Below are 70,888 nucleotides of genomic sequence, written 5' to 3' on the forward strand. Positions count from 1 at the left end.
TGAGGTATATGATTTTCTCAGAATTGACATTAGAGACGGCCAGAAATGCCACTTTTGGTTTGATAACTGGACGGAGAAGGGACGTTTGATCGATATCACATGAGCAACTGGAACCACTTATCTTGGCGTTTTACGACATACTCGAGTAAGTGATGCGGTGAACATGGAGGGTTGGACCATTAGAGGGCAGAGATGTCGACGTTTTCAGGAGTTATATCGCAGCATCTTGGCGATTACTCCTCCTAAACCTGAGAATGGTACTGATGTAGTACTATGGAAGAATGGGGATGATGATTACTTACCTACATTCTCAGCATCAAGAACTTGGGATCAAGTGCGGTTCAAAAGAGATAAAGTTTCTTGGAGTAAAGTGGTTTGGTTACCACAAGGCGTTCCAAGGTACGCCTTCATCCTTTCACTACAAGAAAACACAGTTTTAGCAAGGAAATTTAACGAGGAAAACTATTCCTCGTGAAATTACGATGACTTAACGATGAAATTGCGAGGAAATAAAGTTTCGTCGTAATGGCCTTGTAAAATACCGAGTAAAGATTTTCCTCGTAAAATCGTCGTAAGTTAACGTGGTTTTCCGAGAAAAATGTGTTTCGTCGCAAATTCGTCGTAATTTTAGCATGATTTTTACGAGGAAATAACTTACGAGGAAAGAACGAGAAATCCACCAACTTAACACGTTTTTTTTGCCACCAACCTAATTTTTCGTCGTAAATTCCTAGCAAAATTCAACTACCAGATTCGAAAATTTTCTATATATATGGAGGTTTGAACATAATTTTAAGCACACCAACAAGAAAAAAAAAAGTGAAAAAAATGTCGGGCTTGGGAAATATTTTCGAGTTGCGGAGGTGGATGTATATGCATAGAGATGCTAACGGGAGAGTGACGAAAGAATATCTTGCTGGGTTGGAGCGTTTTATGCATCAAGCAGATTCTACACCGCTCGCCCAAGAAAGCGGTAAAATATTCTGTCCTTGTAGGAAATGTAACAATTCAAAGTTGGCAAATCGTGAAAATGTTTGGAAGCATTTAGTAAATAGAGGTTTCACGCCAAATTATTATATCTGGTTTCAACATGGAGAAGGTTATAGTTATGATCAGAATGAAGCTAGTAGTAGTAATAACAACTTTCAAGAAGAACCGGTTGATCATCAATTGCATAATGCACATAGTTACCATCAGGAGGATCAGCCGATGGTAGATTATGATAGGGTTCATGATATGGTAACTGATGCATTCGTAGCTCATGATGATGAAGATGAAGAACCTAACATAGATTCAAAAAAGTTTTATGAAATGTTAGATGCGGCAAATCAACCACTTTACAGTGGTTGTAGAGAAGGTCTCTCTAAATTGTCATTGGCTGCTAGAATGATGAATATTAAAACTGATCACAATCTACCTGAAAGTTGCATGAACGAATGGGCAGATTTATTTAAAGAGTATTTGCCGGAAGACAATGAGTCTGCTGATTCTTATTATGAGATTCAGAAACTGGTTTATAGTCTTGGGTTGCCTTCGGAGATGATAGATGTTTGCATCGACAACTGCATGATCTACTGGGGAGATGATGAGAAGTTGGAAGAATGTCGATTCTGCAAGAAACCACGATTCAAGCCGCAAGGAAGGGGACGTAATAGGGTACCGTACCAAAGGATGTGGTACCTACCAATTACAGATAGATTGAAAAGATTGTACCAATCGGAGCAGACTGCTGGAAAGATGAGGTGGCATGCCGAGCATACTCAGACGGATGGTGAGATGACTCATCCATCAGATGCAAGAGCCTGGAAACATTTTAACAAAGTACATCCGAATTTCGCTAGCAATAGCCGGAATGTGTACCTCGGATTATGCACAGATGGATTTAGTCCATTTGGAATGTCAGGGAGACAATATTCATTGTGGCCTGTCTTTCTTACGCCATACAACCTGCCACCGGAGATGTGCATGCAACGGGAGTTTTTATTCTTGACCATATTAATACCCGGTCCGAAGCATCCAAAAAGGTCACTTGATGTTTTCCTACAACCACTGATAAAAGAGTTGAAGGATTTGTGGTCAACAGGGGTGAGGACGTATGACTGCTCAACGAAGAAGAATTTTACGATGCGAGCTATGCTTTTGTGGACCATAAGTGACTTTCCTGCCTATGGGATGTTGTCTGGATGGACTACACATGGGAGATTAGCTTGTCCATATTGTAATGGAACGACAGATGCATTTCAACTGAAGAATGGTAGAAAGACAAGTTGGTTCGATTGTCACCGTCGATTTCTTCCAGTTGGCCATCCGTACCGAAGAAACAAGAATTTGTTTAGGCACAAAAAGGTTGTGAGAGACACTCCTCCTCCATATCTAACTGGAGAACAAATTGAAGCGCAAATCGACTACTACGGAGCTAACGAAACAGTTCGCTGGGGTGGTAATTGGCATGTCCCTCGTAATATGCCTGATTCTTACGGTGTTCATCACAACTGGCACAAGAAGAGTATATTTTGGGAGTTACCATATTGGAAGGATCTCCTTCTGCGCCACAACCTTGATGTGATGCATATAGAGAAGAATTTCTTTGAGAACATCATGAATACAATATTGAATGTCCCAGGGAAGACAAAAGACAACATAAAATCGAGGTTGGACTTGCCGGATATTTGCTCAAGAAGTGAGTTACATATAAAAAGCAATGGCCAAGTTCCCGTTCCAATTTTTAGATTGTCTTCAGAAAAAAAGTCGGTTTTGTTCAATTGGGTGGCATCAGAAGTGAAGTTCCCTGATGGGTATGTTTCAAATCTTTCAAGATGTGTTGAAAAGGGTCAAAAGTTCTCCGGGATGAAGAGTCATGATTGTCATGTCTTTATGCAACGACTTCTGCCATTTGCATTTGCGGAGCTACTTCCAACAAACGTACATGAAGCACTTGCAGGTAGTTTACAATAGGACAATAATATTAAATTGGTTTAGTTTACAATAATAGTATTTGACTAACAATGTGTTTAATTGTTTTTGGAATAGGCATTGGAGCATTTTTCAGGGATTTGAGCACACGCACTCTTAAAGAAGAAGTCGTAGAACAGCTTCAGGAGAACATTCCTATCTTATTGTGCAACTTGGAGAAGATATTTCCTCCAGGCTTTTTTGACGTGATGGAGCATCTAGCTATCCACCTCCCATATGAGGCATTGCTTCGTGGACCGGTACATTACGGATGGATGTATCAGTACGAGCGAGCCATGAAATATTTGAAGGGAAAAGCAAAGAACCTCGCCAAAGTTGAAGGTTCTATAATTGCTGGAAGTTTGACAGAAGAAGTTTCTCACTTCACATCGTACTACTTTGCGTCAAAAGTACGTACACGAAGAAGAGCTCCAAGAAGATATGATGATGGTGGCGTTGCGCCCACATATGCAGTTGTTGGTGTTCCAGAAATCTTTAGCCAGATTGGACGACTTGGTGGGAAATCAAAACAGGTTTGGTGGTCGAGTGAAGAAGACGCTCATAGTGCACACACCTATATTCTACTCAATTGCGAGGATCCATTGATGCGTTATTTTGAAAGGTAACTTAAATTGAGTATACATTATATAATTGAGAGAGATTAATTCATGTAAAATGTGAATTTACAGCATGTTTGTTTCACAAGTCGAAGAAACATTTCCTGGTATATCCACAAGTGACGTAGACAAAAGAAAAGATCAACACTTTGTTAAGTGGTTGAAGAATCAGGTATTAATCAAATACTTTTAAAATTTTCATACATGAATGATTTGTATTTCAACGTTCTTTTTATTTTTAAATAGGTTGATTATGACGACGATGCAGATTATCCTAAGTGGTTACACGAAGTAATTCAATCTCCACTTGTAAAGGTCACCACATCACAGATGTATTTCACACGAGGCTATACTTTTCACACATATGAGTATGGTAAACAGCGGGCAACCAGTAACTATGGAATTTGTGTGAAAGGAGAAACAGATTTCTACGGAATCTTGACGGAGATTATTGAAGTCGAATTCCCAGGGATATTGAAGCTAAAATGCGTCCTCTTCAAGTGTGAATGGTTCGACCCCGTCGTCAATAGAGGTGTTCGGTTGAACAAATTCGGTGTAGTAGATGTCAACGGTGGCCGGAGGTACAACAAATTCGAGCCCTTCATCTTAGCTTCACAAGCAGACCAAGTTAGCTTCCTTCCATACCCACGGATGAGAGAGTCGGGTATAAATTGGTTAGCCGTGATCAAAGTTACACCTCGAGGACGAATCATCGTAGGAGAAGAACCACCATTGCAAGAAGAACAAATAAATGAAGTTCATGAACCTGAACAAGAAATTGATGACATCCTTCTCATTGATCCGCATAATCACGAGTATGAAGATCTTACCGAAGATCCCACGGAGGAAGCTGTTGAAGACGAGTTTCATGTAAATGATGATGTTTCAAGTGATGACGAGAATGTCGATGAATCCGATTAATGTATTTCATATTTGTATGAGTTTGATTTATTATATATAATTAAAGATAATGGGAGTTTATTTATAAATAAGATATCGACATTAATTATAAGTAAAGGAATTGTGTTTTTATAATTTTCGGTTTGGATTAGAATGAATTGCTTGAGGTTAAAGGATAGAAGTGTTTGATATATGAAGTAGAAGATAAAGAAGATGTGGTTTGGGATTTGGGGTTTCGTTTTAGGGGTTTAGAGACAGTCGTCGTACTTTCCACGTTATCTCACGGGAATTTTACGACGATTTATAATACATTACCTCGCATATTCCACGGTAACAGTAAACGTCGTAAGAGCCTCGTTAACTTACGTGGAATAAGAGACGATTTATAATTAAAAAAGCGGACCTCGCTTATTCCACGTAAGACTAAAACGTCGTAAGAGCCTCGTTAACTTACGTGGAATGAGCGAGGTTAGCTTTTTTATTTTACTTTTCGTCGTTAATTCGTCGGTAAATATACTAAAATGAAACCCAAATCCCTAAACCCCAAATGTGCAAACCCTAAAACTCCCCATCCTACTTCATATAAACTAAAAAAAAATTAATTTTCAATTTTTTTTTTATGTTTTTAAACCTTTCATATATGATTTGTAGAGTGTGTTTGATTTGTTGTGTGATATGTCAAATTCAAAATTTGTAAAATTGTTTTCCAACGTATTAAACCTTTCAAATTCAAAAAAATATATATATTGAAGTTAAAGGGTTAGAAATATATGAAGTATAAGATAAGAAATATAAGGAAGATAGGGTTTGAGGTTTGGAGATAAGAAAGATAGGGTTTGAGGTTTGGGGTTTAAAATTTTAGGGGTTAGCAAAAAAAGCCTCGCTATTTGCACGTAAAATCGATGATAAAAACAAAAATCGTCGCAAGAACGACGTTAAATAAAACACGGGCCTCTGTATATCCTCGTTAATTTGCTTGGGCCTTGCGACGAAACAAAAGACGGGCCCACGTAAAATCGATGATAAAACAAAAATCGTCGCAAGAACGACGTTAAATAAAAGACGGGCCTCTGTATATCCTCGTTAATTTGCTTGGGCCTTGCGACAAAACGAAAGACGGGCCTCTGTCTTTCCTCGTTATTTTGCGACGAATTGTCGACGAACACTAATCCTATATATAGGCGAAACCGCAGCCCTCTTCATTTCCTCTCTAATTCCTCTCTAGAGCCTTTCTATTTCCTCTCAACATGGTAACTCTCTTTCCTCTCTAAGTAGTTTAGGGAATTTAGATTAGGTGGTTAGTTTAGGGAATTTAGTTTACGAAATTAGTTTACAAAATTTAGGTTTCCTCATTTTATTAATTACGTAGTTAATACTGTTCATAATTTTTTATTTACTCTTGAATTTAATTTAGAAATTTAAATTTTGCAGACTATTCGTAGGCACCAGCGTAGTGCTCACTACTCGCAGATGTTCGGTCCACCGGGTAGTCGGTTAGACCCGTCTTCACTTCCCGGTTCTTCTTCAGCTCCTGGTTCTTCGGGTCAGCAGGAGACCGTCCCCGAGACTCAATCTTCTCAGAGAGTCTCGCCTTCTTCTACGGCATCGCCATCAGTTCCTCATGTGCCTCCTCCGGTAGCTCCTCCTCCGATGCCAGCTCCTCATGTGCCTCCTCAGATGCCCGCCCATCAGGTTCATGCTGATTTGATGGTGCCAGCGAGTTGTCCTTACTCTCAGTACACTGTTGAGGACATTCTCGGTTTGCCAGGCAGAGAAGGCTTACCGATCATAGACCCCGACCGACCTGAAGGAACTCTTTGGTATGTATGTTACATTTATTTTTTAAAATTCATTTGTGACTTTAATAAATATTTAAAACTTTGAATTTGTTTTTTTTTTCCAGGTTTGGGGTTGATAACTGCCTTGCAACAGAAGTAACCGAGACGATTAAAGGTTACTTCTCCATGGCACATCCCAACTGGAAATCCACTCCGATCTACATCAGAAGGACGTGGTTCAAGATTTACGCTGTAAGTTTTTACAATTTATTCCTGATTTATATTTTTTTAAATTTTATTTTTCTAAACTAATTATTAATGTTTTTTTTTTGCAGCAAAAATTTAATTGGTCCATGGGGGTCACTGAGAAGGTGCGGAAAGAGTTTATCGACAAGGCGAAGAAACGTTTGTTGGACACGGTCTCCAACTGGAAGGGTGACTGGATCGTGAAGGGCTATGAGCGGGGCAAACCCTCAACCATCACCACGGACGTGTGGGATGGCCTCATCCGTTACTGGAGGGATCCTGATGCCATGAGAGTCGCCCAGTCTTGCTCCGCCTCCCGTAACTCGGTAGATGAGCATGGCCACAGGGCGATGCAACATAGTACGGGCCAAAAACCACACGCCCGCGTCCGTTTGGAAATGGTACGTAATTTAAATATTTAACTTTTTGATTTTTAATATATATATATATATATATATATATAATAAAAACTTTCTTAACTATTTTTAGGCCAAGGAGTTGGGACGTTTACCGACTCTTATGGAACTTTTCGATCGGACCCACAAAAACAAGGCGGGCGCATTTGTAGATGAGAGGTCTGAGAAGATCTACAATGATGTGGCAGCTCGTATTGACGAGCGTGAGACCCAGCTGGCGCAGGAGTCCGCCGACGGATTACCCGTCGTCTTATCCACAATAGAAGTGGATAGAATTTACGAGGAGGTAAATTTTATATAAATTTTTTATTAATTCCATTTTACTTTAAAATTTAAATTTTAATATATATTTTATTGTTTTTTAAGGTCGCTCCTAAGAAAAAGGGACGTGTTTGGGGATTGGTTCCGTCAACGATGTTCCGAGAGCGACTTCCTCTTATGGCCAGAGACGGGATGATGAAGTCTCTCAGCTGCGCGACGTGTTGGAGACGACACAACATCAGCTGTCGTCGACACAAAACGAGTTGGCCTCGACAAAATCGTCGTTCACAGCTCGTATGACTGGTCTCGAGAACTTCTTGGACGTCATAGCGGCCACAAATCCGGAATGGGAGGCCATGTTCAGGACCATGAGACAACAAAACCCCATTCCAGGCGAGACATCCGTGCAAGTCAACGAGGAAGATCTCTCGAGAAGGAGCGAGGAATTCTACGACGCGGCAATGCAGCATTAGTTTTTTTTTTGTTATTGTATTTTAAAATTCAAAACTTATTTATATATTATATAATTTCATTTTAATTCGGCCAAAAAAATTTTTCCTATTCGATTTAATTTCAATTAAAATTTTATTAATAAATTAAATAAATATAATTTTTATTTATAAATTCAGTAAATAGAAAACAAAGTAATTTCGTCGCTAATTCCCGATGTATTAACGAGGAAAATTAACGACGAAATATCGAGGAACAATTATCGAGGATTTTACGTGGATTTACTTACGATTCTATTACGACGAATTATTTTCGTGTTTCTTACGTTTTTATTACGACGAATTTATTTAGAGGTTTTTGCGTGTCTTTTACGACGAATCATTTACGAGTTTCTTACGAGGAAGCACAACGACCGCGTTACGTGGAAACCCCACGTGGTCTTTACGACGAAAACTTAATTCTTCTTTACGAGGAAAATATAACCTCGCTAATTAACGAGGAAATGGCGACGAATCTTCTCTTACGACAATCATATAACGACGAAACGCCTTTCATCGCCATTTCCTCGTAAGCCTTCTTTTCCGAGGAAATAACGACGATTTTGGCCGTCGTTAAATTTGTGTTTTCTTGTAGTGTTTGGTTAGCTATAAAGAATAAATTGTCAACAGGGGATAGAATGAGACAGTGGGGGATGGTGCAGGGATGTGTGTTCTGTGGAGAAAGAGATGAGACTAGAGACCATCTTTATTTTGCTTGTCCATATTCATACACAGTTTGGGAAGTGCTTGCACGCGGACTTGTTGGAAAATCAATCCAGATTGGCAGTGGACCATTGCTCGACTGCAGCGTATGAACGATAAGAGATTGGATACCATACTTGCAAGAATGTTAATTCAGAGTACAGTCTATCATGTATGGAGGGAGAGGAATGCTAGGCGCCACCAGCAGCCTGGTATGAGTACTGATCAGATGAGAAGAAGGATTGACAAAGCCATGAGAAATAGGATTGTCTCCCTTCGATATAAACCGGACGACAAATACGGAGGACTATTAACGCGATGGTTCGAGGCCACTATCTAGATCAGATCATTCTTTATTTATCATACCATAGCATAGAGAAAACTTAGTTCAATTTTTGTACCTTGTACATAACATTCTTTTTTGATGGATCAATAAATTTTAAATTTCATCAAAAAAAAAAATCACTATTTTTCCGAGAGGAAGATTCCACATTTTTAGCCTTTTAATATGAAATAATTGTTAGTGTTCCCTCTAACATTTGCGGATATCTTCTAATTATCAGTAACAGTGGTCGTTGTGATCGAAGGGAAATAAAAAAAAAGATAACGAAGATTTACCTTGAATCAAGACTAGAACGAAGAAAAAAGTGTGAAAGAGCTCATCAATGGCAGAAGGAATGTTCTTCTACGGGTTGCTCTGTGGGGATTAGTGCTTCACTTACAAAATCTCAAATATAATAAATCTATTTCAGATCATTCTTTATGCTAGCACCAAACGAGAGCAAACTTTCGTGAGGGTTTCATATGTAATTTCCTAAGTTTTGACACTACAGCAAAACTCAATTTTTTTTTGTTACAAGTATTTTTCTAATTTCATACTTCTTTATGGTTTTTGACCGAATTCACTCTTACTAATATTATCTCCCTTGCGAGCATTGGTTCGACTGTGACTTTAAAAATTTAGCCGTAGATGATTAGCTGTAGATAAATCGGTTGTAGCTGTAAAGTTGTTACTGTAGACTTTTTCTGCAGAGACTTTTGTTGTAGTTAAATTTGTTGTAACTGTAAGTTGTAGGCTGTAGATATTTTAAAATAAAATATATGAAATGTATGTTGTATATATAAAATTATTATTTTATATCAATTAAAATAATTTATATTAATATATTTTAATAAATTATCAATTTTTTTTGTAATTTAAAATGTGATATGTAAATAATATTTATATTATTTAAATATCTTAATAATTTAAAAACACTCAAATTCAAAATTAAAATATTTATAAAAGTTTTTATTATGATTATATAATTTATTTGATATTATAGATATTGTTTTTTCATTTACAGATTCTATAGCTTAAAAAGAAGATGTAGGGTTTTTGCTTAAAATATATAAGAAAAAGTTTTGCTTTATTTTTTTTGTTGTAGCTTTAAAAATAAAGCTAAAACATGATTGATAAAACTAAATAAAAACTTGATGTAGACTTTAATTTTAAAAGTAAAGCTACAACATGATTGGTAAAATTTAGTGATTTAAAAATAAATAAAGCTAAAGTAGAGAGACAAATTCCAACCAATCACCCTCAAAATATATATATATAATTTGTAATGAAAAAATTTATTTTGAATCTTAAAATAAATAAAAGTATACTGTTTATATATTACAGCAGTCCAATATCAATGTAAATATTGATCTCTTTTCCAAAACTAAAAAAACATTACGGAAAACAAATTGAACGAAGGAATATCTTTTGCATTAGTACAATTATAATACCAACTTTAATTTTGTTGATACTTGACATCAATATCTTTTTGTAGTTTTTTCCTTCTCATCTTTTTGTTTTATTTTGTTGCATATTTTACATTTCTTCATTTTCATTGGTATACTTTCTCAAGCATCTTTGTTTCTAAGTGACTATAAAAATTTGGTAACACTAAATGATTAAATTTAAAACAAAATGTATAGATATTGATCGGAAAGTAAACAAAATAATATCACATTTCAATAAAAAAATTATAAAAACTTAAAACATATCAACCTCATCAGGTTACATCTTCATCTAGACAGTAGACATGAGTATTTTCAGTTGCCTTTATCATCCGAGTTTCTGAAGTCCTATTTATTGCCTTCGAGTTATCATCATTTTTTTTTCTTGTGCCGCGGTGCGTCTCAGGTTTTTTAAGAGTCTTCTTATATGTGTGTTCTTTCTTACTCCTGAAATATCACCTTCACACGAATAAGAATATTACAGCAAATTGAATATTGATTTAGTTCATTTTAAAAATGTTAGTGGCTGGTTTTATTTACGTTTTTTTTTCACGATGCTTGTAGCTTTTGACTATAAATCACAATACTAAAAGGGAGATTTCCTCAAAATCTAAGCTATCTACGTCAGCAGAAAAATTCGTCCAATCAGAGCTCATTATTTTGCCATGTCACCTCGCTGAATTAAACTAGACTTTCGTACTTGGACTCTGTTAAAATTAAATTCGGCCCAGCCAAGTCCATGTCGACAAAATATTCTTTTGTAAGCTTTCAGAGTCTTTTCTCCCGACTCTTCCACTTCTCTTCTCCAATCTACGTTTTGCATTACCTACTCAATCGATGACAATCTTTAAAAGCATCGTGGATGTTTTGTTCCACCTCCCCTTGATCCTCCTCCTATATAAAGGGCTATGTCTAAACCTAAATACATCCAAAATTAAAAACCTAATGAGAATCGTAAGAGGTATGGCTCCTCATGGAACTAGATCAAGTGACATTGACAAAGCAGAATCGAAGAGTCATCGAATGATCTACACAGCCATCTTGGTCATCCGCTTTCTACTTCTATCCATGTTATTTTTTGGTTCTGTATTTATGGATTATGGATATGCAGAATCTATCGATCCTTTTTTTTTCTTCTTCTAACTTTTGTTTTACAGCTCTATCTGATGTGAGGGTTCTTTGTTCTCTTCAAAGAAGCTACACATTACCAAGTGCATTCGGTTAATTAATATTTGCGGTTGTTTTAGATTTTCCGATAGTGTTTTCATTACATCACTTCCCACCTCAAACTTAGATTGTCATGTTTTTTTTTGTTGGATTTTGTTCAGGTTTTGAAGGCTATTAGTAAATTCTGTATATGCTCCGTTTGAATAGGGATGTTGCTCAAGATCTTCATCATGTACCCTACTCAACACCGCACATATAGAGTTGATATTAATAATCTATTTGGTTCTTTCGATTGGAGGAATCTCAATCTTCGTACCAACGTTTTATCAATAGAATCAAAAAGGTCCCATCCCCAAGAGGCTGGAATGAATGTTTTCGGCAGTGATAAGACTGGGACTCTAACTCTTAACAAGCTTTGCGTCTATAAGTCATTGATTGAAGTATTCCCAAGGAACATAGATTCCGGTGCAGTTGTATTGATAGCTGCAAGAGCCTCCAAATTCGAAAACCAAGATGCCATTGATGCATCCATTGTAGGGATGTTGGGTGATCCAAAAAAGGTAATTTGAATTGATTTAGTTAAATCTGTATCCTTTTGCTGCAGGCAATCTTGATCAATTCAGATAGGCAAGAGAAGGAATCAAAGAGGTGCATTTCTTTTCCTTTAATCCTGTAAACGTACAGCTATCACATACACTGATGAAAATGGAGACTCGCATGAAGCAGCAAAGGAGCTCCTGAGCAAGTAATCTAATATAAAGACCCATCACCTAAAGATTTTTGGTACCATATAAATTTGGGTTCTCACATTCTTTTGCATTCAAATGTAGATTGTACCTGAGAAGACCAAGGAAAGCGAGGGTAGTCCATATGGGATCTTATTGTTTCTTACGTTCTAAAGTATCTGGGAATGGACAATCCCTAAAAGTACCAGCTTTAGGTGATTCGAACATTACGTATTGTAACATTTATATCATTGAAATCCGAATATAATGTTACCTATTTAAGAACAGAACCAGATTCAGGTGTCCTTTGATTATGATAGCCTCTAGAATGTGAAAATGAGATTCATATTGTTCCTGCCTTTTCTTTGCAGGTAATTTTATATCAACCAAACATAATTAGAAATCTGGCGATCAAGTTACACTACCGTTGAGTATCAGAGCGGAAGCTATAAAAGGTAGAGCTATTATTCTTAATCTTCTGATCATATTACTGTCCTTGCAATGAAAAATTAAAAGTAGCAGGATGTTCAATGTTTTATATCTAATACTTTGTAGAGTTGGTTAAATCAAATCGATTAAGCTGTACCCATTTTTTCTCACCCTTCGGTTTTTGGCTTATAGAGCTTGAGATTTGTTTTCTTTTCGCTGGCTTATTCTTAGTTAATAGCACGAACTAAGAGCAGCCTCCAGTAAATGTGAAGAACTTGAGTTCTTATATGATTAACGTGCTACCCAGGTCTGTTGCCACATTCTCAACTTGATCACATTTACCTTCATACAAGCATGTCTAATGTATTTTTGTAGCCAGGTCACAAATACTCTTCATATTTCAACAAACCTTCATGGTTGCACTAATTTCCCTTTAAGTTGCTACCTACTTTCAGACTCTAGCTCCTCCCATGTGATATACTAAGCGTTTCAGATTCTAGATTTTCCTTATAGAAATAGAGTATAATTTAGTTCTTAAACAATGTTATTCAAGCAAGTGTGTGTTACTGATTTCATCTCATGCTTCTCCCATGTGCTATATACTAAATATTTTAGAGTCTCCAGTTCCTTATATTCACTTCAGAAGTAGAGTATAAGTTGTTACACATTGGCAAATATAAAGCCACCGAATTTCTTGGATGCATGAGCGATGATTAAGCATGATTAGTCATCAAGACTGATAAAATCAAAAAACAAATTGTCAACAAAAAAAAAATTGACTGTATGAGAACATCAAAACTGATTTTTTTACTGTCATAAAAACATATAAACAGAATTTCATAAATACTTTTAACTAAGTCCACTGAAGTACCAAAAATAATATAAATGAATACAAGGAAATAAAAATATTCTTGAAACATAATATCATGTTTGGAGTAACAAAATATTACTCTAGACTGAATAAATATTTATATTCAAACAGAATTATAATTCGAAAACTCCGCAATACAATTAATAATATACACAAAAATAATAAACAATAATGGATAAAAACAAAAACACACGTGAGGGTGAAAATAACACTGTAAATAACTTTATTTTAAATCATAAAACACGCTGCTGAAATAAGCACATAAATATATATGAATTAAAAAGTGTATAGATAAACTATGTCTGTGGATCATCCCACTATGATTAGACCTAACCATATATCAACCAATAGAAAAATGTAGTAGAAAATATTTTCAATAAATTTTATATTGAAAATCGAAAACGACACTTATTTTGAAACAAAAACTCTACTTTAGAACGACAAGTAATTTGAAACGGAGGGAGTATAGAAAGAACACAAGTATTATTACATCTTACTGCAAAGTCAATTTTCCTGAATTACATGCATGCATACTCTGGTAAAATTGTAGAAAAACTCAACAGAAGCAATATAAATTGTCATATTTAGCTAATTCAGTAATTTGGATATATGAACTTTTTTCAGACACTGATAGAATATCTGTTTGTCCTTTCCGGTGATCTTTAATAACAACTGATGGGTGAAGACACTGATTGCAGGGCAAGTAACAGCAAAGGTGGAATATCTGGTTATCCTTTCCGGTGATCATTGTAACTTGAGAAGGGAGATAAATATATCCACTCGAAGTCCCTGAGTTTCCAAAACTGTGAGGAAAAATCTAATCTTAGCTGATAAATTTGGCTTCTTCCGATTAACAGCTATGGACAGCAAACGTATGAATTGCACCTGAATTATACTTGCTTGACAAGGTCATTGGGACAGAATCAAGTGACAAACTTATAATTGTCGACATTATTCTTATTAGTTATTAACTTATATTTATTATTCTTTTCTTTTGAAAATTTGTATCATGTTTCCATACTAATAAGTTGTAAAAGGGTTTCTTCTGAAAATTTACGTTCGTTACTCGTATAAACATGTTTTGGCAGCTAACAAACGCTCATGAAAGGAGGAAAATGGAATCTAATGGAATTTTATTATATTTTCTTAATCTTTTCTTTCGAATATGTTTTGGTACATGTTAAAAAAGTATTTGACATAAGAACATATTCATATAATTTTTTTATAACCAAATAATAAATCATCGAAAGTTAAAAATGCATGTTGATTGATTTTAACGTTAAAACAAAGTTTGAACTATACATTAATTAACCATATTTTCATATAAAAATAAAGTAAAAGAGAAAAGAATAACAGAACTTTAAATAAGAATTAATTTACTTTTTTTATAAACTTGCTTACCAGTTTATATGTCTTTTTTATTTTGAAAAGAAAAACTGTGAATTTTAATAATTTCTAATTTGTAGTCACCAAAACCAACACAGAAGTACAATAATATCTAATAATTTATATAGCATTATCAGTCTAAGTATAAAATATAAACTCAAATATAAATTCTAAACTAACCTAAATTTAATTAAAATATATAGGGAAAAATCCGGGCTACGCCCGGGAAAATCTCTAGTATATATAAAAAGAAGCTATAAGTAGATTAGAAGAGAAAAATGTTTATGAACAATAAATTCAACATGCAGCAATTATGATTTGAGCAAGAAGAGTTTGGGCATTTCTAGAGTCACTAACCTAAATTCTAATGTTCTTATGCTCATTTTCAGTACGATCCGCTTAGCCATCCATAACAGAATTGTGTTTTTTTTTTCAAGTTTCTAAAATGATTTGTTTGAAGACTATTGTTATTCCACCGTTTAGCAAGAAATTATGTCGATGTAGATCCATTATTGTAGACTTAGCATTGTGGATACGATCGTTCGACATATCTAGTAAGAAATCAAAATTTTATCATGCTTTGGAGAGAGTTATGAGCAGTTGCAAACAAAGAATTACGAAATTTACAATTTCTAAAATAAAAATAGAGATGAATTTAAGCTAATGGTATCGACAATTAAAATCTTATCTAGAGAAAAGATCAACTGCTCCAACAATCGTGAGATCATGGGTGTTGTGGAATTGCAATTTGAGATTTTTCTTTTCTTTTCTATATAGAAAAATAATAATTAGGTAAGAGATACAAAACTGTTTTTCACCTTTAATTTCTTGTATTTAATTTTTTTTTTACATTGTTAAATATATATCATATGTCAAAGCTTCATTGGTTATGCCAAGGGATTTCAATTCACTATGGGCCTTTAATGGGCTAATACTGGGCTTTATGTTACGGACAAACCGTCTATAACAAAAGACGGAACCGACGGAAAAGTAAGTGATCCAAGAGTCGAGCGAGCGAGAGAGAAAATGGCGGTTGAGGGTTCTTCGGTATCAGCGATTATGGCGGAAGAGGAGAATCTCGATCCTAACACCGCGAACCATTGCCCTATCCAGAAGCATTTGCCGGCGATTAAGGCTATCGGCGGCGGCGAAGAAGGTCCGTCGAAGGAGCAAAAGATCACATGCGGCGGAAACGGCTATGTGTGGAAGAAATCGAAATCAACCACCGTAATCGAACATTCGCACGCCTTGCAGAGTTCTTGGACCTTCTGGTTCGATAATCCTTCCTCGAAATCGAATCAAGCCGCATGGGGAAGCTCTTTGAGAACCTTGTACACATTCGCTACCATCGAGGAGTTCTGGAGGTGAGATTTACGTTGAATCCATCTCGTAGGGCAGAATCAAGTAATACAAGAATAGTTATAGTAGTCTTTACTTAGGAGTAAACGTCAGAGATATTGAATCAGCTTCTAGGTTTTGTGTGTATTCCTTTTGTCTGCGTTTTAGGTTTCTTGAATCTTAAGGTATCTTGTTATTCTGCCATGGATGAGTTCAAAGCATTGTTTGTTTAACTACTTGATGCAGTCTTTACAATAACATCCATCCTCCAACCAAGTGGGTTCACGGGTCGGATCTCTACTGCTTCAAACATGAAATCGAACCCAAGTGGGAAGATCCTGTATGTGCTAATGGAGGAAAGTGGACTATGATGCTCCCTAAGGCTACACTGGAATCCAATTGGCTTAACACGGTATTGTCACTTTTCAGGAGTTCGTTATAGTTTTACTGAGGCAATAATGTTGCTTGTTGGATGCATTTTGTGATTGATGTTTTTGATCTCTGCTACTTGTTTTAGTTACTTTCGTTAGTTGGTGAGCAATTTGAGCATGGAGATGAGATTTGCGGGGCAGTTTTGAATTTCAGAACGAGAGGGGATAAGATCTCGCTATGGACCAAGAACGCTGCTAATGAGGAAGCTCAGGTAGACCATTGATGTTTTCCCTAAGGCTATATTTACGCTTGTTTTTGAGGTCCCTAAGTGCTTAAGCATACACTAAGAGGGAGAGACTAGACAATTAAGAGAATCTTATCCTGGTTTGCTTCGTAGGAAACACATACATTGGCTTAACTTTGGGGAAATCTTGTTATTGTTGTTTTTACATGCAGATAAGCATTGGGAAACAGTGGAAGGAACGTCTTGGTTGCAATGAGACAATCGGATTCATCTTTCATGTAATTACTTCTTCAGCATCTTTGTAATGTTATTTTGGAACTACATTGCTTTGTGCTATTGTGACTTGTCCAATGTTTCTTTTTCAGGAGGATGCAAAGACTCTTGATCGTAATGCTAAACCTCGCTATACCGTATGAGATTCAGGGGTTTACTTGTCAGCTTCCCAGTAAAGAAAAAGAAGACTCAAAAGGGAAGTCTTATGAGAGAACATATGACCTTTTAAGTTGCTTCTGTTCTCAATCTTTCACTGTAACAAGATGCACAGTTTGTGTTTGAGGTGATTAGCGTTCCCACTTGCAAACTTGGAATGGGTTTTAATCAAAATGTACATATGATATTAGTAATTTTCAGTTTTTTCATAGTGATATAAAGCAATTCATTAAAAAAATAAAAAAAAAGAATTTCTTACGCTACTACTTTTCACCGTTATATATTTATTTTTCTTTTGTTAAGTAATAAATAAACTGTTGACCAATTAAAAAAAAAAGTAAATAAATAAGTTAACCTGAAAACATTTCCCCGCCAAAACACAAACATTTGATTTGTTATAATAACCGAATGTACGGAAACAATCGTTTCAAACATCAAAGTTTAGAGTTTTGGATATTTTAGAAAAGAAACCATTCTTGGATTTTGATTTGAAGCGAACAAAGAAGGAAGAGAGAGAGAGAGAATAAAAAGGAATAAAAGAGAGAAGATAGTTGGCGCTGAAACAAGAAGTCGAAGGAACTTGATAGGAGAACATACTAAATGGGAGACGACGCTGGGAGAAGAGAGTCGAGATCCATGGAAGAAACCAAGGTACATAAAAATAAGCTGATCGACAAACGATGTTCCTACTGTGATTACTCATTAGATTGGTCCTCCTTAGTCCTTACAAGTGAAGTTAGCATCTAGAGAAAATATTTGATGAGAGAAGTCAAAGACGCCTTGGGTGATGTTATGATTTAAGCGTTTTGATTGTCAGGATTTGAGGCCGAGAAGATCTGATGTTAGAACTGAGCGGAGACACGATCACAAAGAGTCGTACACAGACATTAAGAGACGGACAAGTCATGAAACAGAGTCGAAATCCTTGCTACTGAAGAAGAAGAAGAAGAAGAAGAAGAAGAAGAAGAAGAAGAAGAAGAAGATGGTAAAAGAAACTAACTTCTTGTGTGTGTTTTTGGTTTGATTCAACGTTTCTATTTTGAATCTTGGTTATCAGGCTACAAATTTTTTTTTTTTTGTAAACGGTTTTCATATTAAAATGCATAAGTAATACAAGTATGAGTTTTCACTCATAAGTCTGATAAAGTTTGCAACAAGAAAAGAGTTAAAGCAAAACCCGAGAGGAGGATCCACTAATGAATCCTAATAGGAAAGAAAAAGAAAGACAAGAACTAGTGGAAATGGTTCCCTCGGCCGCGTCGACCTTTTTTACTTCTTCCACTAACATTTGTCCATTCCATATCTTGAAATTTTTGAGTTGGTTTTATTGGTCTTCCTCCTCTAGTTAGGTTATAACTAGAAGTTTCTCCAACCACATCTACACCAGTCTCTTTCCCATAAGCGAGAGGACTCTCCGGCTCCATGTGGAAATGATGATGGTTTTGAGTGATTGGCGAGTGACGACCAATGGGTTGCTCATTTTCAGAAGCGTGAGAGACTTCCAAAATGTTAACTTGTGATGAAATTTCTTCCATAATTTGTGACTGAAGGGGCGCAACGGTTGTGGCTGCTAACATAGGCAAAGTAGTACCCAACTTTGAGCAAGAGGTGGAGTGTACCTCATGCGAATGTGTGATCGGATCAGAAGTTGCATCCTCGGGATGAGCAGTAACAGAAGAGTTTTTTGGAGTCTCATGTACTCTATGGGCTGAAGGTGATTGTGAGTTTGGCTCCAAGTGGTTGACATGTGTACTAGGGGTGTTTTGCAATAACAGAACTATATCCACCGTTGGGATCTCTTCATTGGTATCATGATTTTCTTTTATAACAGCAGCAGATCCAAGTGGCTTAGGAGGAAGTAAACACCTCTTCTCTTTATGGCCAAGTGCTCCGCATCTTTCACAAGCGCTAGGAATCCAAGAATACTCCACATCTAACAAGTAGATATTGCCTTGTTTGTCATCAAGCGCAATTAGCTTCGGGAACGGTTTATCTAATTCAACCTCAACTAAAAGTTTAGCTTCCCCCATATTTGTTGGATCTAGACGAGGCTTATGCGTAAGCATTGGCTCTCCCAAACCTGATGCTATGTGGCTGATACCTAATCTAGAGAAACATGAATCCGGAATATTCTTAAGGGTTACCCACACCGGTAATGTAGAAATCTCAGGGGTTTTAAAAGAGTTTACAGGACTCCAAGGGGCCACAAATAGGAGACAATCATCCACATGCCACACGCCACGTTGAATAACCCATTTGCGAGTATTTTCATGAGGAATATGGAACAAAAACGACGACTCTCCTAATTTCCGGCAAGATATCTTACATTCCCGTCCCGATAATCTATTTAAGACAGCATGAATAAGGCTACAAATCTTGATCGGGAAAGGAGTGAACCCAAAACGACATCTGATGAGAGAATCCCAAGTGACTATCCAGTTCGTCCAGGTCAAAGTAGTTGTAGGAGTTATCTACACAGTGGTCTCTGTGTCCGTGGAAGCAATTGCCTTTTCAATCATCCTCGTTGTAAGGTACACATTCGACTTAAGCTTATGGATCCTTGTAGCAAAAGTAACACAATCTTCATTTGAGTCTTTACTTGCAGTTCTTTCTGAGAGGATTTTGTAAGGACGGCTCAGCTTGTAAATTTCTTCACTCAAAGGACAACGAAGCTCCTATGCGTCAAATGTGAAAAACTTTCACCCAAAGGACAGGGATGGTGAAGAACCTATGCGTCAGGTAATTTCATCATCGCCTGGTTACTATTCCTTTTCATCCAAAAGTGAAAAATACATAAAGTGACTACGGGCAAGAGGAGAAGGAAACTAAAGATTGGGTGTTCAATATAGAGAAGAAGTATAACCTAAGCCTAAGTCAAATATGTGATGGTATAGTGGCTGGTTACAAGCGAGCTAAAATGGTAAAGAGATTTGATTAAAGACTTTGACCTTTTGTTCTCATTTTGCTTTACCTCTCCTTTCACTTAGCTCGTTACTTTTTATTCAAACACTGAGGGGAAGAGGAGAGGGTCTCAAGAGAATGTGAAGGAGCACAGACAGAGAGAGAACACTGGGTGGCAGAGATATTTTGAGAAGAAAAGGAGAGAGGCTCAAGAGCATGTGCGGGAACATAGACAGAAAGAGACCAATGGGCGGCAGAGAGATTCTGAGAAAGAAAAGAGTGAGGCTCAAGGGAATGCGCAGGAACAAAGACTGATGGTAAACTAAACTAAAAAACAAGATCTGTTACTGTATTTTACTAATGGATGATAATGATGAAACAGAGTAAACATGCGAGGAGAAAAAGAGAAGATAACTTACTCTTGTTATCATTTGATTTAATGTTTCGGGTTTTAATTTTTTTTTTTTTTTGTTTGTTTTCTCAAGGGGATAGCAGAGAATCACAAAGTAGATGCACATCGTCAAGACAATCTGCAAGTAGAAAGACAGAGAAAGAGCATTGAGTGGCAGACAAGACAAGCTCAAGAGACGGAAAGGAGAAAGTCTATAGCGTTTTTGGAGGAACAAAGAGTAAAGGTAAAAGAAACTGAAAGAATATCCGATCTCTTCTTTTACTGTCACTGCAGACAACGGTACCTTTCTTTGTTATACACTGTGGATTTTCATTTGATACACTTATTGTCAGGACAAGGTTGACAAAAAGAGACAGAGAGATGTGGAGAAGATGGAGATGGAGGCTGAAGAGAGTTCTGAGGAACAAAGATTGAAGGTAGAAAAAAAAAACGGAAACAAGATCCTAATCTCTTCTTTACTGCGAGTGCAAGGAGAAAAGAGAACAGTTAGTATGTTCTCATTCTCAGGAGAAGGCTATTTTGGATTCAAAAGTGAAGGAAAGATTTGAAGAAAATTAGAAGTCAAATGATAGATGAAACACTGGATGGATTAAAGCGAGCAAAGATCCGTGACCTTGTCTTAAGCTCGTTTGCTGTTTATATCTTTTAAGTTGCTTATATTATTGATAATATGTTCATTCTCAGGAAAAAGCTATTCAGGATTTCCAAGGGCTTGAAAGATTCAAGGATATAAGCCAAATACATGATGAAATCGTGGCCGGATACATACGAGCGAGGAAGATGGTAAAGACATTTGAGGAGAGCGGGGAGGAACAAAGATTGAAAGGTAATGGATGATGGCGATAAAATTATAACAGACTCACTCGATAAAAGATTTCAATAGGGAGAAAAGTGAACTTTACATTGGTTATATTTACTTATTCACCAGGAGAAGCATGCTCATGATCAGGCAAATAAGGAGGGAGGCTAGTTTGAGACTTGATCAGTGTGTATGAATTCGATTCATCAAAACATTTTCACTCAATTGGTTTTTGAAATCTGACAAGAAAAATTGTATATGACCTTATTGTCCATTTGATTTTGAAGAATGGTTCCTATATTATATCAGTCATACGACTCATATTGTAAAGAGGCAAGCCTGCTTTATATCATTGTTTTACTTTTACTACATTAAAAGTTTGGAAACAAAAATAACTAATTCATGGTTTTGGAAGATGAATATTACCATTTGTTATAACTAATTCAAAAATAACTATTTGAATCATGATGGGAAGAAAGTGGAATTCAAAAACTAAATACCATACGTTACAATTTGGTCACAAATTTACATTTATTTGGAGCTATTAATATATTTTTTTCCCCTTATTACCGTAACCAGAATAGCTGTTCAAGAAACAAAATCCGTTTTTTTTTTTGTTTTACAGAAACGAGAAACATTTTCCCTCTTAAGGAAGTCAAGTGGTACGTACTATAAAAAAACACAGTTATGGAAACAATCTTGCCAAGCAAGAAACATGAGCGTTTTGCATTTAAAAGAATCAAACTTTAGAGTTTTCCAAAGAGAAGAGGGCGCTGAGTAAAGATAAACCCCGAAACGGAGTAAACAACAGTAAGAACTCAGAGAAGAGAAGACGATACGAGAACTTACACTGCAGGATCAGAGTCGATATCCATGGAAGAAACCAAGGTCAAACTCAACGACAATTTACTCTGTTTTTTTTTTTTTTTTTTTTTTAATCGCGCTATGGAAACAGAGTCGAACTATGTTCTTGTGAAGAAGGGTGATGTTTTGATTTTCGTTTTGGATTCTCAGGAACGAGATCTGGATTCGAGGTCGAGAAAATCTGATGTTACAACTGGTCGGAGACACAAAAGGGATCCAGGAACCTGGGCAGAGAAGAGGGTAAAGAAACAAAGAACACGATCTTTTACTCTGCTATGTTCTTTAGTACTGTAGATTAGTAGTATGATGAATCAAGAACACGAATTTCTCAGGAGCCAGATCTGATTACCGATCACAAAGAGTCGTACGTAGTAGACACACTGAAACAACAGAGACTGGGAGATGTTGAGATGCAACAGCAGAGAAGCCATGAAACAGAGTCGAAGAATTGGGTAAATAAACTATTAACTCTCTCTTTTTTTCTTTTTTTTGCTTAACAACAGTAGTTTTGTTTGATTCAACGTTTTCCTTTTTCTATAATTTTGATTCTCAGGCTACAAATCTTGGCTGGGAAAGGAGTGAACCCAAAACTATATCTGATGAAAGAATCCAAAATGGTTATCAAGTTCGTCCAGGTGAAAGAATTTGTCGTAGTTATCTACAGACAGGTCTCTGTGACCATGGAAGCAATTGCCTTTTCAATCATCCTACTTGTAAGGTACACACTTCGTTTGATTAATCTCAAATCTCACTATCTTCCTTGTAGCAAAAGTAACACAAACTTCATTTGAGGCTTTCCTTGCAGTTCTTCAGGAGAGGATTTTGTACGGACGGCTCAGCCTGTAAATTTATCCACGCAAAGAACAATGAAGCTCCTCGTTTACCTAATAATACTATGCGTCAACCACTTCCTTCAGATGTGAAGATCTTACCTGAGTTTTCTCACCCAAAGGACAGGGATGGTGCAGAAACTATGCGTCAGGTAATTTCATCATCGCCTGGTTACTATTCCTTTTCATCCAATTCTGAAAATGCTTAACTGTGTCTATTCTCTAGGGTTCGGGGAGGCACGAAACAGAGTCAGCCTACAGGCCAGACGAGAAGAAGTGTAACAGCAGCCTAAGTCAAATAAGTGTTGTTGGTATGGTGGCTGGATCCTCCTCATACAAGGTAAAGAGATTGATTCAAGAATTGACTTTTTGTTCTTGTTTTGCTTTTCCTTTCCTTGATGTAGCACGTTTCTTTTTCCTAGGAAAAGGAACAAAGACAAGCTCATGACGATCCGCTGGAACTGAGAGATAACACTGAGTGGCAGAGGGGACAGGCTCAAGAGAATGTTCATGAACATAGACCGAGAGACATCACTGATTGTCAGAGATATTATGAGATGGGACGGAGAGACGCTCAAGAGATTGTGCAGCAACATAGACAGAGAGACATCACTGAGTTTCTGAGATATTTTGAGATGGGAAGGAGAGACGCACAAGTGATTGTGCAGCAACATAGACAGAGAGAGGCCAGTGGGCGGCAGAGATACCTTGAGGAGGAAAAGAGTGAGGCGCAGGCGAATGATCAGGAACAAAGATTGATGGTAAACTAAACTGAAACAAGATCTGTTTTGTTAGTCTTATTTAAGAGGTGACAAGAATCCACAATAGATTCATGTTGTCTGTTGTTTTTCTCCAGGTTACATGTGTTGTTTACTATAATATTATTCTTATCACACAAAATGTGAAACACTTAAATTGAGTTTCTTCTCCATGTCATTGGCATTGTCTTTTACATTTTGATACTCAGGTTACAACTTTGGATGGGAGATTTGATGAGAGAAGACATGAAACAGAGTCAAGCTCTATGGCAGAGAAGAGGGTAACTTTGACTAAATATCAGCTCTTTATATCTTTACTGTTTTAAGTTAGTCATATGAGATATGTTAATGAGAAAATAACTAGGATAACAATAAAAAAGTTTTTGTTACAAATATAACCTCTAAAAATAAAAATGACCAAAATAGCATTTAATGTTTTATCAAAAGAGATAAATATACACTTATACTCCAATGGTAAATTAATTTAGACATTAGGGTTTAGAGTTAAGGGGTGGGGTTTAGGATTTAGGGTTTAGGATTTAGGGTTTAAGGTTTAGGGTTTAGAATTTAGAGTTTAGGCTTTAGGGTTTAGAGTTGGGGAGTGGAGTTTTGGGATAAGATTTCAAATTTTGAAAAATAAAAAAAAAAATTAAATTTTTCAAAAGATAAAATGCTATTTTGGTCATTTTAGTTTTTGAGGACTATTTTTGTAACATAAACTTAGAAATGTGCTATTTTGGAGATTTAGCCTATGTTAATTCTCGGGAAGAACTATTCACGAGTCTCCAGAGTCGGTTCAAAGATGTAATTGATGATATAGCGGCGGGATACGAGCGAGTGGGGACTGAACATGGAGAGGGAAATGTTGGGAGGCAGAGGGTAGAAGCTGAAGAGATTGTCCAGGAACAGAGTAATAGAGATGGCGATGTGCTTTAAGAGGAAACAGAGTTACGAGACACACCAAAGAGAACTATCAGATTGTTTGGGATGCAAGAAACCGATACATGTTGGGAAGATTTAAGTCAAACTTTTCGTAGTTTCAATCTTGTGATTTATTATCCATTGTTTTTTTCTTAGGTCGGTTGATCACTCACTTCTTACGTTTGCAAAAAATACTAAATACAGTTCCGAAAAGTAGTGTAGTCAATCGCGTTAGTATGAAAGTAGAAATAGATTCTGATCATATCTGAAATTTAGACGCCAATATTCTTGTATTTTTTTACCAAGAGAAAGAATCATATACGTATTAGTAAAGTTATTTGATATGCTGAAAATGATCTATTGAAATGCAATTTAAGATGTTGAATTGGTTTAACTAAATGTTTCATTAATGTTTCTATACCATGAAGTATGAGTTTTAAGTTCTAGGGAAAGAGAACTATATATGAATATAAATGTTACAAGAGATCTTCAAAGAGTACTTCTATTACAAACTATAAAAACTAGAGATTATCACCGCGCTAGCGCTACGTGAGGTTTACATATTTTAATTTTTTTAATTTTTAATTTTTAATTAGTAATAAAGTGGTTTGGTTTTGATTTTTATTTAGTTGTATTTTATATTTTTAAAAGTTTTAATTTTCTCCAGTTTTATTCCAATATTTCAATTCTTTTCTACGTTTTCTTTTCTCAAATATATTACTTTCCAATTTTTAGATCAAGATAGCAAAAAGTTTATGTTATTTAAAAATAGTGTTACACAAACCTGAAATAAGTTAGATCAAGAATATATTAGTTTCTACGTCTTCTAACTTATTCAGCTAAAGAAGATGGAAATAAGTTAGAATAGGTTTTCTTCTTTTTGTCGTTGAGCACCATTTAAATCTTATTTCGAATGATGTCATATTTTTTCTTAATCATAATTTAGAAAATGTGTTTTGTATTTTAATCTGTCTTTGTATGTAAGTATACATAGAATTTATATATATACTAGGTGTCTTCCTGCACCATGTGCAGTAAAAAAAATTAAAATATTTTTTAACAGATAAATATAAATTATATTTTAAAATAAAATTTTATTCATATTGTAAATTTTCTTTTTCGTATCGATATTTTAATATTAATTTGATTTAATTAAACATAAAAATTATATTTAAGAATATGCATGTATATATTTGAAATTATAATTTTAGATAGATTTTTCTATCTATTTATTTTAATTAAATATATTAAATAAATTTGTAAAAATTGCATAATTACCAAAAATTAAAATTAAACAATATTTATAAAATTTGTAGATATATAAGAAAATAATGATTTTACGATTAAATTTTCATAATTTTCTAAAAAAACTGTATACATTTTTGAAAATTTTAGTAGTAAAATTTTATAATTTAAAAATATATAATTAAATTATATTTCGAAATTTATAATGTCATATTTGAATATATTTATTTTAATGATGATTTATGAGTTATTCTCATATTCTAAAAAAATTTCCAAAAATATAAATTGACATTAAATGTAATATATGAGTTATTATCATATTTTAAAAAGTTTATAAAAAATATAAATTAACATTAAATGCAATTTTCCATGTCATATTAAGCTATAAGACATATCATCAATTTCAGTATACATATCATATTTGTTTTGTGAAATTGATCGTAGAAAGGACATGTGGCAAAATCACTTCGCAAATATAGTATAGGGGATATATATATGTGTTATATGTCGTAAAAATTAAATGATTAATCCAAAATATTGGGAAGTAAATTTTGATTTCCTTAAAAATTATATAATTAATATTTTCATTTTAAATATTGAATTTTCCAAGTTGTGATATTTTCTGGTAGAGAAAATAATTTACATAACTTGTAACTATACCATTAGAAACTTTGTTTTATATTAGTAGTCCATAGATAAGCATTATAAAATGATTGTGGGAGCTGCTTGTTTTTTAACTATTTTTAAATTAACAGTATACACATTTCTAAAGTAAAATTGATGATTTAATTGATGTTTAGTTTATTAAGTTTCTCAAGTAAATAATTGATTTTTATATATATCAGTTGTTTTTTTGCATCAAAAACATATTATATTGCTCAACCTAGAGGTGATCTGAGTATCTAGACCAAAATAAAACAACCAAAAAATACTAAACTTTTGTATCAGTATGTTATATTTGATATGTATATATATAATGCATATATTATTCCTGTGAAATCACAATATAAATTATTATTTTGTTGCCTTCTTTAATCTCCAAATATTTATAACTTTAATTCTCATAGATTTTCTTACGATTTGAAGTTTTTATTTTCATGACCGCATACATGTGCCTTAAAGAGACTTTTGTTTTTCCAAAGAGTAGGTCACATATATATTCAAAGTTCTCTTACTACATGGTTCATTGACGATGGAATAGCTACAAAAACTTTTGGCTTTAAAGAAAATACATCTGTGTTTGATTATCATTATTTACTCTACATACGCCTCAAAAAGCTTTGCTACTTATTGGGGTGTGGGCAAAAGCAAAACTGTGTGTTTGGTACATGCTTTGAAGAATTTTCTATTTGGCTAAAGGCCCATGCTCATCTCGGCTACGGCAGTGGCAACAATAGAGCAGGGCTGGATACAACCACAGGTAAAACTATCGTGCTTATACACCATTACAAAGGACAATATGATGAGGCCTGCTGGGACCGGTTTTCGGGAAGACGCCAAGTTGAAGAAAGACATTTGAACATATATATGAAAGACAACATTATCTTCTTCTCAAGAGGAGCTTACCAAAGACCAAAGAGAAAAGAAAGGTAGAGCCAGGTCCTATGGTATCGCTAAGAAGTCTCGTCTTTGGTGATTTAGTAAGGTAGTAGGCCAAACAGATTTTCAAACATTGAAATGCTAACTGAGTCTAGAGATTTCAACAGCTAAACAAAGAAGATGTGGTTGCTTAACTATGCTCAACAGGAAGCACAAAAGGAAACAAAAGTTTTGTAGGAACAAATTTTACAGGAACATAATTGAGACACAATACACCTAGGGATGTTAACTTAGGGTAAAATAACCCAGCCCAGCCCAATCCACAAATAACCCAACCCAGTTTATACCCAACCTGTAAAAACCCAGAAACATCAAAGTTGAAATCCAAACCCAAAAAATAACCCAATAGGGTATAGGTTTACCGATGGGTACCCAAAATATTATCTTATTTATTCTAAAAATATCATATAAAATATTAATATCATTAATGTCAGTTTTAATATATAAACAAGATTTCACAATTTTATAAAAAAACTTGTTTTGGCGCAAAAACTCGTTTACGATTTTGGCGGGAAAACCCGTTTTCGATTTTGACGAGAAAATCGGTTTTGCGGTTTCGGCAGGAAAATTCGATTTTCCGGTTTTGGCGGGAAAACTCATTTTGTGATTTTGGCGGGAAAACTCGATTTTGCGATTTTGGCGGAAAAACTTGCTTTGCGTTTTTGGCGGAAAAACTCGTTTTTGCGATTTCGGCGGGAAAACTCGTTTTTCGGTTTCGGCGGGAAAACTTGGTTTTTTGGTTTCGGCAGGAAAACTCGTTTTGCGGTTTTGGCAGGAAATTTGGGTTTTGCGGTTTTGGCGGAAAATTTGGGTTTTGCGGTTTTGGCGGAAAAACTTGTTTTTGCGGTTTTGGCAAGAAAACTCAGTTTTACGGTTTTGGCGGGAAAACTCGGTTTTGCGGTTTTCAGTCGGAAAACTCGATTTTAAGGTTTTGGCGGAAAACTCGGTTTTGAGGTTTTGGCGGGAAAATTCGGGTTTGCGGTTTTGGCGGGAAAACTCGATTTTGCGGTTTTCAGTCGGAAAACTCGGTTTTGCGGTTTTCAGTCGGAAAACTCGATTTTAAGGTTTTGGCGGAAAACTCGGTTTTGAGGTTTTGGCGGGAAAATTCGGTTTTGCGGTTTTCCGAGAACACTCGGTTTTGCGGTTTTGACAGAAAAACTTGGTTTTATGATTTTGGCGGAAAAACTCGGTTTTGCGGTTTTGACAGGAAAACTCGATTTTTCGGTTTCAGCGGGAAAACTCATATTTTGGTTTCTGTGAGATAATTTATTTTTACGGTTTTGGCGGAAAAAACGTTTTTTGCAAATTTTATATAATTTAATTAAAATGGTGAAAATATAATAATATAACTGAAAACCCATGGGTACACCATTACCCTTTTATATTTACCCAATATAAATATGGGTTTCAAAATTAATACCCATAATCGACCCAATAAATCTTAAACGGGTAAAAACCCAACCCATTATTAGTGGGTTTGGGTAAACCCATGGATAATTACCCATGTTAACATCCCTAAATACACCTCATAAAATAGAAAAGAAAACAAAAAGCGTCAATGTAGCTGCAATCAGACAGGCTTCCGAACATATTAGTAAGTAGGGTTGAACAGACCTTTACATCTTACACTGGGCAACATGGTATTTCAATTCAGAAAGGAAGAATGCATAGGAGAGAATCAGGTGATTGCATTTATTACATCACCATATAATTTAAAGGAATTGGACTATGCCACAGTAACAAAAGATTTTAGCATATCAAATGTGAAGATAGTATCCGAGGCCTCCCTAAAGAGACACACAACATCATTTTCTCAAGGAACTAAAATAAAGCTTCGAGGAGAAGAACATTAAGCACAAACAAAATTTTTGAACAGTGCATTAGTTTCTTAGACATTTCATCCAAGGAGAATAAATGGCTATAAAGAAACTGGAAATAACGAATAAGAATAGAGAGAGATCATACAGATGCCGTAAGGATAGAGCCAGTCAAACCCCCAAAGAGAGATCCCTTGCTACCAGAGTCGTTATATTCAGTATTCTAGTAGAGAAAATACAAAACCTTTAGTGAAATTGACCAAAAAATCCAAATATAGAAACATGTGTGTCATGAGATCAATAACTTACAGGCGAAGAGGCAGCCTCCTAGAAGAAGAACAGCTGTTGGGACCGTGATAGATGATTTTAAACAGCTTAAAGCCATCACTGCATTGCGAGTTGTTAGTAGAATCAGTTAAGTCAACTTCTAAATATTCCAGACTGTAATGTTGATACCCTAACTTTTAATCAAATACTTTAACAAAACCAGGAGATCTAGAAATAGAAATAAAGATGGCACTCACGATATCAACTGAAGTATCAGGATGATGGTGACGGTGATGATGATGTTCATTTGAGTTTTTGTTCTCCTCACCTTTAGTTTGACCATGCACTCGGCCTGTATTGTCCTTCTCTGGATCTACTTCCTTCATAGTTAGTATTCTCCGTGCAAACTTTCTCTATAGTGAATAAGCAGTCGATTTTATAAAAGCTATAGTTTGATTCCATGTGTGTTTCAGTTAAAGGTTCTTCAGGGATTACTTACTGCATGTTCAAGAAGCTTAACACGCAACCCATTTCTCCAGTCTTGCTCGTTATTCAATGTAGTCTGCACTGAACCCATTAATTACAGCAGATAAACACACCCATTCCTTCCGAAGAGGCTAACTAAAATATCATACCTGTCGGGTAACTTTTATTTGACACTAACCGCATTCTCAGCTGTCTCCCTAGTTCCATATTCCAAAAAGCATGTAACTATAGCCATAAGAAGAAAATCCAATTATTTACGTGCACATAAATTATAAAAAGACGTTATTGTTATTCCATATAAGAAAATACTTCGTGAAGTTCCTTACTCTGGTTTGGATGAATTTGTCTTTCTTACAACCCTTCTCTGATTCTTCAGCAGCACTTGGATCACATATGGATACACTTTTAATACTAAAGTAAGAATTGTTCTAATCAATGCATAAATAGTTATAGGAAGGTACGTACTTGACAACTCCTATGGTGTTGTGGTTATTGCATTTATAGGCAGACCTATGATGTGGCTACTCAGGTTACTTTTGTTTGACATTCACTGCAGGCTATGAACTTGGAGAACACCATCAGTCCAGTGAAGCATTCAAAACTCGCTACCTATATAAGTGTAATGATAATTAGTTATTGGAAGGTAAATATAAGAATTTGTTAAAGTGAGAAAAATGAAGAAATCAAAAGGGACGATGTTCAATGACAAACAACGATTGCATATGGTGCCTACTAATATGCAATATGCAGGTCTGATCATGTACTAACCTGAGGATTCGTGGCCGAGGGAAGCTAATATTTAGCACAGAAGACCAAAAGGAAATAAAAACAGAGGAAAGAGGGTCTTACAGAGTTGGGAAGATGGGGGGGACGTATATTCCGACGATCGGAGGAATCACAGATTCCACCGCCACCATCACTTGACCTGTTGCATGTGATCAAAAGAATTTATACCATGAATTTCATATATTGATTTTACAGAATCCATACCTGCAACTTATATAAGATAATAATCACATTCTATACATTATTAAGCTCTTACCTTACCCATTATAACAAAATAAGATAGGGAGAAAGGGAAGGGAAGATTACGTGGTTGTACTAAGCATCTGAGAGACTCGGAATAATCTTTATCCAGTTTATGCAGCTCCACAACCACACATGTACCAAACAGCTCCAATTTAAGCATGAAAAAATTTGGGTTAAGATTAAATGGGAGTCGTGAGGGAGAAAGATATGAACCTGGTGGTGAAAAGCTTGACGGATTGATTCCAATACTTGATTGATTTCAAGTAATCTCACACGAAATCCTAGAAGACCAACGAATTCATACATAATCCAGTTCGAGATCTCTTTGTTAGACACTGTAAGAAGACATGGATCAAATATAAGATAACAGAAATTGGAAGCTTATGTGTCTATACTAAGCATCTGAGCAGTTTCGAGAGAGTCGGAATAATCTTACCTTGTTTCTGCACATCCGAACCTACTAAAAAGCTCCGACGAATGCAATGCATCATACAACTTCATAAGGGGAGATGCATGATATTGAGAGAGAGAGAGAGAGATAGAGAGAGAGAAGAGATGGAACCTGATTGATTAGGGGAGGCGCATAGAAGCTTGCACACCTGCTGACCCCAAATCCAATGCTTCGTTTCTTCGCACTGATCGAATCCTTACTGATTAGCGCCGAGATGGCGGAAGAGGAAGGAAACTGCTTGGCCCGTTGGCTTGGTGATTGAATCTTAAAATTTTGCAGTTATGTATTTGTTTGAAACATTGGATCTAAGGGAAGAATACGAAGAGAGATTGACGGTGCAAATAAAAAGTGATGGCAGGATTTTCGTAACAATTTCTATTTTCCAGAGAGCCGAAGGAAGTAGAGAGGAAACGTGTCACTATGTTAGCAGCTGCCATGTTTTGATTGGTGGATTTTTTAATCTTACGTGGAGGGTTTGAGAGTGGAGGATATTCCATTTTTAGTATTGTTAGATATTGGGGTTGATTGGTAAGTGCTGTGATTTCATTTTTTGACTGTAGAAATATTACTGTGGTTTTTATTGCTTTGGCTTTAGATTTTTAATTTTTAAAAGTCTTTAAATATGGGCTGTAGATTTTTGTCTCTGCAGAGAAATTGTAAAGATATAATTTCAAAGAAGTGCTGTGGATTTTATAAAAAAGCTGTGAACTTAAAAAAAAATAGAAATCAAGATTGGTGTAGATTTAGTGCTCTAGAAAAAAATGAGGCTGTAGAGAGCACTCACAGCCACTACCAATCACACCCATTATATAGATAACTATACAACTGATAATTTTAATAGTATACACCATCATAAATTATAAAATTCACTCATGACATAGTAGTTTTAGACCAAATACAATGGTGATACTCCCACATGAGTCTTTAATCATATTTTAAGCTTTTTTTTTTTCAATAGTTAAGGATTCGGATCTAAAATACTCGTCCAATGGTGATCCCGAAGAAGGAGTCCTTAGGAATAAAATATTTTTTTTTTAAAAAAAAAATTAAAATTGAAATTTTATTAATTGCATTATTAAAAAAAAAGATACAATGATTGAATAATATTCCAAAGAGAACTAATTATTAATCTTGATTACCAAATTTATTCCAAATGTTTTCGATCAAATCATTCTTCAATCGATCATGAGTTTGCCTATCACGAAGATCATTGCAGTCGGGAAATGTATCATTGAACAATGTAGGAATTTCGTTTAGGACCTCCGAGGTTCTGGAAGATTCTCCTTCTTGAAAATCTGAAATATTAACCTGGTTTGTATAACCATCTCGTTCATCTTCAACTATCATATTGTGTAGTATGATACATGCTCTCATAATCTTCCCTATCTTCTCTATGTCCAATGTACGAACCGGGTTTTTCACAATCGCAAACCGAGCTTGCAATACTCCAAATGCCCGCTCGACATCTTTTCGGGCTGCTTCTTGCCATTTAGCAAATAACGCTTGTTTGGGACATTGAGGGAGTGTGATAGATTGGATAAATGTTGACCATTTTGGATATATACCGTCTGTGAGATAGTATGCCAACTTATACATGTGTCCGTTGACCATGTACCTTACCCTCGGAGCTCGACCTTCTAAAATATCGTCAAAAACAGGAGACCGATCGAGGACATTAATATCGTTTAAGGTACCTGGAAGACCGAAGAAAGCGTGCCATATCCAAAGATCTTGTGAAGCTACAGCCTCTAAAACAATCGTCGGTTTTCCGGATCCACGTGTGTATTGTCCTTTCCAAGCGGTTGAGCAGTTTTTCCACTCCCAATGCATACAGTCAATGCTCCCAACCATCCCTGGAAAACCGCGTTGCTCTCCAATATAGAGTAGTCGTTGAAGATCCTCCTTTGTGGGTCGTCGTAGATACTCATCGCCAAATAACTGTATAACTGCGTCAGTGAAATGATGTAAACAAGAGTGTGCTGTGGTGTCAGCAAGTCGGAGATATTCGTCAACCGAGTCAGCCGTTGTACCATAAGCAAGCAGACGAATAGCCGCCGTACACTTTTGTAGTGATGATAGACCCCACCTCCCGGTTGCATCTTTTCTCTGCTGAAAGAATATAAAGTTCTGCTTTAGGGCTCTGACAATACGCAGGAATAAATTCTTTTTCATGCGGAAACGTCTTCTAAATATTTGTGCCGAGTATGTCGGGTCTTCACTGAAGTAGTCATTCCATAACTGATCATCTCCTCCTTCACGGTCTCGTTCAATATAAGCACGGTTCGCCTCATCATCGGGTTGGTCCTCCACTATGTCGTTGTAGTAATCTTCAACGATTTCATCAACAAGTTCGTCTATTCTTTCGTCTAGACCATCGGATGAAGATGATGACATTTTGATACAAAGAGAAGCTAGACTTGAACTTGAACTTACATATGATCCGAGGAAAACAATGAGAGTAGATTACAAACTCTCTGAAAACATGAACTTGACTCTCAAGAGGAAACAAGTTTCTACTACACCGCAAAGACTACAACTACTACTTATAATACATATGCTAAAGAGAGTGACCCGTGACTCATACAACTACACCCGTGCTTCCTACTCCAACACCCGTGACTTCTACAGCTACACCCGTGATTCCTACTCCATCACCCGTGAATCCTACTCCATCAGATAAAGACCAAATGCACCCGTGACTCCTTCCCACATGCGAGTAACCTGTCAAAACATAGTGACAAGAGTTAGTAACCTGTCATAACCATTAAAAAACAATCAGTAATATGATATATTTACACAAACGATCAAGTACACAAACATTTCTACCTCAAAAGCAAGATTGAAAATAGATCATATCATTTCGGACATTAGTTTGAGCATGAGACTGTTTTCCATATCTGAGAGAGGTTCTTTCTTAGCTAGTAAACGACCAAGAAGCTTTTGTTTAGACAGTTTTTCCTTAATTTCTAAAACCCCATGTAGCCTCGACAACTCCTCCTCCCTGCCACTCTTCTTCTTCTTGGTACTAGCTTTCGCCGCTTTAACCCCGGGAGGTCTAACTTCTGGTTCGACACCTTGGGCTTCTTTTGTATCCACCTCCACAGCTTGTTTAAGGACCAATAAAATCAACAGCAAAGAATGAGTAAGAACAATTTAAAAGAAAAATAATCAAAAGCACATGAACGAGAAGGTAGCAAACCAACGACAAGGAACAAATACAATATCAAAAACAGTTAAGAAACGGCAATCGATTGAAACCCGATACGGTTTCAATCCGTATAAGACACAGAGAGGAGATCCGAGACCGATACAAACCAAAAACGTTTCGAAACCCTATCTAAACCCCCAAAGAATCCCGAAATCGATTTATCCCCAAATATTTTTGAAACCCTAATTTGAAAATTTTCTCAAATCGGTCGAAATCCGAGAACCAAACCCTTAATACAGAACAAACAAGATGGAGAGTGATCTCTAATCGATAAATCTACGAGTTAAAGCTTCGATTTACCTTACACGAGCCGAGGAAGAGAGATCGAGCAAAATCGTCTCGAAATCGCCTTTCTCTCGAGAAGAAATTTTTTTTTCGGCTTGGCTCGAGAATGATTTTTTTTTTCGACCCTACACAAACCAAAGACAAAATCGACCCACTCACCACGTGACACGTTGCTAAGGATTGAATCCTTAAGTCCGCTGCGACGGACCAATCCTTCGTCGATTTATCACTAATAATAGTATTTAATTACAATTATGCTTAAGGATTTGTCTTATGGACCGGATGAAATCCACCGTTGGACATGGTCTTACTTATACTATATTAGAGATCTCATGCAAGTTTTACTCTATTAATTAGTATATTTCATCTTATGTGAAACTTGAAACTCGGGCCTCCTAATATATAAATATTAATAAACTTATGATTAAACCACTGGTCTAAGCTGATTTCCTCTTGTGTTACATCTTTAACCCATTGTTTTCACTGTTAAGGAAATAGATTTTGGATTCAGAACAAAAAAGTAGAAACCAAAGAACTAATATTATATATCTTGAGGGACCCTTTGGGCCCAATACGGAGAATCTTGCTAACGTGTGGCCACTGGTGGGATTTACATGGGGTGATCACCAGCCCTTCTGGATGCCTCGGCGGGCTCCCCGGCTAAGCTCCGGTGGACGGTCATTGGCGCTAGTCGGATCTTTTCGAGGCTCTGGATACCAGGATCATCAAAAAAAAAAAATATATATATATATATATATACATATATATATTAACAGTAGGCCAAAAACAATTATCCTTTAAATCCTACAAATTTATGTTCTGTAGATATATAAAATTTTGGGATCTGTTAAATAATTGTAACTTTTTAACAAATAATTGTAACTTTAAGAAGTAAAATTTTAATTTTAACAAACAGCTGGGGTACTCAAGCATCTCTTGCAAGTTTGATTCAGCGCAAATCATCCAAGCCGTTAACTCTGTTTCAGCAGTTTTGGAACTTTATGGCATCACTGCCGAAATTAGCTCTATGGTCATCTCTTTTCGCTGGATCTCACGTGTGAGTAACAGTGTTGCTGATAGGTTAGCGAAACAGGTCCTGGCCGATGAGTTTGTCTTTATGTCTATCACCAAACTTTGAGATTCATTTAATATAAGTTTGTGTTAAAAATCAGCATTTTAATAAAATAACAATTAGTTATTGTTTTAGAATGATAATTTAATTGAATCAACAACATTTCTCTCAAGTTGGTTTATAAAACATCAAATCGAAGAATAATATTTTTATTGGGACCATAGACAATTTAATAAAAACTTTAATAACTTAATATTTATAATTAAAGAGATATATAAAGTATGTGTATTAACTTAAAACTTGAGATGCAAATTTGGGGGCAACACCAAATGTTTTATTGATTTATGCCTAGGACTGCCCATGATTCTTATTAGAGCTGTTTAAGTTGGTTTTCTTCTGATGAACCCCACAGTAGCATTGGATCTGGGCACAACCTAATAAAATATCGGCCTTCTTCAGAGACGTCAACCATAGCGTGCCTTTCATAGTTCGATTGGCTCTCCTTGTTGTTCTCGATGTCGACTCCTGGGGTTCTGTAATGGCATCACCTGCTTTCAAGGAAGAGCTTTCTCTTCTCGGTTCGGTCACTTGTTTTTCAAAGAGTTTCACTTCTCCTTCAGTTCTTCATTTCCCTTCTCCCAAGCTCTGGCAGATAACTTCTTCATTTACTTGCTCTCTCCACCGCATCCTTTGTGTCGTGCAGCCGGATGGGGAGCTGCATTTACCGGCTGCGCTTGACAGTAACTTGTGCTTTCACTTTCAGCGGTGTTTCCTCAGGTCTACATTTTTGTCGTCTGCTGCGTTAGCTTGGGCCCATTTGTCAGCTTCTTCCTCCTCTAGTGGAGCTCCGGAGCAACAGCTAGCCGCCTTTGTCGATCCCTGCTTGAGCCACTTCGGTGAGTGCTTGACTGAACTTGCCTCTAGCTATTCTCTTAATGGTCTGGTTACTCTAGTTGTCAAGAAGCTTGGGTGGGAAATTTAATTTGATGTCTCTTGTCCTATAATGTTTATTAACTTCAAGGTTCACCATCGTTGGCAAGCTTTGAGTTAATCTCTTTGTGTCTTGGGGTTTTTTTAAAACTTTTTGCGTTCCCTAAGATTCAGAATGGCTCTAGAGTAGAATCTGGTTGCGATCCATTTTGTAACCAAACATTCATCTTGATTAATGACATTTACAATTTAGCAAAAAAAAAGTTATTGGTCATTCGTTTTTAAAAATTCTGGAAGTTTTTTATATGAGTATAGATTTCCAAATTGCAGAATTTTTTTTATTAAGTTATTAAAAATGTTTATAGCTTCTAAAATTTCACATCAGGCCATGGCCCAGATAAATTCTGAATCAGAGAGGCATGTCAGAACTAGCCAACTAGGGTTTAAGAAAAAGAGGGCGATGGGTTTTAGGAGGAATCAATAAACGATGGACTTGCGTTAAAAAAAAAAAAAAAAAAACATGGACTACACTCCGGATCCTTTGGTCACAAGGAATGCAATGCAATGTATCTTTTGGTTAAGAGATTAATGAAAGTACAAATGCATTGTATCTTTAATTCGTTATTTTGACCTTAACAAAAATAATATTAGCGCACTAATTTTCAAAAATAAATAGAAAAAGTTTCAAAAGTATGTTTTTTGAAACTTTCAGAAAATTATCAAAATTTTATGTCTAAATTTTGTCCCTTTTGTTTCCCATTTTACTTATCATTCCAAACATTTTTTCAATATGCGAATCAGTCATTAGTTGCATCTTTACATTCAGAAATCGGTTTGATATTTCTATTTCCTACTGGAAATTTGACGGATTAACTCGAAACAACGATCTTCTAGATTTGTTAGTTAACAAGCAAAGCGATCTTGTAGGGGTTAAAAGACGAGAGTGCCTGCCCTTTTCTTTCAGGTGGGACTTTCTCACCCTTCTCAGGTCCTGCAATTCCTTATGTGTGAATCAGGAGCGGACGTAGGTGAAGACGTACGGGGTCACGTGCCCCCGTCTCTTTTTTATTTTCCTTGCATAATCTATACAATTCATGCAATGCTCCTCTAAACCTACAACTAAATATGCTGAAATAAAATTATGTGCCCCCGTCTAAATGGACTCCTACATCCGCCACTGGTGTGAATCAATGAATTTTTGTGTTAAATACTTGTAAAATGACAACTAATTTATGGTGATTTGGTTAGACAAAATTGGAGAAATATATTATACTTTATTAGATAAATCCGAAGTTGGACTAATCGTTAGTATTGTTAGCCTAAATATTAGTTGGATTTCGGCCCATACATTTTCTAGTTAATAGAGAAAAAAGAAAAATGCATCGTTTTATCTAGGCCTGGAACTTTTATCCGAGATCCGGATTCGATCCGTGATCCGATCCGGATCCGATCCGAAAATCCGGATATCCGGAGAGGCCGAATCCGGATCCGGATAGTAAAATGTTGGATCCGTCAAAGCCGAATCCGGATCCGGATATCTTGATTTTTTAGTCCGGATATCCGGATCCGTAAATTTTATTAATAACTATTTCAAAAATAGTAATATCTATATATAAAAACTAATTTTATTTAATCTATTTTCATTTTTATAATAGTATATATAAATTTTATGTAAATTTTGTAATATTATACATAGAAATAATTAAAAACATTATATATATTTTTATTTTTAAATTATTGTTAATATTTTATATATATTAATATTATTTTTTATTTATTTTAAGGATCCAAATCGAGATCCGGATATCCGCCGGATATTATAATTTTTAGAAGGATATCCGACACCCGGATATCCGCGAACCCCGGATCCGGATAAGGATAGTAAAATTATGGATTCGCCGGATAAGGATCCGGATCCAGATATCTTAAAATTACCCGGATACCCGATCCGTCCCAGACCTAGTTTTATCTACTACTAGTATTTTGGCCCGTGCTATGCACGGGCATTGCCATTACCATAAAAAAAATTTCACATATAATTAGTAAATGATTTTTAATATTATACAAAATTAATTATATAAATTAAAAATTTGAAATTTAAAACTGCATAGTAAAATTAAATTTTGTATATGAATATGATTTAGTATATAAACTGGTCAAACAGAACAAACCGATTAATTTAAATATAGTAGTATAATTATATGTAAATTATATAATATAAATAATTTATTTTATTGATATGATTTCGATACTTAAAATGCTGATTTTAGTTATTCAATTTTTTTTTTAAGTTAAAGGTTTTTTTTCTTTTTTTTATCAAATTAAATAAAATTTAAGTTTTTCGTTGACAAATATGTGTGCTACCATTTACTTATTTAATAATATAATGAATTACTATTTTCTTATTTTTATTCTATTAAGATATTATTATTAACTAAATATGGTTACTAATTATTTTCATGTTTTAATAAAGCCGATATCTAATCAAATAAAGTAAAATTCATAAAATGTCATAAAAGTGAATATATTCATAGTTTTTGGTAGTAACCGGAAAACCGACAGTATATAAACCAAACCAAACCAAAGTAGATATGGTTTTAATATGGTAGCTATTTTTTTTTAAACCAAAATAACGAAACCCAAAAAGCCGAACCGGAATTCGGATTGGAGATATACCTCATTCTGAAATTGTGGAAGCTGTAGAGATAAAAATAAAACTGTGTCTATTGATATGGTTATTGAGGATGCAATTGAGAGTGCACAACAAAATTATTTTTGATGATTCATAACTGCAGTTCAATGCACGGGCATTGCCAATAGGATAAAAATAAGATTCCATATATAATTAGTAAATGATTTCTTAATATTATACAAAATTAACTGTATAAATTAAAAAAAATTGAAATTTGAAACTGCTTAGTAACATTAAATTTGTTATCATTTATTTATATGCAACTGAATATATAAAAATTTAACTTTTAACATGAAGATGAGAATAAATTTAGGAAATTAGGTTCTTAGGAGTTGCAGAAATATTTGGGGAAGATCAAAGTGAAGATTATTTCCAATTGTCATTATTTTGTGAAAAGTCACTCACGTTTTCTTCTTGCCTTGTTCATTTTCTTTTCTCCACGATCATCACATTATTAATGGCTTCCTTTCTTATTGCTTATTTTCATGTTTCATATTTTCCTGTTAAGACATCACGTCTCAAGTATAAAGGGTATTTCTGAGCTGAGGTGAGCTATTTTGTAAATCTTATCAGCCTTTGACTAATTTAATTTTCAAAACTGATACGGATGCGGCTTTATTTCCTAGAGGTGGCATCGACACATCCATATGATCGCCACATCCTAGGTTCATGATTTTTACTATCTCTGTCATTTGTTTTATTAAATGAACGATTTGATAAAATCGAGGTAAATAAATCATCTTAAGTGTTACATATATATCAATATTAGGATTATCGGTAACATTTCATGGACTTTTTCATTAGGTTGTTTTCTGATTGTAAATTGTAACTTGATTCACAAATAAAATCTAAGATAGATAATCAATTTGAATTAGAGAAGCATGATCACTTGTATGCAGTCTAATTAACCCAAGACAAACCAATTTCATTGTTAAAATCAGCTGTACAAAGTTGCAGAGATATTTATAGATCCTAATATATACATAAAATCAAGGTAAGCTTAAGCATCAATGTGATTGACATGTGTTTTACTGCTGTTGAATTCTCTAGGGAATTCATTCCTACCGTTGAACTGCAAAAATACATTAAAACAATAAATAAGTTTAGATATTAAGATGAATAAAAGATCTATTTTACCTGAACTTGTTGCTCCAACAACTCATATGCCGATTTGTGAATTAGTTGAATGACTTCCCTGTCAAACATTACAAAAGAAGTGGTTTCTGTATGATCCAAGACTTTACAATGAACCTGATATCTGTGAAAATAAATTATAGTTTAGCATACTGACAAAAAAAAAGATGATATACATTGCTTAATGACAAACCTTGTTTTTGTAGAACAAACAATTGTCTCGCATCCGTCACATGAGAACTTATCCATTTCTATTTCTTCAGTTTCAGGGTTTAAGTAGGGGTTTACCACCAAGGAGCCTCAATTTTAAGTGCACATATTGTTGCATATCTACAACACCTTGTTTCCTACAGATAAAGAGAAAATTTAAATGAAATGGCTGCCTATGTAACTGATTAAAAAACTTGATGAAAGAGTACAAAATACAACTTACCTCATATGATGCTAACAGCTGAGAAATTGTTTTGCGATTGTCAAATGGAATATGATCCGAAGAAACTTGGGTACAATTTGACAAAGTCAAAAGGGAGCCAGATGATGTTGTCGACATAACATCTTTTGACATTCTAGTATAGTAAAGTAATATCAGAAATCAGAAATAGAAAATTATAATAGAATATGATTTAAAAAATAAACCGAACTACTTACTTTTCTTTGAATTCATTTATCTCAGCAATGTCAGAATTAATGAACAACTTTGTTGAAGCTTTCCCACTTTGGATAGTGAGTTTTCTTTCAAAAACAAATGACATACATTAATATTTGTCTTTTTTAATAAAAGTATAGTAATATGAACAGATTTACCATTATAAATATTAATTCTCATAAGACTGCAAAGCAGAACTATAACTCCACCAAAAAAGGATTGAACATAGGAATGGATGTCTTCAACATATTTTTTCCCAAAATATACAATTAATGATTGAATCACTACAAAAAAAACATGTTTTAAAAAACGGTCAATATCAATACACTTTAAAAAGCATAGTTACAAATTTCAAGAAAACTTACCCACAATCCTTGAGTTGAAAATTTAAAATTTTACATGGAGCATTACGAACTGTAATTTCTTTCAGATCGCAAGGTCCAACAATTTCTCCAATTACATCTGTGGAAGCAAAAAAGATTTCATAAATACATAAAACAAAATCTAAACCATTATATATAACTGTCGGTTAAATCACATACCTACAAAAACTTTCTCATCGTGCTTCTGTGAAAGAAGGTCATCAAAAGATATGCAATTAAAACGAAGTGAATCGTTTGGAATCTTCTCGCAATTCTTCTTAACGTGTGTTGACCAAGTGAAAAATATCTTGAAAGGATGTAGTGTTCCTCTGTAATTCCCGAGATTAGGAGACAACTTAAAGTTCATCAGAATACAACATTTTCCTTCTCCCAAATCGTCCTCGAACTTGGATATCAGTTTTCCTCTAATGCAAGCTTGAATACGATCTCCCTGTTAGAACATGATAGAACCATTATCAGAAGCATATAAACATAAACAACTCAGGATTCTATAATGTAACTTATCATCCAAAAGTATTAAATCGATTCCACCAACATCTCCAGGCTTAACGCCATTCTGAAATCGCCACATACGGACTACTCGAACCTTAATTTTCCAGATTTCGTTTTCAGAATCTGGCTTTAACTGAGCAACAGGAGTGAAGGCAAGCTTCATCTTGCTCATAGCTAGAACAATACCTGGAAAAAATTAAGATTAGAGTCGGCAATTTGATATAGGAAAAAATGGGGAAAGAAATTCAAGATTGCAGATTATAAAATCAGAAAAATCCAAAAGGTCACTATACCTTTTGCTAAAACGATAGTGGGTTTTTTCCGGCGATAGGTTTTCATATTTGTATATATAAGAGAGGTAATTGATGATAGAGTATCAGATCGTGAAGTTGATGGCTGGATTTACGGGATAGTGGGGAAGAAGGTGAAAGATATTGTGCTTGAAGAAAAAAATAAAATAAATTAAGAAATAGTTTTAGCGGATAAAAGTTGTACTCAGATTTCCAAACTAAAAAAGGGAGTTGTCACGTGTATTGAACAAATTATATCTTATTGGGTTTATGACAAAACCAAAATTGTATACAGTTACATATTTTTCAATAAAAAGATGTTTTCTTTTTTAGTTTTTAAAGTAAACAATTTTTTTCAAAAAAGAAAATCTTAAAAGACAGGTGTAAAAAATATTAGGTTTTTCATTGTCATTGTTAAAAAATAAAAGACAGGGTTATAAAGCATAAAATGACACAAGTAATCATTTAGAAAAAAAAATTAGGTTTTTCATTGTCATTGTTCTAGGATTTTGCTTTTGAAAGCGATTCAACATTTCTGCTATAAGGGTAAGTTTGTGACTTGTTATGAAATTGATCGTTGATCGTATAGTGATTTATGTATTGAGAGGTTTCTCCGAAACGTTGACGACTAAAATTGTGAAGAATCGTCATCAATTTGAACCCTTTTCGCAAATTTTATAATATGATTCTATTATGACATTTATGGTATGAGGGAAACATAAAATCATTAAATATGCACATCTTGGGAAGTCTGATTGATTACAAGTACTACTGTTATTTTTCAAATACTTTAGATTTTTGAATTAAGAAAATGTAAGAAGTCAATGTGGGTTGAAATTTACCGTGGTTTAACCGTGTGCTTTCTCGATAAGTATTGCAGAATGCACACTCGGTCTAACACACTCGGTCTAACTTTTATAGCATTTTGAAACTTGAAAAAATCATATCACTTTATTGTTGCTTATGTATCCAGTGATTAAAAATCAGTATAGTAGTAATTGGTATGTGATATTTAAATACCTTTAGCATGATGGTGGAATCAAGTGAGTATCCAGTTCGTCCTGGTACAAAAGATTGTCAGTTTTATCTAAGAACTGGTAGATGCGGCTACGGCGAAAATTGTTGCTACAATCACCCAAAGGTAAGAAACAAAAACTATCGATTTAGCTTACTATAAGTTGCATTGTCCCTTATGGCTTACTGCTTTGAAACATTTTAATAGGAGATACCAACAGGGGAGATTAATATGCCAAAGTGTAAGGTACGAGTGCATATTGTAGAATGAATAATACCAAAACGAAGATAAGTTGTTCTAGTTTTTAAACCATTTTAGAGGTAATAATTTGCTCCTATATATGCAAAATTCGTTTCAGTTTTTTCTGAGAGGAAAATGTAAGAACGGCTCACATTGTGATTTTGATCACTCAAAGGAAGGGGATGGTGCAGAACATACGCGTCAGGTAATTTCATCGCAGTAACTTTACTATTCTTATCAGCCAAATGTGAAAGACTTATCTGAGTCTCTTCTTCAGGGCCAGAAAAGATACAAAACTGAGTCAACGTCAAGGTCAAGTCCAAGTCCAGAGAAGAGGGTAACTAAATGTCATCTTTTATACTTTTGATTTTACTGTGATCCAAGAGAAAGATTCGAAGAGAATTTGCAGAAACATAGGCAGGAAGATATTGACAAGCAGAGTACAGAGGCTGAAGACATTCTGCAGGGAGAAAAATTGAGGGTAAAGAAACATAAATCAAAAGAATGATAATGATCAACAGAAACTAGTAGTAGATGAAACAGAGTACCTGTCATTTACTGTTCTTTCTCATTTGCATTACTTATTCTCACAGGAGATGCAAGAGAATGATAATGATCAACAGAAACTAGTGGAACAGAGAAAGAGAGATATTGAGAGGCAGAGGAGAGATGCTCGTTTGAGTCTTGAGCAGGTGTTGAATTGACTCATCTAACATTTCTCTAATTGGTTTTCTGAATATCACATGAGAGTTTTTTTTTTAAGTTGGTTTTCTGTAGATCAAACAAACAGTTCATTTTGATGAAGCCATTCGCATCAGAGAGATATTAACAGAACTTGGATTCATAATTACAGAAGGCGATGGATTATAATAGTTACGAGGATACAAAAGAGAATTCCAGCTTCTTGGAACACAAGAAACTGATGCGTTGTGAAATTTTCGTAATTTTAACCTCGTGGTTGTTGTATTGATTAAACTACCGAATAAAGACTGAGATTGGGATACATTTGAGAATGTATGCTCGGGGAGATCTATACTATTATTTATGAAGTGATTTTGCTGATTTGTCACATTCTCCATGATTTTAGCTAATTTGCTTATTTATCGTATTATTATTAGTTTTTAGCTTAAATATTTAATTTATTAATTTATATTATTTAAATTTTGATAATCTTTATCTTTTTTAACTTTTATAATAAAATATTGTTTTCAGATAGCAGCACAATATATATGATCTCGTGGTTGTTGTATTATAATTCCAATTCGAAATTTCGAAATATTTAAATTAATAAATTAAATATTTAAGCTAAAAACTAATAATAATATGACAAATAAGCAAATTAGCTAAAATCATGGAGAATATGACAAATCAGCAAAATTAATTTATAAATAATAGTATAGATTTCGAAATTTTTAATTGGAATTATAATTATTTTAACTTCCACAAGTTTCTTATTAATTAGTTTTTAGCTTAAATCATTAATTAATTTATTTAAATAATATAATTATCTCAAAATTTCTAATTGGAACTAAAATTATAATTGTTTTAACTTTCACAAGTGAAGACCAATTCTTGTTTTCATGTAATGTAAGATGTTTTAAATTTTATAGTTTCATTTTTCTCATTCATTCCAAGTTGTATCGGTTATAGTCTTTTTTCATCCTCTAGGTATAGTGTTTTTTTGTTGTTTCAATTGCTTGAGTTATCTTCATGATATCACTTTCATTCTGATGTGAACGTTCTCTTTTCAGTGGTTCAATCATTTTGTGCAGATCAAACAATATTTTTTGTCAAACAATATTATTGGTGGAGTTGTTTGCATTAACGGCTATATGAACAACATCAAAGCTTAATCTATCTTTAGCTTTAGATCCTTTTTTGGGTTCTTAACATCTATATTTATGTACTTTCGATATTTGTTTTCTGTTTAGTTGGACTTTTATGTTTTTCTTTCTTTCGTTGAGTTTAAAAGACTAGGAATCAAATCGATTTTGTTACATGTTCTAAATTATTTAATGGTAGTTATATCACTTATATGTTTTATTACTGTTTAATTTATAAGAAAACTTATGCTTTGATATTAAGTTTAGAGAGTTGCTTATGTAATCATGTTACGAACATGTGTTTAATGGTTTAATCTCTAAAACGGCTAAAGTAGATATATTTTTAACTATAATAATAATAAAACTATCATTATCTATTTTTTTGTTTATTAAATGTAAACTTATGAAATATTTCGACAACTCAATGTATATATTTATCAAGTAAACCAATGAAATATTATCATTATGTCAATTTGTTTTTTTAAGTTTTCTTCTAAATTATCATTGAACTTTATTTTATTTTTACTTGGATTTGTGTGTTTCAATGTTTTTTGGTAATTTAATACATTTTCCTGGTTCAAAAATACAAAGTAGAGTAAGAGAGACCAAAAGTTCACATTCTTTGTTGTCCAAAAAAGAAGTTACTTTATTATGTGTAATATTTGATATGTAATTATGCTCTCATGATTTCATATTTTTATAGCTTTTCTTTGTACTAAGAAGACGTAGACCGAGATAAAAATTAAATAAAACTAAAATGATTAAGAATATAAAGAAAAAGTTATTGTCATATTTAAATCATAAGAAATATATTAATAACTATTAGTAACATGCGGGAAAAACACCTAGTAAGCCAGTAAAAACAAATAATAGACAGGTCCGGCCCTGAGAAAGTCCAAAACAACATGGGCCAGAACCACAAAAAAAATTGAGGGCCCGTAGAAAAAGTAATATTTCAAAATGAAGGTGAGAGGATTTGAACCCAACATCTTTTGTACTATCACTACATGGTTTAACCAACCAAACTACAAGAAATTATGTAAATTATTGGCCGACAAAATATGTATTTTTACAGGGTCAGAAGCTTATGCTTCCAGGGCTTCTGCCCAGGACCGCTACTAATAATAGATCAAAAAGTTAATATCATAAATTTTATTTTATCGTTACAATTTATAATTATAAACTTCTATATACTGTATTTCTGGTTTGATCATAACTACATATTTTTGAAATATATTATTGTTAACCTCATTTATAAACATAATTAATATATTTTAAATACAGTTAGTTCTTATGTACCTATGATTTGGTTAGTTGAATTGGATTTTATTCTATTCTATTGAAATAGAGTCATTTAAAAAAAAACTATTGTACAAGTTTGTTATAGTAAAACCAATTCATTAGCAACTTAACAAACAAAAATAAATAAATATATTTGATATTTTTCTTCTCTAGCTCATTGTTTACTGTTCTGATTTTGTCATCTATTAGCAATTGTTTATACCAACACGTTATAGATTTGTTTTCGATACCGGTCATACTATTAACACATTACAATAGTTTTCTTGGAGAATTCATATCGGTTTATATGATTATATCACTGCTTTAATCAATCAACTTTTTCTAAAAATACAAACATGTACTTATGTCAAATGTTATACCAATCTTTGATAATTTTTCATAGGTTGTTACACAAATGTTTGTATATGTCATATGTATCGGCTTTGTATATCACACCGGTTTACATTATTGTATTAGTCAGTGACATATTTCGTAATATATAGTATCAAGATTAAACTTAAGACAGTGTTCTTGTTTTATAGTATAAGATAGAGCGGAATCTGTGTTGTGCGCGGTGTATTTTTGATGTATGATTGCTATTTCAGGGAATGTTACTCTATATCCTAAACGTTTTTTTGTGCCGTGCTATCCTGTGAAGTTGTAAATGCAGAAACATGACGATGTTGAGAAGTTTAGATCCATCATTTCACATATGGGACATTACTCAGAAATAGCAGAGAAATCAGTGGAAATATTTGTCTCAGCTATATCATCTTCTAGATATTCTGGGTCTGGCTCTCGCGCTAGTTGTCTGAGTGCACCTCTCAAAGATATCCATAACACTTGTCCTTCAAAAGGGTGAATATCAAAGAGCACCTCTGGCGATTGATGCAATAATCTCAAAGAGATCTGTTTGTTGTCTTTATTCTGTTTTTGGCAAAAGTAGGTTCTCTTCCTAAACTAAACATCAGCAAGTTTGGTTATGCATCAAGCAGTTTGACAAAGTCAAGGAAATTGTCAATTTGGGAGCTCAGATTTGTAAGTAAAACCACCTCTTTAGGACAAAATGTGAGAGGTTTTATCATAAGCAAAAGGCTTTTGCAGCGGAAATAACTTTTTGGTCGCATTTTATTATATTTCATAGTTTTTCACTGTGCAGAATATTCTTGTTCACATATTCTTTACACAACAAGTTGATTCATAAGTCGGCGAAACAACCTTCAACTTGTCATCCCTTGGAAATTAATTCTGCTTTTGGATATATACTGAGCAATTACAGAAAATCATTTTCATAACTGGAAGTTGCAGAGACCCAAAAGCAATAGAGTGCATTAAATGTAAACTTGGGCCAAACTATAAACCTTTCAAGAGCGTTATTGAGAAAAGGACAAGCTAAATGGCTATATCAAATGATTTTGGGTTATTTGTTTTGCTTGCACACGTAATAAATTGGGGTGGAAAGAATTGTGGCTTCAAAGGAATGCACGTGAATGCAATGAAACACATCATCTGTAACAGTCCAATCAGATTCTGACGCTAGCCTATGATCAACCCACTCGAAGTTCCTGTTGTTCTCACACGTGGTCCAGTTGTACTACCACGTCATCTAACTTATTTTTTCCGTCTATCTGAACCTTTAAAATTTAAAAGAAAAAAATTTCTCAGCTACACCATGTATACTATAATACGGTGTAAACCATCCAAAGTATATAAATGTATCGATAACTACACAATGTATATGATAAATACATGTCACATATACGACGTTAATAAAAATATGGTACAAACATCATAACGAGGTTCAATTGATTTTAGTTAAAATAATTGGGGTCAGAGCATAATTAATTAAAGTTAAACTCCGACCCGAACCAAACGAAAAACCTGACCCAGACTTAACCATTTCCTCCCCCAAATCGATTTCATTTGGAAATCTAGGGTTCATCGTTCAAAACAGAGAGAAAGAGACCGAGAGAAGGAGACAGAAACAAAGAAAGAGAGAAAGAGAGATGTAATTTGGTGGAAGATGGAGCAATCAGGGAAAGGGCAAGGCAAATGAAAGCAATTTGTTTTGTTACTATGGATTGGTGGCGAAGATATCTCAAGCTTGGAAAGACAAAAATCCGGGTCGAAGGTTCTATGGGTGTGAAAAATTCAAGGTATAAACTAATTGTGAATCTTGTATGGTATAGTCATAGAGTTCTTTGGGAAGTTTTAAATTTTGTGTTTGTGTTAGAGTGGAGGTGATTGCGGGTTTTTTCAATGGTTCGATGAGGGAGAAGCTTTTGGATGGCAAAAGAAAGCTTTGATTGAAGCTAGAAACGAAATTTGCCAGAAGGACAAGACTATTATGGGATTGAAGAAGACCATTTCGATGCTTCAAAGTGAATTGGCCAAAAATGCCGAAGTGGAAGAAGACATCATTAACACCTTTCTCAAGCTCTAAAGACATGCTCATTATCTTTAAAAACCTTTGTAATGTTGTTGTTGTAATGCTTAACTATGTAATGGTTTGACAATGTTTGGAAATCAACTTCAGTTAGCAATAAAAAAAAGAGTTTGAACTCATTGCTTTAACATCCAAAATAGGTGATCTTACATAACAAGAGAGACATCAACACTAGTTTAACATCCAAAACAGACATATCCGAACAGAGAAACGTCATATCCAAAGACCAAAGACGACATCGAAAGAGGAAAAAAAGACATCCGAGAGAAGAAAAAGACATTCTAGAGAAGTCAAGGTTGTGTAGCAGGTGGTGCAGTTGAGGAAACGTCCTCGATTGCTTGCTCATGTGATTGTTGTTCCATGTTGAGACGCCTATGCTTTCTGCTTTCATCAGACTACAACATAATAAAGAGAATCAAACACGAGAAAGAAAAAAGGTAGACAATTGCGACGACGACAATGTACCTCACGAGGACACTTCCTTGAGTTGTGGCCTTCACCACCACGAAGACCACAATGACCTATTCTTCCTTTTCTATCAACTTTGGTCTAATTTTTCTTCGGGGATTCACGCACTCCTTTAATCCTTGCCTTCCCCTTTGGTCTTCCAGGCGGTCTCTTGTATGGTGGTGCTTCAATACGGTCTTCACCAGATAGCTTCCAAAACCTTGGACCATTTACAGGCCCCAACCCATCCATGTACAAACCTCGCCACTTCGATGTCAGATAATAATCTGAAATATAATCTTCAACCTCGAAACCATTTTCACGGATAACAAATACAGCATGGCGACATGGGATTCCAGACAAGTTCCATTTCCTACAAGCGCAGCTACGACAAGGCAAATTCACCGTGTAACCATTTGAAAATTCAACACACTCATAAGCACCACCTGTGCTAGGATAAGAATAGCAATGCTTAGCTTCATCACAAGACTTTTCAACCTCCTTTCTCGCCTTCTTTGTAACGAGACCCGTCTCATTTTCGCTGTCTTATATCTAGTAGCTATCCTTTGCATTGCATCTCTTCTAATCAACTCAAGCATCTGAATAAAAGGCTTCTTTCTTGGTATCTTCAAGGTCCTATTGAAAGACTATGTGAAGTTGTTGTGTGTATCAGAACAACACGAACCTATCCGGAAAAATGCCCTGCACCAAGTAGAACGATCCTTCTTCATAAGTTCTTCAGCTGCTAGCGGATCAAACTTTTTGAAAACGTCCAAACTCCTGTCATAGTCACCCTCGTTGTAGCTACTTGCAATGCGCCAGAAGAGAGGCTTCAGTGTATCAGACTTATGATTCTTCTTCAGATTAGAGTAGATGTGCCTAGCACAAGCTCTATGTTCAGCTCTTGGCAACTCGACAGAAACTCCATGAATCAATCCCCTATGCTGATCTGATATGATTGTCACAAGATCACCCTCGCCTAAACCCAAATCAATCTTCAACCTGTGAATGAACCATTGCCAATTATCATTGCTCTCAGAGTCGACCACAGCCCATGCTATTGGGTATATCTGGTTATTGGGATCCCTTCCTATCGCAGTAAGAATCAGTCCTTGCAGAGAGATGTGCTTGAGGAATGTCCCATCTAATCCAATAACCGGCCTGCAATACTCCTTCCATGCCACGCGGATTTTGTCAAAACAGATATACATGGAGTGAAATGCTTTCGCTTCATTTGGTTTCGTTGTTGTATTGATCTCTATTTTGCTATCAGGATTTGAACTGCATTTAAAAAAAATTAAACCATTTATTCATAAGAACACTTAACCATAAACAATATTAAGAAAGCTTAAAATTAAAAAATGTTACCGTAATAGTTCCATCTCATAGTCTCTTAGCCTTGCAAAATGTTCATTGCATTCGGCCTGTAGCTTATCAAGAACAATACGCCTAGCAATCTTTGCCTGCTCGGGGGAGATAATGATGTTGTACTTCTCCCTAAACTCTTCTCTAATCATTGGAGTACTCATTTCAGGTTCCTTCCTAATTTTCTCCAACATAACTTCAGCAATGGCAGGACTTTTAAAGAGTTTACACTTACATGTGGGATGGCAAGTATGTGTGTTAACGTACACTTTCACCATCCATTTATGAATGGGTCTCTCTACTGAGCAGTATATACGCCACACACAACCTCTACCACTGCATTTAGCACCAATCTTTGTCTTCTCCCATCTATCATAGACTACATTTCTTCTTGACTGCATAATATACTTGATCACTTGCTTCTTGAACTCTTCACCACTGTAAAAGGTCTGCCTAAGACTAAAAACGCCATCTAATTCACCCTTATTAGCCATCCTCTCAGCTTGTTCCTCTTCATCATCAAATGACTGTTCCGTGTCTGGATATACCTCATCATCGTCTACAATCTCATCCTCATAGTTCTCATCCCTAAACATCTCAAGATCCTCTTCAAAATTTCTGTCAAGATCCTCTTCATCATCAGATTTATCACTCGCTTGATACTCATCTTCACTCTCTTCTGCTTCATCATCACCATCAACCTCGTCGTTTTGTAGCTCCGCATCAACCTATCTACCATCAACCTCGTCATTTTGTAGCTCAGTCCTTGCAGTCTCTCTACCATTAACCTCGTCGTTCTGTAGCTCAGCATCAACCTCGTCGTCTTCACTAGTTTCAGGTTTCTCTATGAAGACATCAAGCTCCCCATAATAATGACCATTAGAAGCCATCCTCTTTTTGTTTTTCTCTCCATTCTCAAGCAACTCCTTCTTCTCTGAGATATCCTCATACGGTAACTTGTACCACATTCTCCCCACACTAACTTTTAGAACAATGATCTTCAGGAATTCTTCAAAAACTTCATCACCATTGACTTCGAACTGATCCATAAAACCATCGACATAATTTAGCTTCCCATCTTCATCATATTTGAACACACCGGAATGGAAGCAATTAATCTTCACCGGTATCGAATCACTGTTAGCATTAAAATAGCATTAGAACATGGTAAAGCCATCAATTGATTCTAATAATCGAAGTAACCAAGCAAGGGTTCTTACCTCATTGTCGCCTTGTTTCTTCGATTAGCTCATCCGGATTCTAATTCACTGATATTGAATCGATAACACCAAACCCCTCTCTGCACTCTCTCTGTCTCTTTCTCTCTGTTTTGAACGATGAACCCTAGATTTCCAAATGAAATCGATTTGGGGGAGGAAATGGTTAAGTCTAGGTCGGGTTTTTCGTTTGGTTCGGGTCGGAGTTTAACTTTAATTAATTACGCTCTGACCCCAATTATTTTAACTAAAATCAATTGAACCTCGTTATGATGTTGGCACCATATTTTTATTAACGTCGTATATGTGGCATGTATTTATCATATACATTGTGTAGTTATCGACACATTTATATACTCTGGATGGTTTGCACCATATTATAGTATACATGGTGTAGCTGAGAAACTTTTTTCCAAATTTAAAATATATACTTTACTAGTTCGTATAAAACTAGAGCATTGGTAAAAAATATTTAACAATATTTTTAAATAATAAAATAGTAATTTCATATGAAAAGGTTCTTTCTAACTATCTTCAAAATAGTCATGACGGCTAAAAACACATACTCCTTCCGTTTTATATTAAGTGTCGTTTTAGAGAATTTTTTTCGGTACAAAATAAGTGTCGTTTTCGATTTTCAATGCAAAATTTATTTTTTTATTGGTTGAAATATGGTTAGGTGTATAGGTAATAGTGTTTTTTAATAGGAAATGTACAAAATTAATTGTTTTCTTAATCCATGTGCCGAAACCTAAAACGACACTTATAATGAAACAGAAGGAGTAACGTATATTCTTTAGTTATTTCATATGAGGGATGAAAAGGTTCTTTCTAACTACCTTGATAATAGTCGATAACTGTCGTAATCGGCTTCTCTGTTTGGTGGACTGGTGGTCGGATGAGATCTTGAACTGTTCGATGGATGCTCTCCGACGGATTGAAGATGGGTTGTGTGTGGGTGGTGGCTTCGTGACCAGGATGAGATCTCGACTTTGTTCGTTTGATGATCTCTCGTTTGGAAGAAGTTATGGTGATGAAGTATTCGTGGTGTTGATGCATGGTTCTTGGAGTGGCCCGGGGAGATGTCGTTCGGTTTCCGGCGTCTTTGTTCCCGGCGGTGATGATTGTGGTGATTTCACGACGCGTGTTTCCCTTGTTGTTGAGGTGTAAACACGTGTCTTGTCTTTGTTTATTTCTTGACGCGTGTAGTAGGATAGTGTCCCCTCTGTTTTTGGGCGGTTTATGAGCTTCTGGTCATGTGTTTCTTTTTTGGACCTTGGGCTTTACTTGTTTGTGTATGGGTTTTGCTTTTTTGGGCTACGGCCTTTTAATAAAACTCAAGATGGCAAAAAAAAAAAAAGTCATGACGATAACATTATATACCACTTAACATTAAAACCAAGAAAAACATTATGCATATATTTTTGCGCCCATAAAATTTTTTGCATAAACTTTCTTCGCCTTTTCTTATTTTGACGCTATTGTTGCAAAACTTTCTTCGTCTTTTCTTATTTGTGTGTGACAGACGAGGAATTTTATGCAATTATGTGGTTGCAAAAAAAACATATTGTGATCTAGGGATGGCAATTTGTACGTTAGCCCGCGGGCCTAACCCGTAAAGTCCCACTGCGGGGCGGGCTTGGGCTTACATATCTTAGGCCCAAGATATTGCGGGTCTTGCGGGTTGGTCAATTTCGGGTATTGGCCAATGCAGGGCGGGTCGACGCGGGTTTGCGGGACATTCGAGACCCGCGTGTCTTCTTCACTAGAGACATTTGCGTTCTGCTCACCGATGAAAAAGATGAGAAATGGCGACTGTGAAGGAAATTTTGGACCTTCTCTTCCACCCGTTGACAAAGTTCACCACCGGGCCTTATCTTCTTCATCGGTACCTTCTCTTCATCTTTGGTCTACAACCGTACTTCTTTTCGTAGAGAGCACCACCGGAGCTTCTCTTCTTCCTCGATCTACTACCATAGCTTCTCTTCTTCCTCGTTCTTCTTCCTCCATCTACCACTGTAGCTTCACCTCTTCCTCGATCTACCACCATCTACCATCGACACAGGTATATGATTTCTTCATCTCGGTAGACACGAGTTAAAGTTAAATCTTTGCATGTTATTTATATCACTCGCCATTCTATACTGTAATTAGATTAAAAATTTACAATCTGCTACTAAGTTACAGTATTGAGTTCAAGAGTTCGTTTGTTTTGTTTGACTTGACTAGTTGACTTGAAACATGATGGTTGTAGACTTTAGTGACAAGAAGTTATCAGTTTTTTTTTTTATTATTTCTGAGATGTTTTGTTTGAAACTTTGATTGATTTAAAGTTTTACTATTAATTGTCATTGGTATCAGATTGATTCAATATTACACTTTCAATCTTTAGTAGAGAAACCAAAGAAAGCGTGTACGCTAATATCATGTCTCATCTATCTTGTTTATCATCAACAGTGTCTTCTTCATTGTAAGTGATCTTCCTCGAACTGCCTTGATTCTCTTCCCAATCGAAAGGAATCAAAGAACGTTCGGAGAAGTTTCTTTTTTGCCTCCTCCTCGTACTCTATGTACCACTCTGTGATTCTTCGTGGGCTTGTTGGTGCGCTTAAGAAGCAGCTAGTGAATTTTCTTTGCGAAGATGGAGCAGTTAAGCTCATCACTTCCATTCTTCTTTTTTTTGTCTTTTTGAGAACTGTTTGATTTGCGAAGAGTTATGAGATGTCTCAAGGTCAATGAGAAGAAGAAAACTAATGAGGACTGCATTTTCACTACCCGCGGGCCGGACCGCAAAGTCCTATGTAGCAAGCGGGGCGGGTTTGGGTAGAGGTTTAGGAACCGCGGGTTACGGCGGGCTGACCCGCAAAGATCCGCCAGAGATAGAGACCGCAGCGGGGCGGGCCACGGCGGGGCGGGTTGTCCTAATTGCCATTCCTATTGTGATCTATTATTTCCTTGTCGGTTTTAGAAAAATTATTAGAAGGAAAGCACGAGTGGTAGAAAAATTTGACCATCAGAAAAGAGCTGCCTAATCTAAGACCAAGCACGTTAGATTTGAATTTTTATATTGGCTGTAGAAGTATTAAATATGTAGATAGTATTATCGCAATTCGAATGTGAAAAACAAGCTTAAAAGTTTTTTTTTTTTGCAACTTTTTTTCTATTTAAAGTATGAGAAAGAAAAAATACAGGCTAGCCAAGCCTTACTGTTATGGGCTTCAGCCGAGTAGGAAGTCTAACACATCAAGTTACAAAACTTTAATCAAACAAAGATGGGAGCGTTAGGAGCCGGAGGATCGAGTAAGACGGTTGCAGCAATTAGGTTGTAGACTCAACCCAGAACCGAAACATAGTTGAGGCAGCTAATGAGTCAATAGAGCGGTAAGCGTTTCAGTGAAGTCTAGAATTCCTCTCGGCCCAGAGAGAGTAGATTGTTAATTTCCAGACCAAGCAACACAATTTCTTATACCACGCAGGACCAGTAAGAGATTGCAGAGCAGTGATCGAGGAGACCCAATTCACTGGCATAGTTAGACGTAGGCGCACTGAGAAGATCAACCACAGAGAGGCAGAGTAGGAGCACTCAAACAGGAGGTGATCACAGGACTCCGCAGTAGTAGTACAGAGGAGACAATTTGGATTCACATTCAGTCCCCATTGAAGCAGACGATCGGGAGGCGGTTTAGTGTTGCCAGCCAAGCGATGAAGTTATGTTTTGGGATTCCACCTTTGCTCCAAATAATCTGACTCCAAGGTACCTTATTGCCATGCTTCTTCAGTAGGCTGTAAATTTCAGCGGTACTGTATCTGTCCCAAATAGAATCCTCGACACACCAAATTATAGTATCTGGTTCTGTATTCAAATTTAGAGAAGATAGTAAAGCTTGGACTGTAACCTGCTTGTCTGATCTTGTAGGACGTACTCGCCATGTACCGTTGTGGTAGATGTTGGATAAGCTTGAGTTGCAAGTTTCCTTTTTCTTATTTAAAAGTTATGATTATCTATAAGGATTAGGATATTATGTGTGTGATAATACTATAAGGATTAGGACATGTCTAAGTCCTATATATAGTAATGCATATTGTGATGCATAAGTGTGTGAGTTTGAGATATTAAGTTTGAGCTTTGTGATTGAATAATAAGAGAAGAACTTCTTATTGATATTGTGATTCTATATTTGGTATCAGAGCATAAACAACTATGAGTGATACGAAAGATGATCTCGTGCTAAGCACCAAAGATGTCGGGGCTACATCTGTTAAGCTTCCGATGCTTACTTCTTCAAATTATACAGTTTGGGCTATGAGGATGAAGATAGCATTAAAGGTGAGCAAAGTCTGGGAAACAATCGACCCTGGGAGCAAAGCAGAAGATAAAAACAATATGGCCATCGCCTTGTTGTTCCAATCAATACCTGAAGCTTTGGTTCTTCAAGTCGGAGATTTAGACAATGCAAAATCTGTTTGGGATGCTGTGAAATCACGCCATATAGGAGCAGAGAGAGTACGTGAAGCAAGACTACAAACCTTGATGGCTGAGTTTGATAGACTCAAGATGAAAGACGCAGACACAATTGATACATTCGTTGGAAAACTTTCAGAGATAACCTCCAAGGCAGCCTCCTTAGGGGAGACAATCGAGGAGCCAAAGATTGTCAAGAAATTCTTGTCAAGCTTGCCAAGAAGGAAGTATATTCATATTGTAGCTTCACTTGAGCAAGTATTGGACTTAAACTTGACAAGCTTTGAGGATATCATTGGGAGATTGAAAGCTTACGAAGAAAGAATAACTGAAGAAGAAGAAGACACAGTTGATGACTCGAGTAAACTGATGTACGCAGACTCGAGGCAGGAGAACTACGGCAATAACTATAACAATCGTGGACGAGGACGCAGTGGACGAACAGGTTGGCGAGGAAGAGGCCGCGCGCGGGGATCGTTTCAACAACAAAGGGACACGTATCGGCAAGGACGAGCTGGTGGAGGTGATGCATCTCACATTACCTGCTTTAACTGTGACAAACTCGGACACTATGCTACGGATTGTCCCGACAAACTGTTGAATCTTCAAGAAACCGTTGAGAAGAAGGAGGAAGACAACACACAAGAAGCAGACGCTCTCATGATGAATGAGATAGTTTACCTTAACGAGAACAAGGTAGATCCTAAGAGGTTTGAGGGTGAGGAAGATTCGATGGATATCTGGTACCTTGATAACGGCGCTAGCAACCACATGAGTGGTAACCGACTGTTTTTCTATGAGCTGAACGAAACGATCACTGGAAAGGTACGGTTCGGAGATGATTCCAGGATAGACATAATGGGAAAAGGTTCGATCCGTTTCATAGTTAGAGGTGGAGAAAAAAAAGTGCTAAGGAATGTATATTACATACCGGCATTACGAAGTAACATCGTCAGCTTAGGACAAGCTACAGAAGTTGGGTGTGAAGTTTGTATGAAAGATAATCAACTAAGCCTATATGATAGAGATGGACAGCTGATGGTTAGGAGTACTAGAGCAAAGAATCGATTGTATAAAGTAACTCTACAGGTCGATCTCATACAATGTCTACAAGTAAAGGGGTTAGGAGACAGCACGTTATGGCACGCACGTTTGGGGCATATTAGCAAGGATACAATGAGACTCATGGTACGTAAGGAGCTTGTAAACGGCGTTCCAGATATCGATCACAGCTCCGAGACATGTGTGTCCTGCTTAAAAGCAAAACAAACTCGCAAGCCGTTCCCGCAAGCTACATCATATCGAGCAAAGAAACTCCTTGAGCTGGTACATGCCGACCTATGTGGACCCATCACGCCACCAACCCCAGCCAAGAGTCGATACATATTCGTCCTAATAGATGATCATTCTCGATACATGTGGACGGCATTGCTAAAAGAGAAAAGCGAAGCCTTTGAAAAGTTTAAAACTTTTAAGATACGTGCTGAACAAGAAACTCGTACAGAACTCAAGAATTTACGGACAGATAGAGGAGGAGAATTTTGTTCTCAAGAGTTTCAAGTGTACTGCGAGAAGAACGGAATTAAGCGAGACCTAACCGCACCATACTCTCCACAGCAGAACGGCGTAGTGGAGCGACGTAATAGAACACTCCTTGAGATGGCTAGGAGCATCCTAAAACACATGAAACTGCCGAACCATCTCTGGGGTGAAGCAATAAGGCACTGCACCTATCTAATCAATCGAGTTGCTACTAGGTCATTGGAGGGATGCACACCATACGAAGCTTGTAGATCACGCAAGCCAAATCTCGGTCATATCAAAGTGTTTGGATGTGTTTGTCACGCACGAACCGAAAGCGTAGGAAGAAAGAAACTCGATGACAGGTCCAGAACTCTTGTCCACCTTGGAACAGAACCAGGATCAAAAGCCTATAGGCTATATGATCCTTTGAGCAAACGTATCATTGTGAGCCGGGATGTGATCTTCGAAGAAGACAAGAGTTGGAACTGGTGTAAAGACAACAACGGCGATTCTGGAGAACTTGAGTTTGATCTATCTCGGGTAATCGAGAGCACAAATGAAGCAGGGCCTGTGACTCGAGCTCTTGAGGACAGAGAAGATCTCGGTTATGACAATAATGGCAGTAGTGAAGATGATGAAGTTGAACCATTACCTAGACGATCAACAAGGATCATCACCAGACCCTCACATCTTGATGATTACGTTCTTCTCGCGGAAGTAGAGGGGGAGAGATTGCTAATGATTATCAATGACGAACCATGGGATTACAATGAAGCGAGAAAGATAAAAGTTTGGGTTGATGCGTGCAAGGATGAGATTTGTTCTATAGAGAAGAACAATACTTGGGATCTTGTTGAGTTACCTGATGGTGTAAAGCCAATAGGCTTGAAGTGGGTCTTCAAAATCAAGCGCAATGCCGACGGGACTATCAACAAATACAAGGCGCGGCTGGTAGCAAAAGGTTATGTTCAAAGGCACGGAGTAGATTATGACGAAGTGTTTGCTCCAGTGGCTCGTATTGAGACTATACGTCTGATCATAGCATTAGCTGGCTCTCATGGCTGGGAGATACATCATCTTGATGTCAAGACTGCCTTTCTCCACGGAGAGCTGAAAGAGGAAGTTTTTGTGTATCAACCCGAGGGTTTTACGGTCGCAGGAGAGGAACACAAAGTCTATAGACTTAAGAAGGCCCTTTACGGTTTACGGCAGGCTCCAAGAGCTTGGAATATAAAACTTAACCAGATCTTGCGTGGCTTAAACTTTCAAAGGTGCTCCAAAGAGCCCTCTCTTTACCGTAAAGAAGCAAGTGAGGAGCTTCTAATCGTAGTAGTCTATGTCGATGATCTCTTAGTCACTGGCTCATCCTCACGAGCTATACTTGAGTTTAAGAAAGAGATGGGAGCGAAGTTTGAGATGAGTGATCTTGGTCTGTTGACGTACTATTTGGGAATAGAAGTATTACAATACGATGGAGGCATTATACTTAAACAAGATAGATATGCCCGACGGATTCTTGAGGAAAGCGGTATGAGTTCGTGCAATCTAACACACGTGCCGTTGGAGCAAAATGCTCAGTTCTCTAAGGCTAAAGACGAGGAGAAGGTCGATGAGAAAGAGTTTCGTCGAAACATTGGATGCTTACGCTACTTATTACATACAAGACCGGACCTAGCATTCAGCGTTGGAGTTTTGAGCCGGTATATGCAAGATCCTAGAGTGTCACATGGAGCAGCGATGAAACAAGTTCTAAGGTACCTTCGAGGCACTATCTTTCTCGGTTTGCGATATGAACGTGGTAAAGGTACCGGCTTGTTAGGTTACAGCGACAGCTCATGTAACGTAGACGTCGACGATGGTAAAGGCACAACGGGACATATATTCTACCTTGGCAAGAGTCCTATAACTTGGAGTTCTACAAAACAAGAATTGGTAGCTCTTTCTTCATGTGAATCAGAGTTTATGGCTGCAACAGAAGCTGCGAAACAAGCTATTTGGTTACAAGAGTTGCTAAGTGAAGCTATTGGAGAAGTAAGTGAACGTGTGGTCATTAAGGTTGATAACAAGTCAGCAATTTCTTTGTCAAAAAATCCGGTGTTTCATGGACGAAGCAAGCATATTCATAGAAGATTTCATTTCATAAGAGAGTGCGTCGAAAATGAGTTGGTTGAAGTTGAACATATTCCGGGAAGCGAACAGAAGGCTGATATCCTCACCAAATCACTTGGTCGAAACAAGTTTAAAGAGATGCGTGAACTTATTGGAGTTCAAGATGTGTGTGAAGACAAGCTCAAGCTTAAAGGGGAGAATGTTGGATAAGCTTGAGTTGCAAGTTTCCTTTTTCTTATTTAAAAGTTATGATTATCTATAAGGATTAGGATATTATGTGTGTGATAATACTATAAGGATTAGGACATGTCTAAGTCCTATATATAGTAATGCATATTGTGATGCATAAGTGTGTGAGTTTGAGATATTAAGTTTGAGCTTTGTGATTGAATAATAAGAGAAGAACTTCTTATTGATATTGTGATTCTATAGTAGATGTCTTGAAGAGTGGCGTTTTGAGGAATACCCATTGAATTGGAGATGGAAGAAGACAAGAAAGTTAAGATGGCGCCCAGAGAAGACCAATTATCTGACCAGAATCGAACAGAGGCACCAGACCCCACTTTCACTTTGATCCAGCGGAAAGCCAGATCTCGGAGGCCTAGGAGTTTTTTTACAAACCATGGGTGGCGCTGCTTAGGCTTTATTGTCCAGAAGGTTGATAGCTCACCTCCAAGGATTTCCTGAATAAACCAAACAACCCAGATAGAGCCAGAGGATTTGAAAAGCAGCCATATCAGTTTTATCGAGCAAGCCTTGTTCCAGGCCCTCAGGTCCCTGCAGCCAAGACCACCCTCATCCTTAGAAAGCATTATCGTTTCCCAAGCAACTTTCGCTGAGTGTGCAGCTTCGGAGGAGCCATGCCATAAGAATGAACTGCAGAGGGAGTTTATCTTTGTGATGCAGGCTTTGGGTAAGATGAAGGTCGAAGTCCAGAAGTTAGTGATGCCGTTTATGACCGTATTGAGAAGGAGAAGTCTCCCTGCATAAGGCAAGCTTCTTGCACTCCACGAGTTGACTTTGTTCTTTATGAGCTGGAGTGTATATCAAACAGTTCAAACAGTTCAGTGACTTCAGTCAGTAAAGTTTTTGAATCGATAGGAACATGGCTAGAGGCATGTGCCGTCGGCTTATAATTATATCAAAGTAAACCCACGAGGACACTCCATGTCCAAAGGGATGGCTACAAGATATATATAATCATGTCAAGATCTTCATATGCTTTTAAATAAAGAATAAGGTTTGAATAATGGACTTCCATTCCATTTAATATTTAAGTTCTTTACTTGCACATGTAATTTATTTGGGATAAACTTTGACCATCTCATATTGGCGATATTGCTCTTCTTATTATTTTCTTTCACGAACAAATGCTAAAACGTTTAAACATTATTGAACTGAGTTATACAAACAAAACAATGCATATTTGGTTGTTAAAATCAGGGGTGGGGGTTCGGATATCCATTCGGATTCGGTTCGGATCTATTCGGGTTTCGGTTTTTCCACTACAAGAAAACTTGCTTTTAGCCACAACTTAGCCACAAAACTTTTGTGGACAGTATAAAACAGCTACAAAATCTCCGCAAAATTAGCCACTATTTACAAAATCTAAAATTTGTGGCCATTTGTTGTTTTTTTGTCGCTCCATAGCAGCAAAATAACTTTTGTGGCTATTCGAAGAAAACACAGCCACAATTAACTACAAAAATAAATTGTGGATATACATTTCCACAAAAATCCCCCACAAGATTCATGGCTTCCGTATCCACAACTTTACTCGCGGATAATTGTTGCTATATAGCTACAAAATGTACTTTGTGGCTATCTCGAGGATAAAAAGCCACAATACGCTTCAGAATAAATTGTGGACATATATTATCCGTAGATATCCACAGAATTTTTCGTTAACATTTTAACCACAGACTTAAATTGTAGCTATCCGTAGAAATATAATTTTTAAAATTGCATGTGGTCACAAATGTGGTTGTGGTTATAATATTTAAAAGATTATAATGCTAAGAAAACATATCAGCATGTTCAAATCTGGTTCCATAATTAATTACATTAACTATCTACGCTTGTACTAGGATTTGTACGATACATTAAATATGTTATACATTTTTTACTTTTTTTTAGGTTGCAGAGAGAACATATCTTTATATTACCAAAAAAAAAGATAAGAATTTTTTTTAAAAAAAAATGAAGATAAAAAGTAAAACAATTTCACATATCGCTAGGCATTTCAATTCTCGGTTTGCTTCATGGTTTGGTTCTTCGGTTCTAAAGGTTTAGGATCTATTAAAATATTGAGTTTGGTTTTGTTTTGTTTATTTTGTTTTTTTTGTTTGGTTTGGGTAACCAAGTTGAAATCCGTCTTATTTCCAAAGTAATTTAAGATTCTATCCGGTTTTGATTTTTTTGTTAATTTGGGTTAAAAGTAAAAAAAAACAATTTTTTTGAGATTAATATCAGATATTTTGGGGTTGCAGATAAAAACTCGAATAATTCAGATAATTTTAATTATTTTGGATCAAAATTATATTAGTCATTTAACTTTTTGGTTATTTAACTTATAAATAATTTTAAGTTATTTTTATTTTTAAAATAAATATAATTAGTATATATATATAGATATATTATATTATAGAAATTTGGGTACTTATTTGGCTCTCGGTTTGGTTCGAATTCAGTTTTTTTTTTTGGTTCAATAGATGTATATGGTCCACTAATATAACTGTTGGGATTCAAACTCGAACCAAACTTATTTTCCGATTTAGTTTAATTTGGTTCTTTGGTTCCAGATAAATGTGTGAAAGACTAGTTGCATCAATTATAAAAAAGCTCGGAAAATAATTATTTTAAATATTTAAGAAGTAGCCATAGACTAGCATCATAACTACAAAAGATATTAACTAGATTTTGGGACCGAAAAATAAATGATTCATCGCAACACTATTAAAGAGTAAACACAAAAAATGAGTAATAAAGAATCATATATTATTGACAAAAAAAGAAGAATCATATATTAACAAGTCACATGTTGTACATTAAATATAAGTTATATAATCAATCTCTCGTAAGGTTGTAAGATGCATATTTATTGGTTCAGACAAATAGTTGATGGGGCAAAGAATATACTCTTTAACCACAAATATAGCTATCTAAAGAATATCTATATTTGATGGAGCAAAGAATATATTTTCTTTAGCCTCAAATATAACTACGTAAAGAATATGTATATTTGATGGGGAAAAAAATATATCTCTATAATATTATTTGAGAAGTCAGTTTTCTACGTGTCATGCTCACGTTAATTTTTACAACAGTTATTTACAGAGATACCTTTAATGAATTAAAATATTGAATTAATATATTATTATTAATTTTTTTGTTTAGTTTTCTTTTTATTTTTTTTCAAAACATATATAAAAAGAAAAAAATTATAAAGTTTAAAAACGAATTTAAAAACGAAAATATATGTATATAAAATATGATTTCATTAAAAAGGAAAGTTCCCAAAATAGTAATATTCCGTTTTAAACATATTTTTACCGAACAAAAATATACTTATAACCGAGAAATAAAACTAATTTGATTTGAATTAATTAGAATAAAAAATAATTTTACTTGAGTTTGAATTTGACAGAATTTATTTAACTCGACTAATCTAATTTATATCCTAAATCAAAGATCTAACCACAATTAAAATATATAATTTATAATAATAATATATTTATTTTTATACATATTTATTGTAGGATGACTCAAAATATATTAATAAATAAAAATAAAATATTAACGAATTGTTACAATATAATTATATATATATATATATATATATATATGTATGAGTCTTCAGAATATTATCATTATATTCATTTATGTAATTTTCAATAAAAACTTCATATATTTTTTACTTAATTTTAAGATAAATATATATTACGTTATACATCATCTTACTAAAATATATTTACATATCTGGAAAAACAACCAATCTAAATGCAAATAAGAATTTAATCAAAATTTACTATATTTAAAATAAAATATTATAGTCCAGTTCGGAGAAATAGATGCAATCCAACATACCTAGGTGATAAACAAATCGATTGTTTACCCAGAAACAACCAAACCGACTAAATAAAACATATCCAAAATCATATGTCTAGTTAAAATAATATAATATTATCAAAACAAATTATACAAATAAATTATAAATTTAGTTAAAGCCAAAAGTAAATATCAATTAATTATAATATATTATCTTTATAAATATTTATATCCGTGCATGATCACGGGAGAATCACCTTGTATATATATACATTAGATGGAGCAAAGAATATATTCTCTTTAGCCATAAATAATTGATGGGGCAAGGAATATTTGTATTTGAAGCCTAAGATGATTATAAATTGTAAACAAGCTCGACATCGTTTCATAACACAAGAAACAAACTTTCTAAAAAATGGGAGATTTCTTTCAATCAAGAGAATGGATGTATAAAAGATTAAAACGTTCTGATCATAGTTTGTGCGAGAAATTTATTGAGGGTGTAAACACTTTTATTTCTTTTGCTTGTAATCAAGCATTTTTTCTTGAGTGTGGGAAGTTGTTTTTCCTTGTAAAAAATGCAAGAATCAAAAATATCGCGATGTTGATAAAGTGACGAAACATCTTATGTTGAAAGGATTTACAGAAAATTATTACTTGTGGACGCATCACGGAGAAAATTGGCAATACAATGATGGTGAAACATCAGGAAGTCATCATGTGATGGAGCATGAACCATGGGGTAATTATTCTAACAATGTTCCAATGGAGGATCAGTACCATGATTCCAATACAGATTTTAATATGTTACCCGGTGATGCTAGTTTTCCAGAAAACGTCCAAGAGCCAGCTTACGAAGAAAAACATGATGCTGTTTTTCAAGCGTTAGAAGCGGCAAATCAACCTTTATACGAGGGGTGTACTGATGAAATTTCTCAACTGTATTTGGCCTCAAAAGTGATGAATTGGAAAACCAATTTTAATCTTTCAGAGGAATGTCTGGATGAAATTACTGAAACCTTTAAAGCTGTTCTTCCGTCGCCTAATATTGCGCCTAAATCGTACTACGAGACAAAGAAGTTAACGCGGTCTCTAGGGTTGCCATGTCATAAGATTGATGTGTGCGAGGATAATTGTATGCTATTTTGGAAAGGGGAAGATAGTAAGTTACTACATTGTCGCTTTTGTAAAAAAGACCGTTATGAACCAAATGTCGGCCGATCAGGGAAGAAAATACCAAAGCAAAGGATGTTTTATCTGCCTATTACGGATCGGTTGAAGCGATTGTACCAATCAGAAACGACAGCTTCACAAATGAGGTGGCATCCTGAACATGTGTCCCCCGAAGGACAAATGCATCATCCCTCAGATGGAAGAGCATGGAAGCATTTTAAAGAGGTATATCCTAATTTTTCTTCTGAGAGTCGCAATGTTTATCTGGGTTTATCAACCGATGGATTTAATCCAATTGGTATGAATGGACAATCATATTCTGTATGGCCCGTCATCGTGACACCATACAATTTACCCCCCGGAGTGTGCATGAAAAGGGAATATTTCTTCCTCTCTATATTAGTGCCAGGGCCAAAGCATCCAAAGAAAAGCTTGGATATATATCTGCAACCGTTGATTGAAGAATTACAAAATTTATGGAGTGAAGGGGTGGAGGCTTACGATGTCTCACGAAAAGAAAAATTCACGATGCGAGCGGCCTTGATGTGGACAATTAGCGATTTTCCAGCATACGGGATGTTATCTGGATGGATGACCCATGGAAGGTTGGCTTGTCCGTATTGTATGGATGAGACCAAGTCGTTTTGGTTACCAAACGGTAAAAAACACAGTTGGATTGATTGTCATAGAAAGTTTTTGCCTGAAGGACATCCTTATAGGCGGAATGTTAAAGATTTCTTAAAAGGTAAAACTGTCCATGATGATCCTCCACCATGGTTAAACGGAGAGGAAATATTACATGAAAGAATAAATAATATACGTGGACTGCGTAAAACAGTTGATTGTGGAGGCAAAGGACATGACAATCCTACTCGATCTATTGAAGGGTATGGTGTTGATCATAATTGGGTGAAGAAGAGTATCTTTTGGGAGTTACCTTATTGGGAGAACCTACTTCTTCGACACAATCTTGATTTTATGCATATAGAAAAAAATTTCTTTGATAATCTGGTTAACACAGTGCTAAATGTACCTGGGAAGACAAAGGATAGCATAAACTCAAGGATGGATCTCCCTTTATTTTGCAGAAGACCCGAGTTAGAGATTTCCCAAGATGGAAGAGTGCCTATTCCAATCTTTAGATTGTCGAAGGAAGGCAAAGAAAAATTTCTAACATGGTTGAAGACCGATATTAAATTTCCAGATGGGTATGTTTCGAAATTTTCACATTGTGTTAATTTGAACAGTGGAAAGATATCAGGATTAAAAAGCCATGACTGTCATGTCATCATGCAACGACTTCTCCCAATTGCATTTGCGGAACTTCTTCCAAAACCTGTTCATACGGCAATTTCAGGTATTCAATATTTGAAATAATTATTATTATTTTTGCCAAAAAGATATAATACTCTTGCTGAATATTTTTAATTAATATTCTTATTTGTTCAATTTGTGTAGATATCGCACTCTTCTTTCGAGATATATCTGCCAAAATCTTGAAGATTGAAGATGTTGCTAGACTGAAAGAAAATATTGCAATTATGCTTTGCAATCTTGAAAAAATATTTCCACCGGCATTCTTTGATGTGATGGAACATCTACCTGTCCATCTCCCAGATGAAGCTTTACTAGGTGGTCCGGTCCAATATAGGTGGATGTATCCGTTTGAACGATACATGTATCATCTGAAAAAAAAGGTTAAAAACAAAGCCAGGATCGGAGGATCAATAGTGGCTCAGTGTGTGAATGAAGAAATTTCTTACGTGACAAATAATTATATTGCACCTTCAATAGTTCAAGTCCCTGAAAAAGATGTCAACGAAATCAGATTCACTTACAAATATCTTGATGTTCCAATAATGTTCCAGCACGAAGGAAGAATCAGTGGGAAATCAAGTAGTGCATGGTTAAATGATGAAGATTATAATATTCTTCAGACATTTTTATTGCTCAACTGTGAAGTATTTGAACCATATGAGAGGTATATTATGTTATTTATAATTAATAATGACGTAGATGGTTATGAATATATAATGGATATCTAGAAAACCAATAATATATATGCAGGATGTTTGAAGAATATATGATGGATAACCACCCAAACATAACTTCTAACGATATGACAAGAGCAAAAGATGAAAAATTTGCAATGTGGTGTAAAGATTACGTAAGTGCGAAAGTTATATACATGTTATAACATATTATATACATGTTTTTATCTCAGCTATTAAATAAGAAATATATGCAGATTAACAATGCTAGCAAATCATTTGAATTTCCATTGTGGATGTTGGAATTTGTACAAGGTCCAAAGCACCAAATCACGTCATGGCCTATGTATTATTCGAGAGGATATCATTACCACACACAAAGCCATTGACAAAATAAGAAGACAATGAATTTTGGTGTTTGTGTTCCTGGAAATACTGAGACCGAGTATTTTGGACTTATCGAAGAAATATTCATGATAGAGTATCATGGTGCCGTTGGGTTAAAAGCCATGATTTTTAAATGTCATTGGTTCAACATCGATCAAGGAATACGAAGACATCCATCTGGCATTGTTGATGTTTGCCCACAAATGCATTATGACAAGTACGATCCTTTTATATTACCAGAACAATGTGATCAAGTATGTTATGTTCCTTATCCTCGTCTACGATCAAGAAGAGAAGAATGGTGGACAACAATAAAAGTTATGTCGAGAGGATTTTTTGAAACTAAAGAAGTTTCTCAAAATGCAATACAAAACAATATTGTTGATCATGTGATACCATCCACTAATATTGTGCGAGTCGAAGCACATGCAGTCCAAGATGATTCAAATTACGAACCGATGCCAATGATTAATCCAGAAGATGAATATTTATCTGAAAATGATTTTATCGATCAGTATGACGAATATTCTGATTCAGATTCGCATTCGGACTAATAATATTGTATGAATAAATGGTTAAAAAAATAATGTATGTGTTATAAAACAAATAAGAAGATAAATAATAATTTGTAATGTATTTAATATTGTATGAATAAATGGTTAAGAAAATAATGTATGTGTTCTAAAACAAATAAAAAAACAAATAATAATTTGTCATGTATTTAACTTAATTCCTTTGTTTTAATATTGTTTTTCATTTATCTTTGAATGCTAAACTTTATCAAAATTCCTATTTAATTATTAATAGTATTATTGTAAAATACTAACCACAAAATTCTTAAGTGGCGGGAGTAATTTCCCAAGTATATAACTCCCGTAGAAACAAATAGCGACAAGTAGATTGGTAACAATCTAAAAATTAGAAAGTAATCACGAAATTTTTCACTTCCCGGGTTGTTTTCCCGGCTAAACCAATATCAGCCACTTGATTTATTAATTGAAAAAAAGGAAGCTAATCTACTTGTTTGCTCCGCCTACAAATATTACGTATCTATCTTGTCCTCTTCTCACAGTCAATCTCTATCCTTTCTCACAGTCAATTTAAAAAAAAAAAAAAAGCTAACCCTCAGTATCCTTTCTCTCTTCCTTACGTTCCTCTGTTTAAGGTCAGAAATCTCTTATTTGTTTCCCTTTTAGACTCGTATATTGAAATCTGATGGGTCAATCTTCTGGGTTTTTAATTTTCATGTTCTGTTTCGTTTTAGGGTTGGGGTCAATGTACAACCCATATTTGTAATGTTCAAGTATTTGTAATGTTTTTTTTGTTCTTTTGCAGATGAATATCCTACGTGGTTCTTCTTCAGACCCAATGGAACTTTATGGTGAGTTCAGTGTTTCAGTTATTTGTTTGTCGTTTTAGTGTTTGAGTTATTTTTTAAGTTCTGTCTTTTGAGTTATTAGTTCAGACAGGAACTAAAGGATAAAGATGATTTGTTGACTTGATAACGTCTGTTTAAAACGACTGTATTTTTAATTATGTGTTTGAGTGTTTAATTTATTTGTTAAGTTTTGTATTTGAGCTATGGTTCAGACAGTGGTCTTGTACTAGGTCTAAGGGCTATTGTAATGCTTTGAGTTTACATTGGTCTTTGTCTCATCTAACAAAATGTTTTGGTGCTTTTTTTTCATAGGTTTGGGATAGACGATTGCATCCGGAAAGATGTAGTGTCAACATATCAGTCAAACTTTTGGGGACCATGGTGGACCTACAGAATGGTGCCAGATGAGAAGAAGGTCGCTTGGTGGACTAGTTTTCTGGTAGCTTCTCTAGATTTACTTTGTTTATTTGTTGATATAGTTGTATAAGCTCTCACCTTATTCTAATTAACTCTGTTTTTGTTGTAGCAACAATACTATTGGGATCCTAAGCATCACAGTCAAGTTCGTTTTCAGTGGGAACAAATTCTGAAAAGCTCAATCAGAGACCCTGTAAGCAAGAGGAGGAGATCAGAAGAAAAAAAGAAGCCAGATTGTATTGGCCTAGCAGATTGGAACTTTATGCTAGAGACTTGGCAGGAGGAGCCACACCAAAAGAGGAGCAAAACGAATTCTGAGAATGCTTCCTCAAACCCAGATGGTTTAGGCACTCACCGTCATACTTCAGGATCAAAAAACCACAAGCGTTATGCTTATGACTTGGTTAGTCAATTTTTATATTCCATCAGCTTTATCTTCTGTAACTTACATAAATTTTTTAACACCATTTGCAGACTGTTAAGGCTGGTGGAGTAGCACCTCCAGTCACTGAAGTAGTGCGTATGACCCATACTCGCAAGGATGGCACTTTCATTGACAAAAGAGCAGAAGGTTTTGTGAAGGCTGCCGAGGCTCTTGCATTGGAGCGATCACAAGGTTCATGTCTGACTGATGAAACCCCATCAGCACCCTCTACCCAGCAGCTCAACGCTGCTTACATTGAAGTAAGAATCTCCTAATCTAACTTACATAATCTATTTTAATAGCAGAATGAATTTAGTTTTGCATAATGAATTGATCGACACTGTTTTGTTTGTCTATATCCATGAGTCTTTTCAATTTTTTTTTCTTGTAGGTGGCAACCAATGGCAAAGGGCGAGTTTATGGGCTTGGTTCAATTCAGGATATTGATGATGAACCAAGTGAGACTGCACCAGCATCTTTATTTACACATGTGGCAGTTGATGGATGCTTGACCACCATGGAGGGTGTTGTAACTTGCTTGAA

General features: G+C 35.4%; 7 protein-coding genes and 2 long non-coding RNA genes across 36 annotated transcripts; 5 read left to right on the forward strand and 4 right to left on the reverse strand.

Annotated features, from left to right (window-relative positions):
• Positions 1-10,741: 10,741 nt before the first annotated feature.
• Positions 10,742-14,082, forward strand: LOC106397807. 2 transcript variants are annotated; one of them, XR_002657779.2, is made up of 5 exons: positions 10,742-12,039; positions 12,125-12,234; positions 12,391-12,474; positions 12,680-12,755; positions 12,828-14,082. It is a non-coding gene; the product is annotated as an uncharacterized LOC106397807 (long non-coding RNA). The 2 variants fall into 2 exon arrangements; XR_001279842.3 differs by having other exon boundaries at positions 10,785-12,039; positions 12,680-14,082.
• A 1,606-nt stretch (positions 14,083-15,688) lies between these two features.
• On the forward strand, positions 15,689-17,297 carry LOC106399365 (eukaryotic translation initiation factor 4E-2). The gene is made up of 5 exons (XM_013839848.2): positions 15,689-16,069; positions 16,290-16,455; positions 16,561-16,686; positions 16,872-16,937; positions 17,025-17,297. The coding sequence occupies exons 1-5, from the start codon at positions 15,732-15,734 to the stop codon at positions 17,073-17,075; spliced, it is 747 nt and encodes a 248-aa protein (XP_013695302.1). The 5' UTR covers positions 15,689-15,731; the 3' UTR covers positions 17,076-17,297.
• Positions 17,298-18,320: 1,023 nt separating this feature from the next.
• On the reverse strand, positions 18,321-19,118 carry LOC125587145. Its single transcript, XM_048757310.1, has one exon. The coding sequence runs from the start codon at positions 19,116-19,118 to the stop codon at positions 18,321-18,323; it is 798 nt and encodes a 265-aa protein (XP_048613267.1).
• LOC111210883 lies at positions 18,750-21,750 on the forward strand. The gene is made up of 5 exons (XM_048758922.1): positions 18,750-20,306; positions 20,475-20,624; positions 20,734-20,817; positions 21,086-21,227; positions 21,330-21,750. Exons 1-5 carry the CDS (start codon positions 20,304-20,306, stop codon positions 21,344-21,346), a joined length of 396 nt encoding a protein of 131 aa, XP_048614879.1. The 5' UTR covers positions 18,750-20,303; the 3' UTR covers positions 21,347-21,750.
• Positions 21,751-21,877: 127 nt separating this feature from the next.
• On the forward strand, positions 21,878-24,082 carry LOC106398077 (putative zinc finger CCCH domain-containing protein 9). The gene is made up of 8 exons (XM_022700510.2): positions 21,878-22,088; positions 22,215-22,304; positions 22,397-22,516; positions 22,618-22,782; positions 22,870-23,046; positions 23,121-23,234; positions 23,317-23,655; positions 23,862-24,082. Exons 1-8 carry the CDS (start codon positions 22,074-22,076, stop codon positions 23,976-23,978), a joined length of 1,137 nt encoding a protein of 378 aa, XP_022556231.1. The 5' UTR covers positions 21,878-22,073; the 3' UTR covers positions 23,979-24,082.
• Positions 24,083-27,577: 3,495 nt separating this feature from the next.
• On the reverse strand, positions 27,578-38,445 carry LOC111210902 (putative nuclease HARBI1). 27 transcript variants are annotated; one of them, XM_048758938.1, is made up of 12 exons: positions 31,579-38,445; positions 31,453-31,473; positions 31,230-31,351; positions 31,080-31,134; positions 30,837-30,912; positions 30,453-30,596; positions 30,314-30,368; positions 30,137-30,212; positions 30,001-30,063; positions 29,759-29,914; positions 29,544-29,621; positions 29,155-29,457 (listed from the first exon to the last, which is right to left on the reverse strand). In XM_048758938.1, exon 1 carries the CDS (start codon positions 33,859-33,861, stop codon positions 32,593-32,595), a length of 1,269 nt encoding a protein of 422 aa, XP_048614895.1. In that variant the 5' UTR covers positions 33,862-38,445; the 3' UTR covers positions 29,155-29,457; positions 29,544-29,621; positions 29,759-29,914; positions 30,001-30,063; positions 30,137-30,212; positions 30,314-30,368; positions 30,453-30,596; positions 30,837-30,912; positions 31,080-31,134; positions 31,230-31,351; positions 31,453-31,473; positions 31,579-32,592. The 27 variants fall into 27 exon arrangements, 24 of the variants coding, with proteins under 24 accessions (XP_048614895.1, XP_048614897.1, XP_048614894.1 ...); XM_048758940.1 differs by having other exon boundaries at positions 31,230-31,297; positions 31,453-31,476; XM_048758937.1 differs by having other exon boundaries at positions 31,453-31,476.
• A 313-nt stretch (positions 38,446-38,758) lies between these two features.
• Positions 38,759-43,302, reverse strand: LOC106398076. Its single transcript, XR_007324157.1, has 3 exons — positions 42,603-43,302; positions 41,437-42,495; positions 38,759-41,354 (listed from the first exon to the last, which is right to left on the reverse strand). It is a non-coding gene; the product is annotated as an uncharacterized LOC106398076 (long non-coding RNA).
• A 6,392-nt stretch (positions 43,303-49,694) lies between these two features.
• On the reverse strand, positions 49,695-52,441 carry LOC106398073. Its single transcript, XM_013838673.2, has 6 exons — positions 52,437-52,441; positions 52,005-52,353; positions 51,220-51,944; positions 50,537-51,132; positions 49,981-50,297; positions 49,695-49,799 (listed from the first exon to the last, which is right to left on the reverse strand). Exons 1-6 carry the CDS (start codon positions 52,439-52,441, stop codon positions 49,695-49,697), a joined length of 2,097 nt encoding a protein of 698 aa, XP_013694127.2.
• Positions 52,442-64,419: 11,978 nt separating this feature from the next.
• On the forward strand, positions 64,420-68,443 carry LOC125587785. Its single transcript, XM_048758947.1, has 4 exons — positions 64,420-67,105; positions 67,207-67,729; positions 67,816-67,915; positions 67,997-68,443. Exons 1-4 carry the CDS (start codon positions 65,203-65,205, stop codon positions 68,126-68,128), a joined length of 2,658 nt encoding a protein of 885 aa, XP_048614904.1. The 5' UTR covers positions 64,420-65,202; the 3' UTR covers positions 68,129-68,443.
• The last annotated feature ends 2,445 nt before the right edge of the window (positions 68,444-70,888 follow it).

Source organism: Brassica napus, chromosome C5 (assembly GCF_020379485.1).
Source record: "Brassica napus cultivar Da-Ae chromosome C5, Da-Ae, whole genome shotgun sequence".
NCBI classification, from domain to species: domain Eukaryota; kingdom Viridiplantae; phylum Streptophyta; class Magnoliopsida; order Brassicales; family Brassicaceae; genus Brassica; species Brassica napus.

Excerpts from the sequence above, each read along its gene's own strand:
- LOC111210883 (XM_048758922.1), top strand. Across the intron at positions 20,625-20,733 it reads TGGAGGAACAAAGAGTAAAG|GACAAGGTTGACAAAAAGAG; the intron begins GTAAAAGAAACT and ends ACTTATTGTCAG. Across the intron at positions 20,818-21,085 it reads CTGAGGAACAAAGATTGAAG|GAAAAAGCTATTCAGGATTT; the intron begins GTAGAAAAAAAA and ends GTTCATTCTCAG.
- LOC106399365 (XM_013839848.2), top strand. The coding sequence starts at position 15,732 with ATGGCGGTTGAGGGTTCTTCGGTATCAGCGATTATGGCGGAAGAGGAG. Across the intron at positions 16,456-16,560 it reads AATCCAATTGGCTTAACACG|TTACTTTCGTTAGTTGGTGA; the intron begins GTATTGTCACTT and ends TACTTGTTTTAG. Across the intron at positions 16,687-16,871 it reads CTGCTAATGAGGAAGCTCAG|ATAAGCATTGGGAAACAGTG; the intron begins GTAGACCATTGA and ends TTTTACATGCAG.
- LOC125587145 (XM_048757310.1), bottom strand. The coding sequence starts at position 19,118 with ATGGGGGAAGCTAAACTTTTAGTTGAGGTTGAATTAGATAAACCGTTC.
- LOC111210902 (XM_048758941.1), bottom strand. The coding sequence starts at position 33,861 with ATGTCATCATCTTCATCCGATGGTCTAGACGAAAGAATAGACGAACTT.
- LOC106398077 (XM_022700510.2), top strand. Across the intron at positions 22,517-22,617 it reads AAACAGAGTCGAAGAATTGG|GCTACAAATCTTGGCTGGGA; the intron begins GTAAATAAACTA and ends TTTGATTCTCAG. Across the intron at positions 23,047-23,120 it reads GTGCAGAAACTATGCGTCAG|GGTTCGGGGAGGCACGAAAC; the intron begins GTAATTTCATCA and ends TCTATTCTCTAG.
- LOC106398073 (XM_013838673.2), bottom strand. Across the intron at positions 51,133-51,219 it reads TATGAGATGGAACTATTACG|TTCAAATCCTGATAGCAAAA; the intron begins GTAACATTTTTT and ends TTTTAAATGCAG. Across the intron at positions 49,800-49,980 it reads GGAAGGCAAGGATTAAAGGA|TCTGATGAAAGCAGAAAGCA; the intron begins GTGCGTGAATCC and ends ATTATGTTGTAG.
- LOC125587785 (XM_048758947.1), top strand. The coding sequence starts at position 65,203 with ATGTTGAAAGGATTTACAGAAAATTATTACTTGTGGACGCATCACGGA. Across the intron at positions 67,106-67,206 it reads TGTTCATACGGCAATTTCAG|ATATCGCACTCTTCTTTCGA; the intron begins GTATTCAATATT and ends CAATTTGTGTAG. Across the intron at positions 67,916-67,996 it reads CAATGTGGTGTAAAGATTAC|ATTAACAATGCTAGCAAATC; the intron begins GTAAGTGCGAAA and ends AAATATATGCAG.